At 44.0% G+C, this 72,089-nt stretch overlaps 1 protein-coding gene across 2 annotated transcripts; it reads right to left on the bottom strand.

The window, feature by feature from the left end:
* Positions 1 to 38,976: 38,976 nt before the first annotated feature.
* On the bottom strand, positions 38,977 to 70,838 carry CRISPLD2 (cysteine rich secretory protein LCCL domain containing 2). Of its 2 annotated transcripts, none has more exons than XM_049806065.1 (16): positions 70,609 to 70,838; positions 69,764 to 70,014; positions 65,358 to 65,683; positions 59,897 to 60,015; positions 57,726 to 57,858; positions 57,501 to 57,616; positions 55,371 to 55,471; positions 53,646 to 53,795; positions 52,732 to 52,792; positions 52,060 to 52,126; positions 50,958 to 51,088; positions 50,766 to 50,809; positions 49,793 to 49,865; positions 49,033 to 49,108; positions 44,236 to 44,369; positions 38,977 to 42,409 (listed from the first exon to the last, which is right to left on the bottom strand). In XM_049806065.1, the coding sequence occupies exons 3-16, from the start codon at positions 65,598 to 65,600 to the stop codon at positions 42,355 to 42,357; spliced, it is 1,503 nt and encodes a 500-aa protein (XP_049662022.1). In that variant the 5' UTR covers positions 65,601 to 65,683; positions 69,764 to 70,014; positions 70,609 to 70,838; the 3' UTR covers positions 38,977 to 42,354. The 2 variants fall into 2 exon arrangements, with proteins under 2 accessions (XP_049662022.1, XP_049662023.1); XM_049806066.1 differs by having other exon boundaries at positions 69,764 to 69,810.
* Between the last annotated feature and the right edge of the window lie 1,251 nt (positions 70,839 to 72,089).

The following is a 72,089-nucleotide window of genomic DNA, read 5'->3' as shown; positions in this document are numbered from 1 at the left end:
TTACCAGACTTTCAAAGTCATATCATGTAATTTAAAACATCTGTTCAGATGCTGAATGGGGGGAAATCTTCCATAAAAAATAGATCAGGAATTTCTTTTTATTCCCTGCTTTTTAGAACTTTCCAAGGAAGGGATTTTCCTATTATTCTTAATTTTTAAAGTATGATGTCCTCATCAAAAGCTAGAGTATTTTATCTAGAAGCTTATTTTTCTCCAAATAATTATTTAAAAAAAAAATAATAATAAGGGAAGAATTTTATATACCTGATTTCTGGCTTCTTTAGTTCCTTTAGTCTTCCTGGGATGATATTGCAGAGTGGTTTATGTGTCCTTTAGCGTCTTCTTCTAGAAATACAAGAAAATAAATAAATAAATTGTCTTTCGGGGTTTTTTTTAAAACAAAACCAGAAATAACTTCACTTTGCCCTCCACTTTTGCCAAAGTACTTCAAAAACATAAGGCTTCCTACAAACTGAGATGAGGTGCTAACAGCAGAAATAAATAGAGGCGCGTTTATTACATTGTAAACATACATCAAATAACGACTCAGTGGCTGCCAAAGTGGCATTAGTGATGGGCAAACCTCGTGGCAGCAGCAGCATCAATGGGTTGATGTACAGCACTGAGCACGGCATATGTGGCATGACACGAGGGCCTGAAGTTGTGACCAGCGTGGTGTTGCATGGTGTATCCTTGAGCTGTGGCACGAGCATTTTGAAGAACACTCATGCAACCCTTCCAGGAGGCTCTAAAAAGCCTTAGTGCAAGGGATGCATCCCCCATCCCTTCTTAAACTGGGCCTTCTGCCAGCACATAGCTGAAGTCTAACCATCTAAACCACAAGGAATTTCTCTTGGTCCAGTTGGGAGAACTCAAATGTTCCTTCTTTTTTTTTTTTTTTTTTTTTTTTTGGTCTGGAATTTCTCAAGAAAACCTTTGCAATGACAGAATGTCTATGGGAAAAAAAAGTTGTGCCTGTCCCTGCCAGGACTGAGGGAGACCTGAGCAGCTACCATGGTTCTGAGGGTTTCTGCGTCTTCTCACTCCCCTATATCTCTGTACATCCCTATTTGGGTCCCCTCCTGCCGCAGGGGGGACATATGTAATTCCTTTCCCCCTGGGCTGGAATTGCCTATGGCAACTATCCATCACTTTCCAGAACCAGCAGGTTTAGGGGAGTATGGATGCCATTTTTTCAGAAGCCACAAGTCAGGGATACAAAAATCTAAGATCACTTTTAATCAGAGGAGTTTTAAATGAAAGTCTTATTTCTGCAACTAGATAAATCAGAAGTTCTAGGGAACAGGAGAAGGCATCACTATGGTCCCTGTTTGCTGAGGCACAGCCTCTTCCCATCCTCTGCAGTTTCCCTGAAATAACTCCAACCAAGCAGTAATTCATGGTTCTTGCCTAAGCTATAGAAAATCTCATGGGAATCCAGGAGATAAAGGGCCTTTGGTTTTCCATAAATAGAAGTGATGGAAACAGAGCATTTATGTTGCCTTAGACACTGCCAGAAGGCTTTGCAGCTTCTCTGCAAATCTGTAGGATTATATTGCTCTGTGCCTAAAAACATATTTACACTGGGAACAACAGGCTGTGTGGAAATGGCATCTTTTTTATACTGACAAACCACTGGAAAATGAAGCCACAGTCCTTGATAGACTTTTGGACCACACTAAAAACCAGAATTTAGGAAAACATGAAGAAACTTGAATTGACATCAGTAACGGTGAAAATCTCTGGCTTCGTTAGCAAGTGTCTTTCAAAAGCAGCTCCTAATTGTGTCCACCCTCCTGCAGCCCATCGCTTCGGTCTCCTCCATTTGCTCTCTGTGGCAACCTGGTGCTGAAAGGACAGATTATCAGCTATGACCCACCTCTTCTCTGGTCATTTTTATCTTTCTGGGTAGCATTCAGATTCTTCCAGCTAGGTAGGCTGTTGAAGCAAGGTTAAGTCTATTAAATACAACTGCCTTTGTAGTTGCTTACAAGATGAAACTGCTACTCCATGAGCAACACTTTGTCCTTGTTGCTACAGCCTTACGCTTCCTTTTAAATCCCCTATTTGGGTTAGACATAAAGGGTGGTTTTCCTTGAATTGCAACATAATTTCTGTGTGTGGAGTAAGTATTGGGGTGTGATTAATATTTGGTCTTGTAGACAGTGGGAAGGTAAAGGTGCGTACCACGTAACAGTAGCAAGGCTCACTTTTGATTAGGTCCTCATGCTGTTTCATAGTCCAACCACACTAGATGAGCAAATGCTGCATCAGACTGAAAACTGACTTCAGGTGACACCTTCTATGCCTTCTGGTGGTGACATGCAAAGGAGAACCCTGTGTAGGCAGCAGCAGACCTATGGTTGAGCCTTTCTCAGCAGTTGCCGTAATGCAAAGGATACGAGAGGTAACAAATCAGGTCCTTCCAGTCCAGAAGCTAGAATAGAGAGCTCTAGAAGTAAAAAGTGAAGAGTTGCAGTTTGTTGATTCTCAGCACTGATTCATGCATGCAGCCTGGATGTACATCAAATACTCCACTGAAAAAGCTGTATTACTCATTGTTTCCAGAAAAACAGATCTTGCAGCAGACACCACAATGTACCTCTTTCCTTCTGCAGTTACTCATGCAATCATGACTTACAGTCTTCATTGGCTGATTTGAAAAATTCAAACATGAGATTAATTATATCAGTCATTAATTACCCTGATCCTGGACAAAACTCCCATATGCAAAGCAAAGGCTACAGAATCTCATGTGATATGACGGAGAGGTCTACTGCTTTTTTATGGGGTTGCACAGCTCTCCCCAAGGAAAGGGGTCAATCTTTCTCCTAGAGAGAAAAAAAAACTTGGCATGAGGGCAGGAAACACTCTGGGTTTTCTTTTTATGTCATATCCCTCTCTCTGAGAATATTTCCCCTCTTCCAAGGGCAGGGCTGACAGTGTTTTGCTTCCAGGTTTCAGCTGTAATCCCTCTTTGAACAAGCTGCCATTGCCCTTCACCAGGACTAATCTTCCTGACACTGGTAACATTTATTTGTCATGGCTAAGGAAAAGAAGTGAACTGAATCACACATATATCCATTTCTAAGAAAGGCTTTTAAAACACTCCAAGATGCTTTCCTCTAAGTGTTCCTATGTATCATCTGCACAGCTGCCAGACCACCAGCCATGAGGCACTATCAAGTGTAACAACTCTTTTGTTATTTTATATATTCCTCCAGTTGGAAATAATCAAATATTGCTAGCTTTCTGTGGAAAAGCAGTCTTGAAACATTAGTGATGTTTTAAGAAAGAAATAGGCCTTTCATCACATAATAATAGGCAAGACCTTCTTTACATCTGTCATTTCTGCCACTTTTCCTGGAATACCACTGAAAGGAAGCAAATTCAAATTTATCTTAGCTGAACTAGATATCAACACCACCTTAGCTTCCATTACTGCTGGACTTGAGTAACGTTTTTTTCTGTAAGTATAGCTAACAGAAAAGATGAAAAATGTAAAGATTTTCACAAATTATGAATGTTTTTGATCATGTGAGCTCTTGGACCTTGATAAACATGCACGGAGCTACTATTACCATAACAAAAGCATGATCAAAACTCCATCTCTGCAGGGAAGTAGACACTGCAAAGACCATTATTTTATAAATACCTGCCTATTGCCGTAACTCTTGATTTGCTTCCACTTGCACACATTTTGCACACATAGTTTACCATTTCCTCTTCATACTTCAGAGGCTGCAGTCATAACAGCTCTTTCTAGAGCATCTGCTTTTGGATAACAAGCTGTGACAGGCTCAGTGAAATCAGTAGAAAAAGAGGTAAGTCTGTTATGAAGATCTCGTCCTTGTCCAGTGGAGGTGACTGCCAATTCAACACTGCAATTGCATTTTCAAGTCCCTCATGTGCTCTGGAAAGACTTCTCAAATAAGGGACAAACCACAGGAGTCTCAATACATTCAAGCATTTAATTGGTTCTAGTCAGTTGGGGAGATGACCTTTATTTATTGCAAAGGAATGACACCAAGAAAACATCTGACAGTGATGGACAGCTGCATAGCAGAGGGCTGAGGAATGTCAGATTCTTCTGTCCTTAAGCCATCTTCTTCTTTAAAATGCAAAATATTAAAAGCCACAATTTTTCTAAACGTGAACTTGCATTGAGTGGACAGTACCGCCTGCTGCTTTCAGTGCTGGTGATCTAACCCAGAATAAGTCAATGATATCAAAGAAAGCCTGCCAAAATGTAGCCCTCTTCTTCACCCTGAAGAATTTAAAGCTTAAACTAGATTAGGCAAAAAAATACAAGAAAATTTAGAGATATACAAATGTAGAGAAACACAAGAAAAGATAGGATATGCAACACTTCCCAGGGAGAACATGAGAAGGAAGATTTCTAGAGATAGTATTAAGAGAGGATTTAAAGGAAAAGAGAACATACAAGGTGTAACAGCTGTTGGTAAAACGAACTGAAAACATTTCTTCCTGCTGTGGAAAAGGTTGGCCCTTTGTTGAAAAAAACACAGAAATGAGAACAAAGAACCTTTTGTTTTCAAGCTGTGTCAAAAGCACTTTCACTGGTTTTGACAACTTTTTGAGGAAAAGGTTTTGACAAATCCCATGCTCAGCCTTATGAAGAGAGAGGAGAGGGCAAAGGAGAGCAGAGGTGCTGGGGTCCAGCAAAGCCATTGCTGGGGGGGCCACAGCAGAGACACACACCAGGAGAAGCGAGGTCAATGATACTTGTGACCCACAGTCTGGTTTCCCCCAAGATTTTTTTATTTGGAACTCATCTTAAATCCTCTCTTTTTTGCATTTTCATAGGTGAGTGGTAGAAGGGTCCCCACAGCAACTTTTCCAGCCACTCCAACAACCTGCAGAGCAAAAAATCCCCTTTGGTACAACAGCTTAAACTCACACACACAAAGATGCAACATGCCACAGGAAAACAAAAAGCAGAAAGGGAATGGCCAAGTGCTTGGTTCTTTGCAACATGGAGCCATGAAGGTCCCCCCCCAGTTTTAGGGGAAGCTGACAGGGCTTCTCTTTGCTGCTGAAAGCCCCCTCACCAAAGCAACTTCAGGATCACAGGAGACACTAACTGGTCCTAATTGCAGTGATTCTCACGAGTTTGATGCAAAGTAGTGAGAGGATGGACAGGCAGTGTTTTGCCTGCTATAAAGAAGCCTTTGGAAAGGCCAGGTTTAAAGAAATAAAAACCAGAAGATAGACTGTTTCTGGGTGTGGAGGGTGGGTGCAAGATAAATCAGTGCTGCCTGAAGAAAATCCGTAAGCTGCTCCGTGTGCTGCTTTTCAGGTCGTAAAAAGAAATATGCTGCACATGAGGAATGTGTTCTCAGCTCTGCTTCATGAATGGGCAGAAAACAGCCTTAAAGAAGTCACTGTCATTTTTATAGAAAGAAAATATTTTAACAAGATGTTCTGTCCTTGAACAGGGGTTATTCCCTGCGTCCCTGGGCACCTGATCCCCAGAGCCAAACCAAAGCGTGTGGGACTGGAAAACAAGCAGACAAACGCCCGCCGCCTCCCTGCAGCAAGCCAGCTGCGAACAGGAGCTGCTGAAATGGACTTTCTTCTTGTCAAACACAGCGTAAATCTCTGCTCCTGAAACAGCTCCCTGAAAACCAGCCATTCCTGCCCCTGCCTGCCGGGCTCTGCAGCGAGGCAGGCTGGCAAGCGGCTCCGTGGGAGCAGGGAGCATCACCACTATGAACCAGGGCTGCCAATTTCAGGCATACTGGGCATTCGATGCATCTGCCAACCCATTTACAATGTCCCTCCAATGGCGCGACCGCCAAGCACGCTCTCGGCTTGGAAAACAAGAACAGCCCCCAGGATAAACTAGGTGCTTTCCCATGCCAGGAACATTTTCTGACTCACTGACCACATCAGGTAAAATTTTGCTGGAGTCTAGGCAGTCTCCCTCCGGCCACCATCTTCTGAAGGGTTGATGGACCCATCAGGGGATTAATTATCCCAACAGGTCTCAGCAATATGCCTGTCTCTCCTCTTGCGTGAAGGATGGGAGATGGAATATTCTGCTACCAGGCTGTAACACATCCCTGCCTGGATAATCCAGGCATCATCCCTTCCTCCCTCTGCTTCGGCCACTCATTTCCTTGTGCTGTGGGTACAGCCACCAGCCTTGCAACACCCCACAGAGATGTTTATTCCCCTTTAGGGATTAATAGCCTAAATTTCCACACTCAAGGGCAAGCTGGCAAAAAAAAAAGCCACATCCTGTGTGAGTCAGGTGCAACAGTGCATGTAAAACGTACAGTGGCCTTGTGGTTACATCAAGCTGTGATGTGATATCCTGGGCAGATCCCTCCTGCTTCTGTGTGTCCCGTGTTTATGAATATGCCGAAGGGTAACCCTGCCCTAGCAGCCGTAGTCAGACCATGTAAGCTCCTGAGGGTTTTGGAAATTAATATAAATACACTTGTATTTATTCAGAAATCAATATAAACAAACATGCTGTTTTGCTTGCTGTTTCTGGCTTTGACATGTGTAAGACTTTTGGGTGGTACAGGGTGATGCAGGGATGGTGATGGGACCATCTTATGGGACCTATCAAGGGCAAAGCATCAGCCAGAACATTGGGGTAAAATCTGTACTTGTCTCCAAGCTGCAGCATTTATTCAAAGCCCAGTGTAAAGATATTTTTCTTTCCAACAGTTCATGATTTGTGCTAGGTTGTTGTTGGCTACCTGTATTTGTAGATATTTTCACACCTGTTAGCCTGTAAAGAGTGTCATTGTTCTCTCCTCTCTCTGTTTCTGTAGATGAGATTATTTTGGAAAGGACACCTTGTAGGTTAGATAGGCTTCACCTTGCGCTTTAATCATGTCAAAACTCAGGTGGTCAACACAACTTATATACATATAAAAGAAACACCCAGTCTCAGTTTTGGAATTTCTAGGGATACCAGCCCTTGTTTATTGCCATCCACCTGTAGAGTCAAAACACTCTTGGCCATTTTCACCAAATTCTCTGGGCTGACCGAGAGCAGTTCAAAAATGACAAGAGCAAATGCGCTTTGACTGCAATATGGCTTAATTTTAACCAGCAGGAGTTTCAGGATAAAAAAGAAAAAGAACTTGTTGACATGAAGCATGTGGAGTCACTCATCTCGCGTTGTGTAAGGGCTATAAATCTGCCTGGAAATGAGGCATGAAATGCATCATAAAAAGTATATAATCAAAACTATAAGATCAGTTTAAAATTTATGGTAGGTAATTTATGAAGAGCATTACATGTCTGAACTTTAAATCAAATGCTCTTCAGCTGTGTATTTCTGCAAGCTTTCATATAAAACTCCTTTCTCTTATTTCCCTTTACTTTAAAAGAAGTCTAAGCATTAAAAACCCCATACTATTTTCTATAAATTCAGCAGTGAAAACTATGTAATCTGAAAGACAATACAAACCTGCCACAGAAAGTGAGTTACAGTAGAAAGCCTCACTGGTTTAAACTTCGGGGGAAAATGTTGTTTAATAATGTAAAAGAGAATTCAACCTCTCCCGCAAAGATTTTGTAGACTCAACTAATGCATCTCTCCGTTTTACTTATTACTTTAGGGTGTTCTTCTGACCTCCATACCCCCACTGTAATTATCTTGTTGGTGTTAGTTTCTCTCTCTTCCTTTCCCAAAAGACTACTATTGTCTTTCTGTGAACAGATGAAAAACAGATGGGGAGGGTAGGGAGGAGATATTGAGATTTGGGCTATCTACCTGAATTTTGCTGTGCCTGGTGAGTATGGGTAAACATTATCAAAATTAAATCATTAAATTACTCTCTAAAACTAACGGAAATCTTTCTTTTGGTTTTAATATTGTGCCAAGAGAGTGGGAGTCGTGACCCTTCCAAATTCCATGGGGCCAGAGTTTCATCTCATCCAAATTTCTCTGCACCACAAACCAGCCAACAAATTGCCCAGCACAAACATACAGGAGCTCTGTTAGTCTGCAATGATTTGTCAAGAAAAGGCTACAGCAAGCAACGCAGGAAAGATTCTCCCACCCATAGAAGAAACACAATATAAGTGCAATTTCTAAAACAAACCAAAGGCTCATCTTTTTCTGCTGATATCTCTTGTAGCTGGACTTCTTGACATTTGTCTAGTAATTCTTGAAAGATTGAGAAGTGAACCACAGTCCTCACCCAGTACATGGAGACATTCATGGCAGGTATATATATATATAATATATATAGTTATGAAACTGTTTCATCTAAATGCTAGTTGTAAACTATCTATCTGGGATGCTCTTTGCCTTTTCCCTGTTGTTTGGCACACTGGGAGACAGCATTGTGCAATCTTTCATGTGCAGTTACAGTTCTGCCAGTTATAGTGGAAAAGTTTTAGAAAGGAAAAGTTCCTTGGCTAGACACGAAACACACACTTAAAAATTAATTTCAGGGTTTTGCTAAGGCTCAGCACTCGTGGCTAGAAAGAGCTGATGTGCTGTAGATTTCAGTGCACCGAAGCAGACTGCTGACACCTTCATCCGTTCTTCCTGGGACTGTCTCACCGTGTGTTTCTCTGCAGGGCTTACCCTCTGTTTGCCTCTGTTCCCCTGCTTTTGGTTGACTATGAGTATTTCCTTACTTTGACAGCTAATTTGTAGCTTGCAGCCTGATGTTATCTTACCAATGAGTTTATGGTCCCATTACCATCATAAGGTAGCATCTTCGAAGCAAACGAAGTGCTTTCTGTCATCTAATCTTCATGTCAAAGTCAGGTTTGCAAGCCAAAGACCAATACAGAAGCCTCCACCACACAGCATAAAAACTTTGTGAGCAAGCTAATTCTCTGGCTGAAAATAAATAGCCGTGTTTGAGTTAGACTACACAAAAACTGCTAAAGCCTGACCTGCTATGAACGTGTGACATCATATGAAGTAAATTCTGCTGAGTATCTCCAGATTTAGAGAGACACTGCTGCCACTGGGCAGTCCAGATGATATTTAGGATTAATGAGTGATCCAATAACTAGATAAAAAAATTGGAGTTTATAGATGGGTAGTAAGTCCTTTGCAACCCTTGAGTAAGCAGGTAGTGTGTAGTTGTGGTGGCTCAGGAGCTGTGTGACACCAAGACTCACAGCCTGGTGCCGAAGGTCTCTCCTGGACAAGGGGAAGAGGACCAGATTCTACCTTCATCCCTTGCTCAGCTGCACTCATGGGCTTCTCAGTCTGGATACAGAGGCAAAGACTTCCCAGCCTTCATCCACCTCCAGCTACACATGGGAGAAAACAAAGCAGTTTCCCAGCGACTCTTCTTCCCACAGCAATGGAAAAACCTGGGTAGAGGAGAGACAAACGGCCCCGTGACCCCTTGCTTTGTACAAAAGGTTACCCCCAGCCAGGCCCTAGAAAGAAGCTGGCATGATCACCCCGAGCGATAACAACTTTTCCTTGCAAGGCCTAGGAAATACGAACATAAAGTGAGGGTGAAACATGGAAGAAAAGCACAGGAACACAGACAGAAGACAGAGTCGGGGCAGGGAAATATCCAGCCACCAAATAGCCAAGTATATGGTCTATTTATCTTCTTTTACAGGCTTAATACATTATCCCCTGCTATCTGCACGTCACACCCTACCACTCACCCTCCACAAATTTGCACAATGGATTTTCTCCCCCTTGGTGACACAGTGTTTTGGCACTTGGACCGGCCGGGCAACAAATATTGATCTCTCTGGAGTGACTCCTGATTCCAGCACACAATGTCCCGCGCTGCAGTCCAAGGCTCCGGCTGTCTCTTTTGCTCCACTTTATCACTGATGTCTTGGCTGCATCTTCTGCCTTCTTTTTTTTTTTTTTTTTTTTGTACTTTTGCCTATTTCTTTTTTTTTCCATCAAGCTTTCCTCTAGAAATCTATGAAATGAGTAACTGCTCTGCCATACGTCAGCTGGAATAGCGTTGAACATGGAGCTGAGATTTATATGAGCTGAATGTTCAGACAGTTGTTCGGGATGGAAAATATTAACCTTCAGAGCCTGACCATTGATTTTAAGCAAACCTCTCTATCTAATGTATTTATATGAACCTCCCCACTGCAACACCCTTACATATAAATCTTGTAGATACGTTCGCCAGCAGATAGAGCACTAGGAGCTGCAGGGACTAGCAGCTAGAGTAGGGAGCTTGGGCTTGAGCCCTTTGCTCTTCTGGCACCACTGCCCATACCCTCCCAATGCCTCATTCCCTACAAGGTCCCTGAATGCGCTTGAGGCTGGATTTGGTTGGATTCAGGACTGTCCACCAGTTCTACAAGCATTTGATCTGCTTAGGAGGAAACCTAGCTGAAAGGGGTGAAGTATTTCAGCACTTTACATCCAGATTTTGAAATGGCTCAAGATCCAAAATATTTTGCAAGTGCCCTAATGAGAGCAAAGTCTTTTCAGTCCAGCCCATCCTCACCCTTCACATTATATGTGACCCTGATGGCTGTGGCACAGGGACCGTTCCCTGGGCCCCTCATCTGCAGGGAACACAAGGGCGAAAAACCCACTGGAGAAAAAGGGGTGCAAGAGCCTCCCACTGGCATCACTTCTCATGACATTTCCAGGTATTTTGGGACCTCTGGCATGTCAGTGTAGCCCCAGGTTCTGGGAACAAATTAGCTGACACTTGGTGTTTTGAATTTTTTTTTTTTATTTTTTTTTTATTTTTTTTTTTAAATTTAGAAAGGATCTTCCTTGGCTTTAAAAGGAAAGTGTGAAAGAAGGGGAACTAGTAGTTGCCCAGGGAGGAGATACTGTCTAGTAAGAACATAAAAGTTATTGGATTTTAAAAATGCATTATTTTTAAACCATTCATTTGGGGCCTGGTACTTTTCTTGTTACCCTTAAAGGTGGAAACGGCAGGTTCAGAAAGTTCAGAGTAGAGGCAGGAGGATTAATGATTTCAGCTCTCTTCTCCCAGAGGGGCATTGCAAACCTCGGTTACCTTTTTCCTCCTTCTTTCTCAACCCAAAGCACCTGAGGTCACTTCAGCAAGTCTGAGTCAGGTTGGATAGGAGGACATTTGCAGGGGAAGAGCCCTGCACCGGTCACAGAGGAGAAAAGTTTAAGTAAACAGAAGTTACAGCTTTGCTGGGAATGAATGGGGCTGCAACGATGTGGAGGGGCTGTCACCACGTGCTGCAGAGCACCGGGAGCCGGAGGCATCTGAATTTCGGGTGAGGAATGCCTCAGGGGAGCTTGTCGAGTGGCTTTGAAGTAAAGTCTCATGTTTGTGATTCCCTTTGCATGAAATAAAAGGCATCAAGACTCACTCTGGCCCGAGCTTGGCTCTTTGCCTGTGGAAAACATAACAGTATGTAATGTTCCTCATGCCAGTGGATAGCCCAATAACTATTTTGATTACTGTTTATGGTAACCGAATCGCAATAGAGAATTCAATAGCATATTTTTAGGTTCTTAACTCACAGTCAATACATTCCTCCTCTATATCCTGGGCAGGATGCTGTATTCAGGACTATACTGGTTCAGAGGCACTTTAAACAGTTATATCTAAAGGGTAGTCATGGCACACTTGCCCAGTCCCAAGCAAATTCTGCCCAAGATTCTCCCAAACAGTTTTGGTTAGTTTGAAGGGCTGATGGGACCAAAAGTACCTTGCAGCTCTGAGCTTGTTTGACGTGCCCACAAAAAGCAACCACAACGTTCTAACAAGCAGTTGAAGACCAGCGTAAAAAAGATTTTAGAAGGATCACAGAAAGCATGACAGCTCTACAAAACTAAGGCAATTATGTGAAGCTCTGGTGGAGCTGCTGAAAAGGAGCTGTGAGGCAGAACTACTGCACTGTCCTACTGCAATCGACTGTCAAAGCCTGCACAGACATAACCATGATTGACAAGTTGGTGTTTGACATGCAGCAGAGGACTCAGGATTAACCCACTCATCCTACTGACTGGATTTACTCTTTCTGGTTTTAATGTTGTCACCTTATTTTAATTAATCAGAGCCAGCTATAGTGGAAACTGTCCACCTGTTCCCCTCAAACTGCAGTAGAAGTCCATTAATAACCAAAACCCAGGACATATGCAAGCTTTCCAGCAATGAAACGAAAGCCTAGGAAATACCTTGACACCGTTGTCCCAGGGAACGCTGACTTTCATTTCTGTTAATTTCTCTAACATCTGGTACGAGTTGCTGGGCAGTGATGCTCCGTTCAGCCTTGGACTCCTTCCACCCTGCGGCTTCAGTAACAGAGTCAAGACACCTGTACCTAAAAGAAAAGCCATCCAAGTCTGATCGGATATGCTGCCTGAGCGATATTATTCTTTTCAGATGAGAGGTAACTCTTAGGCCCTGGCTATACTGGAAAGACAACACTGTAGTTCTTGCAAGAACTGGGATATTCATTTCTGGCACAATTCAGAGTCAGGACATTTTTGCTCTCCTAAAATTCCCCCGCCCTGAGTTTACAGTTGGTGGTATTAATCTTTATTCCCCCACCAAAAAACACAAACTCAATTTCTGTTGCCTTGCCAGTATCGTCTGGCTGTACAGCCCCAACCCAGAGTTACAATGGCAAAGGAATGTGCTGCAATGCCATGTCTTGCCAAGCCCGAGGTAGGATTATTCTGGCCTCTCCAGGCCTTTAAAAATGGCCATAATTTGCTACCTACCTTGCTTTCCTGAGGAAAAGAGCTCTGCAGCAGGCAGGAGACCACAAGCCCCCTCAGCTGAGTTGCCAAGAAGGGGATATACGCTGCACTTCAGTTGTTGAGGTGGTAGCACTGATCTCCAGAGAAGGCAGGATGGCACTGATGGATCGGTCTGTGATTTGGCACAGCTAAAACAAAAGGCATCTTTTTGCAGTCACTGTTCTGGGAGTCACCCCAGGCTGTCTGCTCGCTGTAGCCCCAAGGGTGGCTGTTGCTGTGATTTAAAGGCTAAAGAAGAGACACAGCAGTGACAGCTCAGGTCACGGAGCATCTGTGATGGAGGAGCTTTGGCCACGGTCCTAGACAGGTGGGATCATGAGGTGGTACTGCCAAAGTGGTATATTTTACTGACGCAATATTATCACAGCATAAATAATGGTGCAAATAGAAAACAACTTCATTTATAAGAGTCAAAAGCGACACTCTACATCTCAATCTGTCTCCAAATAAAACCTCTCGGTGTCATTGCTAAGATATGCACTCTCCACCGCAGGCTTTGTCTAAGGAGCAAGAGGGTAGACTCAAATAAATACCGCTTATGCCAAGTTCACAAAGCATGTCTTTCCAGTCTGGGGGTTGGACCACCTGGGCCAAAAGGCAAAAAGCATCTCAGGTAGATCTGAACGCCTACAGGCATTGAGCAAGCAGCTTTGCAAGAGCCGAGTGCAGTAGACGGAGCTATTTATCATAGGCAGGGGCCAGAAACAAATGAAGTGACCTGTAAAACCAAACACTTCTGTGGCTCTGATTGAAAGTGCACAGGATATTCCTGTTCCAGGATCCGACACAATGGCTGTGTCTAGCCGGACATGCCTTTAAGTGATTGAACTCAAGCTCTGTCTGGGCAAGGCGTCAAACTCCACAAATCTCTATCCAAGCCTCACACCTGATGGCACTTTGAGCCAGTCCAGACAATAATCTGGAGTTTACGTTTCACTTCTTCAACCCCCTCCATCCCCACTGCCAGCTGCCAGCCAGCCTGCCTTCATTCAGAGAGAGCAGGGGAGATCAAATGCCAGCAGAGCATTTCAAAAAAGCAAAGAAGCCCGGTGAAAAAAATCAGACTTCTGGCATCGGTGCAGACCTTAAACTGAGGAGGTGTGAAACCATGCGGCAGGCAAGCACCTCCAAGCACTGGCTGCAAGCAATACAGCATCAGAGCAATGCGGGTTCAAAGTGGTAGGACCAAGTCCCTGCTGAAAACGGGGTTAACTTCGACATTACATCAGGTTGCTCACAGCCTTGTCCAGCCAAGCTTTGAAAATCTCCAAAAATGGGGATTTCGCAGCCTCTCTAAGACTTTGTTCCAGTATTTGAGCACACTCATGGAGTGGCCACCTCTCATGGCTGCCTCTCGTACGGACACAGCGTCATCAGTTCCTGCTGATTCTTGTTCCCACTAGACATTGCATTACATAGAAACATCAGCACTGTCCTAGGGGGACAGAATTAACTAAAATTTGAAATGAGGCCTTTATTGATGGACTCAAACCGTTCAGAAGTCACAAATATGCTAGTTCTTTCATGGTGACTCTTTTGGGGGTTCCTTCTCCAATGTTACTGAAGTGTCAGCATTGCTGTCATCTTAGCAATAACGCAAAAGGTCTGCAAATCAGCTGAACCATCACTGCATTTGACACAGACACAGGACTTCCAGATGAAAGAGGGAAAACACAATTTCCATGTTGTCCCATTCACCTCAGAGATATAAAAAAACCCTGAAGTCCTGATTCAGAAAAAAAAAAAAAAAAAAAAAATTAAATAAAATCAGCACCTAAGTCGCTCCTGAGCAGTCTGCTCTTGTTGACCTTGCTTTGAGGAGAGATTCCCTCCAACCTCAAATATTCTGTGTGATTTTAGTGGAACTTAAAATAATTTTTCACATTGTTTTGAATTTAACTGTATTTAAAAATTCATTTATGTGCATTCCTGAAATGCAGTATTAGTTGGTAACTTGTTGATAAACCTGTGGACCAAAACCAAGAAATTTTTTACAATCAGATTTTATGTAACTCCAAGCCTGGTCTGGAAACTAATTTAGTTGTGTTAGCACTTTTCTGCTCCCCAGCTCCTGTGTTTACCAGTGTGGCTGTATGGATTTCATGGGAGTGATGATGATTTACACTCTCTAAGGCACTGACCCCACTTCATTATGCCCATACTCGTGTTGCCTTCCTATCAAAGCCACACATCTTCTGTACTTAATTTATTGCACCAACCCCTGATACTGTGTAACTTCTCTGGATTCTTTCTAAAGCCTTCAGACAGATGAAATTCAACAGGAAAACAAAAATGCCAAACAGAAGGAAAAACACCCTTCTTACAGAGGAAGAATAGCCTGCAATCTTATATATGTAGCTTCTAATTTTTGGCAACAGCAAGCCCACAATTTGCATATTCTAATATGCATCATTTTGGTAGTAATTACACTACCTGAGGTGCACTGTGAATGAGCCATCCTTGGTGCCCTGACACAGTGAGTTTCCAGAGGGAAATATTGCCTGTTGTATCCTTAGCAAAAGAAGGCCCTTAAAATGTTTAAAATGTGGAGTCTAGACATGAAGTGCTGGGAAGGGATGGAGGCTGAGGGAAAGGTAAGATGGACATGGATATGGATTAAAAAAGGGAGAGAGGACCAGAGAGTGGGAAACTGGGGGGGGGGGGGGGGCTGGGCATAAATACAACGTGCTGCACGGGCAGTGTTATTGCACTGGAAGACATCAGCTGCCCCACCTTCTGCTCCAAATGTCCCATCAGTCCCACATTTACTTAAATTGCAGACAGAAAATGCAAACATTTCCAAAAGACAAATCTTTCTGCAGCTCAGCTCATGCTAGAGAACAATTTGGTTAAAGAAGAGATGGGAAGGAGAAGGCTCGCAACCTGAAGGTCGTCTCAGTCTTCTGAAAACTGTTAGAGGGACCACAAGGCAACAGCCTATCGCTGAAGATAATCAAGTTCTATAACTATGACAAAAAACTGGGAATAACGCTGGCAACAGAACAGACAGTCTCTTCCTGGGGACAAAAGACAGAACACACTGATTTATGGCAAGAGGAGGAGGGATTTTTTTATTTTAACCAAGCCAATCTGAATCATTGTAGAGGCGAGAACTTAAAAATAAAGACCAGATCCCATGTCCTTTCTCAGTTTAACTGCAGTCACTTTAACAGGATTTTGTTTGAACAAGGATGCCTGATGTTATGTCTACTCTGAAAAGAAAAAAATGTTTTTATTTCAGTTTGGTCAACCCCGATGAGCTAGCCTCGGTTAAAATAGAGGTGAAAAGACTACACGAACACACGAACATATGGCCTGGTTCGGATCAAAGGTCTGTATATGCTCAGGGAGGAACATACAGGCATGGGAAGCAGTGACTAATTCCCATACTATATTCAGCCCTTAGAAACCCACAGCTTTAGAAACATTTGAAGTCAGAGGTCCCAACCAATGGACATATTTAAGAGCCTCTCATGGGCCTATGCTTCATATGTCATCTCAGCCTTCACAATATCACATAGAAATGAGCTCCTCAGTCAGATAATGGATTGCAGGACAAATTACTGCTTCTCTGTTGATTTAAACCTGCTGTGTGGCACCCCAGCTTCTTCAGTTATAAGTAACAGCCAAGAGGTGATTTGGGTTTTAGGTTGGGGTAGAATTCAAATTGCTGAATTGAATGAGAGCCTATGCTATTTTTCCTTCTTCATCCTTATTTTCATTAGCATTAATTAATAAGAATTGGTTAACTGGCACTAAACCCACATTTTTCTGTTGCTGTATGCGTATAAACATACCTTAAGTTAAAACAGAATCAGGATGTAGACAGGAACCAAGCCAAGGATCCAAGCACACTCTAGGCTTAAGGAAAGCCCATGCTCCGATCTAAAGTATGTGTTTGAAATCAAGAAAAAAAAATATTTGGGGCTGGTGAGAACAGTTTGTCTACAGAATATTAGCCTACCTGCTTTTTTTTGTTAGCTGAGCCTACGTGATTGCAACAAGGATGAATGACTAATTTTTTTTTTATTTTTTTTTCTAAGGCTCCAATCCTGGTAACATACATCCCTTCATTTTTCTTTCTTTTTCTTAAATGTTTTTGGCAAATAATTTCCTTCTCTGGCTTTTTACACCATATTTTGTATAGGAAGGCTAAGGACATGCCTGGCTGCACCAAGGGGTCACCATCCAGTTTACAGATTAGGAAATAGTACAGTTTGTCAACATTTGGCCCTGACAAACTTTTAAAATATAAATACAGATGGTTTTGTTTAAAAGAGAAAAAGTCCAAATTCTACTAAAGGTTGAAGCTTGTTTTCTTTCCAATCTCATTTTTTTCCCTGGATGTTTGGTACATTTTGTTCCATTGTTATCAAGCTTAATCGCATTTATATAATAAAATGTAATTAGGAAATGGAAATAGAAATTGAGAGTCCTTTGGTTTTGTGGTGTATTCAAGAAATTCCTAGCCCAAACTGAGTAGAATTCATATATATCAAGTATTTCTGGGAGTATATTCCCATGTTAGGAGGGAATACAAGCCCAAATAAAGTAGAATAAAGAGGATAATTCATCTAATTGCTACATCTGCAGACCAGACAATTAATTCCCTTCATTCAGAGTTTGACTCTGAACTGCTGTGGCTGAATCACTCTCTGCTTGAGCCCTGATCCTGTATAAGCTGCACAATACCTTGAATGCAGTTCACATTTTAGCACTTGTTGCTCAGGTAGAGATTTCTACCCCAGAAAATATAAATTGAAGCCTTTACATTCCAGCTCTGCAACATATCTCTCTGCATCAAAGTTCACAGGCTGGCAATGGGGTCGTGAATTACCAAAGAAAATTGCACAACAAATTTTGCATAACAAAAACAAACTCTCCACCAAATGCCTATAATTCAGGCCAATATAATCATGTTGATAACCTAACATATGGATTTCAATAAACCATGTGATGCAGCACTTGAACTTCAAGAAATCAGTCTAACGTGTATCTCAGACCTGACACTTTCAGTGACCTTTGGATGCTACTACTTTAAAAATACCATATCATGCAAACTTCATGTCCCAGGGCTAATAATGCAATAAACCCACATCTTGTCATTGCTTCCTGTTTTGCTGAAGCTTTTCATCTGTCCCTCCCCTAACAAAAGCAAAGGGATTCATTTGCTGTGTGAAGCATAGAGAAGACGACAGCCCTCTGTCAAATAAAGTAAAAACAGTGCTATTGCTCAAAAAAGGGACACATTGAGAAGTACAGAATCAACATTGCAAAGAAAAGGTCTGGGTTAAGACCACTGTTTTTATCAAGAGAGGTGAAAAAATCTGGCATTCCTTAGCTAAGAGCTAGATAATGTTCATAGCAGGACACCAGCGAGCGTGGAGCGGAAACAAAGATTTTGAGATTTATTTCCCTGGGAATCTTACTGCCACTCTGCATGACATTTGGATAAGCTAACATGGGTAAATACGGCGGAGACAAAAACCCCTTTAATATGAATGTGGAACTAATTGAAACATCCTGCTCAATTTTATCAGTTCAGAGTCAGGTCTTTGGGGTAGACCCGTGAATCTGGTCTAGGTAGTATTTGTGCTCAGGACTTGGATCAAGAAACAAAGAGCAAACTTGCAAAGGCTGAGACTGTATCACCGTAGGAAGGTTTGCAAGAGATTTACCAGCCAAGATTAAATTGCAAATATTCTTGGAAAACTGGTGAAATGGGCTGAAATGAAAATCATCGAATTCTACAAAGAAGAGCAAAGGATTGTACTTAAAAAGGAGAAACCAAGTGTGAATGGGGAACAGATGAGACTGTACTTGGGTGTGAAGAACCCAGGAGTAAGATGGAGCTGCAGACTGAATGAGTCAGTGGGAAGAAGCTGCTTGAGATAAAGCCAACCTCATGCAGGGTTGCAGTAACGTGAGTGCTCCAGGGTTACTCCATCCTGCTCGGTGTTGCTGGCTTTCGAACTCAACCATCGCCTTCGTTCGGGGGTGGGAAAGTTGATGAGAATAAACTCAAAAGAAGGCAGAAGAGAACAGCTGGGGAAAAAAAAAGACTTTGGGAAACCCAGTGCCTGAACAAGAATTTAATTTGTCTAAACTAGAAAAGCAGCAACAGGAGATGGGAAAATGTGTGTTCACAGCTAAGCACATAAAGATCGTTATCAAGGAAACAGCAACCAGCAGCTCTCCAAGACTGCTGGGAGGAGCACATGAAGCAGTTGGCTTTATTTGCAACAAATACCCTGAACACATCTTCAGGCTTAAGCACTGTATGTAATCGTTACTTTATTAGGATTTTTTTCCCTCCTTTACATCAAATATCCTGAAGGTAGCAGTAAATATATATATTAACAACATGCTAGCTTAGTCATCCGCCCCGTAGAAATGCTGCAAAAACTTCAGTTTGGCACAAATGCAAAGACACTCCAACCTCAAGAAAAATGTGGTCCACTTTGCCATGAGGACATTGTTTGTTTTCAGTGCAATTTCTGTACTGAGCCCGTAATAACTATGATACCTGTCCCCTGGGACCAGTAGCTGAAGGAGCAATGAGTTACACATTGAGTTTTCTGTCATCAACATGCAAGGCCGGTTTGTGTTATGCAGAATGCATAGTCCGAATGCATCAAGCAGCACAAAGCATGAGCAATACTTCATGGTCAGTTTTTTATTAAAATACGATTCTGATTCTCTTTAGGATTTTGAGACATTCATCTTTAAGAAAATTAAAAGAAAACTGGATCAGAAGGGGGAGGCGACAGCACTTACTACCCTACAATTTGGAGCTGGAATGTCAAAAGCAAAAACTTGTCTTTGCATTTGCTGTTAATGCATGAAGAAATGTCAGGGTTTGTGGTTCAGCTGCGATTGTGCGACCCAGTCTGGAAAGAGCTATTTATTTTTAAAAAAAGTTTACAGAACTAGAAGCCACGTTTGCTGCAACAATTCTAAAAGGCAGCGTGCCGGCCCTGCTGTACCCAATGGGGAGACTGTGGGCAGCAATGCCGGATGGATAATCCAAATCACTTCCCCAAGCAACGGTGGGCACTGCCTTTTCCTTCACACACTACCGTGCAGCACATCCTGCTAATGCACTTGAGGAGCACAGCATCATCAGGGTGACATTTGCACCCTTGCTAACTCAATGGAGACAAAATATATCACTGAGGGTAGAGCTGAAACTCCCCTGAAGCCCCACTAGTGACCTCAACAACTTTCAAAGTGGCCTTTGCGTAAGGTGCAGATCTCACCCCTAAATGCTGATTTTTGGCCCCTGCTGTGCCTGTGCTTTGCAGAAGCAAAATTCTTGCAACACCTGCTCTCCTGCAGTGCCAGGCAAGCCTCGGGGGACTTACCGGTTTCCCAGCATAGGAAAAGCTCTGTTTTCCTAAACAGAATGCAAATAATCAAGGTTTGCCTCTATGACATATAACTGCATTGGGCAATGTTTCCTGAAGCAATCTATCCCCCGGCCCAGATGGGAGGTGCTGTAAAAGCTGACAGGGGCTGCAGCTAGCAAATTATGCCAGAGACTTAGGAGATTGTAGAAAATATTCCCAAAGCTTTCAACTCCACGTGCAGCTGCAGCACGGAAGGCAAACAGGATGTCGGTTGCACTGATAGAGGAATGTAATATAACTGAAAAGAGTTGGTTATTATTGTATGAGGAAATTATAAACTCTTGTGCAGAGTATGATTTGGTCAAGAAATGATAAGGAAATAAACTATACCGGTTCTCCAGGATTAATACAGGAGAAACATGCGGGACAATGGGCTTATTCTCATTTCTAAGAGCCTCTGGTAGATGGACCAGCTATAACATCCAAGAGAATGATGTTTTGTGTCCGTTTGCTTTGTCCAGCTGCCAAATGTGAAAAACACTTTCAAGCAAACTCTCAAAAAGTTTCCCATTCTCTGTCAGCACAGCTCTGCAGCCACACACCCAGCCTCACCAGTGCTGCCAGAGCCAGCTCCAGCATCCAGCACTGCAAAGCACCTTTACTCTGAGAAGACTTCGATGCAATGCCACCAGAAACAGTCCCAAGGAGAACCTCAAAAAATAAATAAATAAAAGGAAGAAGCTGCCTCTTAGAATAAGGTAACGCTCAGGGTCACGTCTGGTGACGTGACCTCAGACAACTCTGGTTTTCATTTGCAGATGTCATGCGAGAGACTGTACTCCAAAGAACTCTGAAGCAGCAAACAATTGCCAGCTTGGGCTTCACTCTGAGCAACATTTCACGCTTTGCCACACGTAACCCAAATATTTTGCAAACATTGCTCCAGCAACTCACCAATGAAAGACAGAAAAAGAACAAAACAAAACTGTTACTAAATCAAGCAAATGACGTAGGGTTGGTTAATGAAAGAGATGACTGCTAAACGTTGGCCTTCTGTGAGGTCAAAACCAGAATGCGTTTGTTGATATACCTTCAAAATTAGATGGAGCAGCAAGAACAGATGTACTCACCTTCATGAAAGTACAGGTTTGGACAGATATTAACTTTGCTGGGTCAGCCACACATGATGATTTGTCAACCACGGCTCTGAAAAATAAAGACACGTACTTAAGCCCATACATCTATAATAAAGGCATGACAGCTATTGGATTTGGTTACTGAGAGAGAGAGCAGCAATGATGACACCTGGAGATATCAAATGCCATTTTTCAGATGGGATGACAAGACCTTAAAGGGCTTGTGGGATTTCTGCAAACCCTGTATCTCCCTTGGTGTTTCTCATACAGCCAAGTCCAATAGCATAACCTCACTGGTGGCTGCCCTTAACACCAGTTTAAACTGGCTTAACCTCCTTGTTCCTCCCATAACACAGACTTTCCTTACCCCAATTAAGAGCTGACCTCTTTAGAACAAGCCTTCAAGTGGCTTGTAAAAAAAGAGAGATCCTATCTAAGGTAATGGGCTATGCTCCTTCTCTGGTCTGTCAGCCATCAGTAGAAGACCCTTGGGGTCCCCAGGGATGTCTCTCTCTCTCTCCAGGGATGCAGAGGCAGCCCAGATGCTCAATATAGACCACTTGACTCTCATTAGGTGCTAGAAGGTACGTATGATCCATATGAACCAAGCCATAGCAAGCCCAGTTACAACGCTGTCGAGGAAGCTTTCGTAATAAATGCTTCTGCTATTGAGTTCGCTTCAGGGAGGAGAGTAAGGCACCGAACTGTGCTCTTCTTGCTGTTAATAGGCATCATTTTAAAAGGTTTGGAGGTTCAGTGAATCCCCTGAAGTTCGAGCAGTTGTCTAAAACTTTGTGTCTACTAAAGCTTGAACGGGTGACGGGTGCCAGATTTTAGATCCCTTGTTTCACCAGGGAACACCTGACAATATTCCATGGAAACCAGTGGAAGTTATCATGGAGTTGTCTAGTGCTTAGCGGTGTTGTAATCTGGTCAAGAGTAAGAGCAAGCTTCATCCTTCTCCATTTCACCTAAGCACAACTACCTCTTTTTCTTCCTCCTCTGTATTTCAGTATCTGTTTAGAAGATAAAAATGGAAAAACAAAACAAAATAAAAACAACAACAACAACGGGGGGGGGGGGGGGGGGGACAAAAAACAAAACAAAACAAAACAAAACAAAAAAACAAACAACCAAAACAAAGCTCCAGAGGTGTATGTAGAGACACAGGGTTTTCTCAAAGCCACAGTAAGGGGCTTTTTTTCTTACTTTTACCTGTTCTGACTTTTACGTATCAGCTCTGGTTCTTCTGGAGTATACCATTATTACTTTAAACATTTTCACAGTAGCAGAGATTTCACACAAACAGCTTGTGTTTTCTAATATCTTCAAGAAAAGAACAAAGAGAAGACTATGTTTGTGATTTTTTTAAAACATCCCTTTTGCTCTAGTTTGCAAAAGACCAGGCCAGATTCCTGCCAGAGAAAAATTCAGCAAAATGGGAGAGATTTGAAGGAAACTTAAAAGTGGTAGAACAGCGAAGGAAAATAAATTAAGGAGATCTATTTTAGTGTATTTTTTTCATCTCTTAAGTCTTATAATTGAGCATTATCTGACTATAGACATCATCACAGGCCATTTTTGCTAAAGCATTTAGCTGTTTATCTTTTCTGCTCTGTACACCGTGATATTTCTGGCCAGAAAAAGGCTATATATCAAATTCATACCCTTCTACTCATTTCTTAATAAAAATCAGCTAATTGCATCATTTCTTCTCCCTGCCAAATGGAGACTGTCGTTTTATTTGGCCTACTCCAACTTGTTTTCTGTAGAAGTCATGATATTTCTGGATTTTTTTTCTCATTTGAGAAAATAAACTTTGCAAAATGGCATAAAACTTCCACAAACACAAGCTGATTTGGACCTGAAAAATGCTGTGTTCAGACTAGGACATTTCTACTGAGGCCAGTGGAATTATTACTCAGTGTTTGCCAGTGATACATTGGGGGGAAAAAAAGGGGAAAAAAAAAAAAGCACGTTTAAATTCTGTCTAAATTTCTTCAACTTGTATTACATTGGGCTTCAATGTAGTGCTTCAATACTTCAATGAAGAAGTTGAGTGAAGTAAATGGAAGTGTTTGCTGACTCAGTAGATCTTATCTTGCAGCCCCACCAAAGGAATCAGTGCAATCACAATCATACTTTAGAACAGCACGTCCAAACTTGGCTATATGGCTTCTCAGATTATACAATTTGTTTCCCTCTTCCACACGAAGAACACGTGAAGTATTTTGTGTTATCACTATTAATTTTACCCTTCCAACTAGCAGAAAGCTATGTTCCTTTCTGCATCTCAAGGCTTTTGGAAAAATATTCATCAGAAGATAAAGTAGTCTTAGAGGATGGGGTTTGCCTTGTACTGCCTTATGAATGACAGCTAAGCTACCCCCGAAACGTTGCTGCTTTAAGGAGCACAAAGCGCTGCTGAAATGCAAGGTCTTGCATGGACCTCCAGAAGCGCACACACATGCTACCTGCATGTGCAGCTTCTCCTCCTGGCTTTGCAGTCCCTGAAATCACTACCAGAAATACAATCATTGAGACCCAGTGGTATATTTCCCTACGGGCAACCGTCAACGCTGACAGACACGTTTTAAATTTGTCGTGCTTGACCATGTTGGGGTTTTTTTCTTCTAATGACTATCATCTCGAATGCTGGCACCTCACATGAAACATGACAGACATGGGGACTCAAAAGCCTTTAAAAACCTCCAAGGAGATAAATGAAGTCAGGTTTGTGGGGAGACATCTCAGCTTCACACACAGTATCTCCATACAGGATCTACATACAGTATCTCCAACCCCCTTCGTGATTAAAGCATTGGTGGCCTTATATATAATGTTAATGGAATATAATTATTTCTCACCAGACTTCCAAGTGCTACTGCACATTTGTATTTAATGAGTATTTATTCTGGGAGGCCTTCTCATGACCAAAGTCTTCTGCAACTTCTATGTGAAATGACAAGACACGAAATGCTGGCCATACCTCCCCTGCAAGGCACTGAGCTTCTTTATTCAATTACACGCAACTACTTTGAATAATGCGGTCCTGGTTTTTCCTTCGGGAAAGTCTGGTCTGCCCATATCCAAACAGGAACCCTTTGATGCTCACGGGCTGCAATGGCTCCGAGGCTTCCAAAGCCAACTGTTGAAGTGCAAACAAGAAGAGACTCATCCGTCCCACCGCAGTGCCCCGTCTGCAGACATTGCCTTCAAAGACACTTTCTTTGGGCTATGCTCTTCCGTCTGTTATTCAGCCTGGAAGAGAAGTTGGGTTCCTCACACAAGGGCTGGGCGACAGAGGAAGGCTCCATCTCCCTCTCCTGCTCCAGGGCTGATGGCAGCCCTATATGAACCTCGCTATCCTTCAATGGGTAGCCGCTGGGATAAAGACAACAGTGAATTCATCAGTGAATTCTGTGTGATCCTTTCTCTTATCACTTCCTACCGTGTTAGCTGCTTCTCTGCACTTGCATCCGACTGAAAGGGGGCAGGATGAGCAAATCCTCAGCGCAGGCTGAGTGGGGGTTAGGCTACCTTTGCCTTTGGTATTCCCCTCAGGACCTCCACGCAGACGTGGAGGGCTCCCACTAGGCACAGAGCTGGAGTCCATGCCAATGCATCCTCTCCGTGTCTATCCCTTGGGTTCCCAGCCCTCTTGGTTGCATCCTGCATCCTCACGAGGAAACTGGAGGACATCTCATTAACACTTCAGCAGTAGGAGCCAAGCGTATGTTCCTGGGACAGGCTTTCTCCTGCAGAAAGATAAGAAGAAAGAATAACAAGAATGCAAACGCCACTCAGCACTTCCAGTGACACCAGAAGTACCCAGTTTTGGGATAAAGCCTTTCCTTTCTAACTCAGACACTGAGAGGTTGAAAACAATCCGCTGCTGGGAGTTTAGCCTAGTTTTCTAAGGAAACAATAAATCAAGTACTGCAAAGGCAGCGAAGGTTGGCGCTGGGGTCGAGTGGGTGTTTGGCTGCTTCTGTATCTCCCCCTCCAACTCCAACTTCAGCTAACTCCAACAACGCAAACCAGGCTATATCTGGCCTGGTTGCTCTTCCAAATTACATTCTGCTTGCAGATATGCTTAAATTCAACTCATTGATTGGCAGTGTCCAAAAGCTTCTTCTGAGCTGGAGGAGCCGAACGCCCCTGCAGCTTGGCATGGTCAGTTCATCTCCATGGGCACCTCCACCAGTTCCAGCCAGTGGAGGGTCCCAGCACCAGCCTCAGCCCTCCCCTTGCAAGCGCTGCATGCTAGAGAGAGGATTTGGCCCGAAAGTTTAAAGCAAAGCAAAACTGTGCAGATGCCCGGAGTCAGGAAAAGCACAAATCGTTTGCATTGGCCTGCTGAAATGTTGGCCGTGTTGTATAATTGTACCTTTGCACACCAGTTTCCAAGAAGGAAAAAAAAAGTAACTATGCGCATTTTATTGCTGAGGTCAGGTTCCTGTCTTCCCAGTCCTGTTTCTCATTCTCTGATCAAATCATTACTCTTAATACGACTGGTTCCTAAGAGCATGTTTTGCCATGAAGTGCTTTGACTGGAGAATCTTATTTACTGTGACCTCAATTGAAGGGTTTATTCAGACTTAATCTATAAACTCTTTTGTGTAATCAGCCAACAACTTGAGATCAGCGGCAAGTCCCGGGCCGAGAAATCAGCTGTGCCAAGCCCAGCCACTCTCAAGGTGACCTAAAACTGGGTTGAAATAACACTCTCTGGAAGTGTAGAACAATATAGTGGAGTACAGCACATTTAGGGGAAACCAACCCACCTACAGCAAGACCAAAAAGCCTTTCATGAGGATATGAGGCTAACCTAGAACAAATTGGGTCTAGGCCACCTCACTTTTGGACCTAATTTGTCAAGTTCTTTCATGGTGAAGCCGAGGAGAATCCCACCTCTGTGCCTCACTTGGGAATAGGGACCAAGTATCAGGCGTGCACTCAGAAATTCTCGCAGGGAAAAGTCATGAGCCGGTGAATAAGATATTTTTGTGATCATTTCGTGTTTCTGGGAGCAACATAGCAGGGCCACTGAAATGCCATGGTCTGGTCATTCATTGCCAAGAGATGAGCATCACAAGAACTTCTTACTCCAGGCCACTGATGTGTCTGAAGGTACCATTCTTCTCTATACATCTCAAGCTATTGGTTTGTTATACAAGATGCTTTTTGCTGATTTTAATAAGAAAGAAACCAAGTGAAGTCTCTCATGCAAGTGGCTTTATAGGGTTGCTGTGTCTTTTTACAGATCACACACTGGTTCCCATACTCAAAGCTATTCTACTCGGCACGGAGCATTCAGCATCGTGAACAGTCATGTCTTTATAGTCACAGCTTGAACTTTGCATGGCTTTAAAAAAAAAAAGTGCACCCAAAATATGTTTTCTGGAAACATTTTGATTTTCAAACTATTTGGGTATCCTAAAACAAGAAAAATACTTGACAAGGAAGAACTGTTTGTTGAAAGCATTACTTGTTTCGTATTTCAAAGAGAAAATTGAAAACACTTATAAAGGGTGTAGCTATTTACCAGTCAAGAGTGTTCTTATAAACAAAATAATATAAAACATATCCTCTTTGCTCTTTTGTTGTTTAATATCTTCCAGTGTATCTCTATCTGTAGAGAGCAGAACAGAAGAGAAAACAGATTGTGTTTCCAAGAAGCCCTGCAATAGATATAAAAGGTAAAGGACAATAGCGTGGCAGCAAAGTTTTTTAGCTTTATATGCACAGGCATCATGAGTCAGGTACCAATTTTCCATCAGAAAAGCTGAAGAGAGTCTCTCATGACATCTACCTGCAATTGCAGTTGGGCACATCAGGAAAAGCAAAGAAACCTGAAGGCCAAGAGAAGAGTTGAGTTCACCCAACGGACAACTGCATGTAGGAAATCCTTGAACTTCTTTGACAACCTCTTCACAGAAATTCAGCTCGAGAAAAAAGATTAGTAACAACAAAGTCAAGTTCGCTGTTAAATTATTCATATTAAACAATGTTTCCCATTTTATTTAAGACTGTTACGCTCATTGTAATTGCTTTACTCACACCATTTTACCCACAAAAAGCCCTGAGACTATGAAAAATATATTCATGTACAAAGCCTAAAACACATCTCTTGCAGATGGGTTTCCAACAGTGAAAGCATGGGGAGGATATTTGTTCTTTTTGCTGGGGTGGAGAGGCTGTGAGAGTGCTTAAGAGACTGCATGCTGAAGAAGTGAAGGAGCTGGTTTGTTTTAAAAAGCAACAGAACCAAATGGCTTTCTATCATTTCACATCTGTAGAACAGCTGAATTTACCCTGTGCTTCATCCAACCATTTTACCAGGTTTCTGTTCTTTGTAAACCAAGCAAACTTCTAGAAATAACATTATAGTAAGTGAAGAGTGATGCATTTGCTGACGCTGGTCTCTTGATAGACCGTATACCTCAGAGGAGCGAGCAGTCAGTTAGAAGAAACGCCATGTGAAGTTTATTTCTGTTTCCAGGCCCATGTGATTCCCTGGGAGAGGGCAGCTCTGCCTGAATCCATGCAGCCTTTCCAACCGTAACAGGAAACCACCATCAGCCATGGCATAATTCACACCAAAGATTTGCAAGCCCCACCAGGTCATGTTCTGAACCTTGGACAGTGATGAGATTGCTTTTAGTCTAACTGGCCCTCAATATGGGTCTGGGTTTAGCATGCATGACCTTATATATCTTACTTTGTTAGCAGCAACAGTGTGTGCTTTTTTAGGCTGTAAACACCCGCAGCCAAAATGCGAAGTACGTTTGACAACTGCAGTGAGGTTGTGCCAGTTTACACCACCTCAGATACTGCTGGTGAGGGTTTACTGTGCCTTGAAAAACTGAGTGTCCCATTCAAACCCCGAACAAGTCATTTACAGTTTCAGACTCAGATCTAACTTATGGGCAAGAACACAGTCTGAGCCCTGTATTCAAGTGTTGTAAATCCAGAGCAGGATATCAGTTTTCTTTCATTAGGGAAAAAGAAATTTCTGAGATGAAGCTTTCCTTTAAGATTCTCATTCATTTGGCTAAGAAGTTGAAGTAAGATTACAAATTGTATTTTCCAGATACCTGGGACCAGTTATACAGATTCTCCAAGACATCAAAACAGAACAAAAGATTTATCACAAGGCAGAGAAATTGTGTCTAATAAGGACGTGCTCCTGTCAAAATCAGAAGTAATCCAATACAGTAATGCTCAGAGTATAATGCAAGACCTCTCTCTCTTACTGTCCAAATCCATACCATGCAATGTCAGGAGTCAGGGTGACACACGTACAGGACAGGTTGGAGGGGGGTTTCTGCAAAGGAAAAGAACAACACACAGTAATTGCCCACCAGCTTCCTGGAGCATGGAAGAAGTGTTTCAAGCAGTATGTGACTTGTTTTAGTATTTAGATTGGGCATGCTGTCATCTTCCCATGAGAGTACTAAAATTTTCCAGGGAAAAAGTCCACGCCTTGCTTAAAATGCCACAAAATTCAGATGTCAGAAGTTCAATTTTCCCACCAAAAAAGTTTTGATCAGAAAATGGCCACGCCTTAAACCACCATTGCTAAAGCAGGCGCCAAAGCTCTCCAAATGACTTGCGCATCTCTGTTCTGTGCTATACAAAGAGTTACTGCATGCTCTGCTATCCATTGACAAAAACTCAGTTGCTTTCTTGGGGCAAATAATTCATAAAGGAGAGTGCAGAATTATGTTTACCTGCTCTATGATCAAAAGAATGTCCTGAGTTAACATGTTTTTTGGATACTTACTAAGCCATCTTATCTTCATTCCAAAAGTAAATCTCAGATTGATCCTAGTGGACATTGTGTCAAAGAGGACAAGATAGGGGTAAAGGAGAGCACAGGACTGGTAGGGTGAAACGTGCAATGTGGAACTGGTTGTTGTGTTTACCCTTTGATGACTACTGACGGGAAGTTTTAGTTGGAAATCATCTACACAAGGAACTCGAGGGTCCAACATGGTGGTTTGGGTGTATTGCTAGCAGTTGGCTTTCTGAGCAGGCAATACCTATTTCTCTCTTTCCCAAAGCCATGAGACAGGCTGTGTACAGGGATCCAACATAAGTAAAAGCACAATGAAGGAAAATCTAGTAAGTTTAAAAATGTGGCTGCCTTTTCTATGTGTTGGGACGTGGCCCTAGTTTCTTTGGCTCAAAGAGCTCACGGTTAAGATTGGTTCCTCTGGGTGAACAAGGATGTGAGCAGCTCTCGCTTTTACTTTGATGAAGTACAAACACTGGCAATCTTGAATCAGCCAAATAGGGCTACAAACAATGTAATAACATCTCTGATGTTATTGGAAAGATGTTTCACATCTGCCTTCCCTGCTTCTGGATAGGAATAATTAGCCTTATTAATAAGGAGACAAGCAATCTTTCTTTTTCCCCGACCTCCCTGTCCAGAATCCATATCTCACTGACCCAGAGCAATATGGGCTGCTGTTGACAGGCAGGACTTGGAGGCTGATTTCACCTCCTGGCCCATTTCCCTTGGCACATCATGAAGACCCCCATGACTGTATCCTCTTGGTACAGTCAAGAACTGCAATAGTTATGTCACACTCTCTTGAGACGTTCTTGCTTTTCTCATATATATTTAATCAAAATATAGTCTCTCTTCTTAAAAGTTCATTTTATTCCCTCCTGTCTTGTTATTAGCTACCCAATACAAAGAAAACTATAGCCATGTCCCTAGAGCACTAACTAAGCCCTGCAACAATGACACGTTCGTGGACAACTGTCCTAGCTGGTGTGAGGAGGAAGAGTGACCGAACATCTAAGAGGATGCAACCAACTGTCAGACTCATCACCGTAATATCCTGTTCCCTGAAGTCAAGACATACGTGGAAACATCCTTCATCACAGGTCATCTCTCACAATGTCTCGATTCTGGATTTGGAATAGTAAATTCCAAAATTCCCATTCCCTAACTCCTGCTCCTGCCATAAAACAGGTTAAGACACCAAAAGCTCACATTGCACCGTGTGATGGGGTCGCAGCGTAAAGTGTCATGCTACCTTGTCATCCACTGCCTCGCTTGCGTGAGGGTTGGTGTCCAACAAACCGCACTGCCAGCAGACTAATGGGGCTTAACAAGGGCTGATTATGTTCAGGAAGAGGTACTACTGCGCCCAGAGGGAACCGTCCCTGCAAGACACTCTATTCAAATACCAAATGATGCAACACCCTGACATTGCTCCACATCAGCCCACCAACACTCTGCAGTTATTTTAACAATGGGCCTAAAGCAGACCTCAATAAAATAAGCGAGGAAATGAGCATCAAGATAGCTGCAATTTAGTAAGCGGCTCTTACCAAACAGTGCATCGCATACTCGTGAATCAGAGCGGTGCAGTTTGCAGACTAGGACTTACGCAGCTGCGGTTCAAGTCTGTGGGCTTCCTATGGTGCCTGATTGCCTCTTTTTTTGCCATGCAATATCCTCCAACATATAGTGAGGACCACTCATAACACTTTAATTAGAAAATTTGCTGGTAAGCCTGTGTTACAGACCCACTCCCACAGCCCTGTGGGTACCCACACGAGACGTTGCCCATACATTTTTCTTAATGCCAGCTGTAACAGCACAGCCACCAGCAACCAGAGGCATGGTTTGATGCCATCTCCTGTCCTACTTCTTCCACAGTGGAAATAATTTGTCCTGTAAAGACACCCTCACCAAGATGCCACCACTCCAGAAAATCTGCATTTTTCTGCCTGGCTGGTTTAGAGCCTCTAATTTGTACAGAACTGGGGTTCATGTGCAAATGCTGAGCAGGCAAACTTGGGGCAGACATGTAGTGCTCAGGCCCTGGCTTAATGATAAATGAGATCCTGACAGCATTTTGTGAGCCTTCCTTTTAGAAAGGGGATCTGTGCCTTTACACCCTTTGCAATACTGGGTTCCTCTCCCAGTCAAAACAAATTTTGAAATCTACAGTAATTTTCAGTACAAATTGCTGCCACAGCTGCCCTCCATGCTCAGCACCACCCTGCCTGCCCCTCTGCCATGGGAAGGGAGAAGGAATGCCAAGGTGGGGCAGGGTGTGCAAGTCCCAGGGGTCTCCGATCTCCTTTTAATTAAAACTAGAGAATACAGAAGACTAGACCGGTCAGCGAGCAACAATAAGAAGGGACGGGAGAGCTCAGCACAAAGTGGGGCTTTGATGAGAAATTCACATCTGCCAAAATTCCTGTGCCCAGAGGGCTGGTAGGTAGAAAGTGTTGATGGGAATAGGATTTCTCTCTGGTTTGCATGTCCCCAGCTGTGGGAATGACTCCTTTACCCATCTACCAAAACTGAGATGCTCCTGTGGATGGGATGCAGCTTATCAAGACAAAAAGCCTTGCTGTACCCCAGCAAGGGAGCAGCCTGGTGTGTATCAACACGTGGGTGTTTAAACCATGTCTACTAATGGAGTAGTTACAAGGGACTGTCCACGTGTCAGTGATCAAGCTCAAAACTAATGATACCTGAAAACTAGTGATATCTGTCATTGGTGTAACAACAGAAGTTGGGCTTTTGTCCAGGCTTGTAATCCTCGGCAGTTTTCCAAGTTGTGTGTGCTATTTGACCAGCTGGCTTAGCTGTTCCACTTCATTTTCTCTGAGAAAAGTCCACTGGGAAGCCATTGGTATGAAGAGGTAGAAACAATGGCCGTGTTGTCTGGCCACCTGCCAAGCTGGAACGCCACCCATTAATTTCCAGAAAGCCCAAAGGCTGCTTGTGGCTGTCCTTTCCTAGTGAGAAATTTCCTTTACATTGCATTTAGCTGGAAGAGTATCACGATCTGGTATCTCACAGAAGAGAAGATGGTTTTCCTGGAAGAAGACAGAGCTGATAGTAGCCCTCTTCCACGTGCTTTCAGGGGAAGGGTGAATCATGTCCTCAGCATTTTGGGGCAATTTCAGCATCATGTGAGATCTTTCAGTAGAAACTGTCCAGAGCAGGTTTGGAAGACACAGACTCATCTCCTACACCCCTGAGACCCTCAGACTAAGAGGAAAGAGAAAATTGGCTCCACGTGTACTTGCTGGCATCTCCGTACCAATACAGCTCTCAGCTCAGTAACAAGTATTTTTCCCTAGAGCCATAGTGTGCCTTTTCTCTTTGCATTGGATCAAATCCAGGGTCAAAAAGCAAAATGTGAAGAGGAACATCCATTCCCCATTCCTGGAAAAGGACCTCCACCTGCATTGCCGTGCAGGACCAAAAAGTGACCTCCAAGAGGTGCAGACCTTCAAGCTAAGGTGTCTGCTAATTAATGAATTAACTGCTCAGAGTGAAAAGCTTTCACAGAGTCCTTGCAAAGCTCCGGTTTGACTTAAAGGAGCTGAGGAACAAGAAGCAAGAAGTAATTTGGGACCACCTAAGTGGCAGCAGTCTCCCCACCGCTGCGCTGGACAAGCCTTGGCAGGATGGGGCAGGGCACATCATCCTGAAATTAGGCACCAATGATGAAACTTAGTCTTTCATAACTGGCAGAATAGAACACTTTTCTTTTGGGGAGGAAGAGGAAAATGTGTTTGTGGTGGTTCAAAGCATTGGGATCACCTCACATCCTGACTTCCACTAACCCCTCTGGTTTTTGGGGACTGGCTTTCGTTCAATGTCCAAGGCAAAACTGCCCTCAGATTTGACAAAAATAAGGCGTTAGACTCCAGTTTGAGTCTTCATCATAGCCCCTTGCTCTTCACTCCTCCTTTTGCTCCATTCCTCCAAGAAAAGCCTTTCTCCTGCACAGTTCTGCCTGGAATCTCTCTCTCTCTTTTTTTTTTTTTTTTTTTTTTTTTTTAAGTGGACACTTCTTTTCAATTTCAAGGAAAAAAATTACTCCCCTCTTCACCCAGAGAATACGTCAGTCTCCACCATGAGCCAGCAAATGCTGGTTATACACCATGGGAAACTGGGAAAAAAAAAAAAAATGTCTAATTAAAATTTTCTGTTAATGCTTTTTAGTGCCAACAAACTTTTAAGAAGCCATGCTTTCTAGCATGAAAAGAAATGACTGAAATATCTGCAATTCCACTTTTTAAAACTCTGATTTTTTTTTTCTTTTTTTCATTTTGATCAACAAAACCACTTTTCAATTAAAACGGCCTTTCTAGAAAAATGAGGGGTGGCTCTCGCTCCATTTTGCTCCTTAATGCAACAAAAGTGCTTTGGGGGATCGGGTGGCTGCATAAACTTTGCATAAATGTGGTTGGCTTGGGGTTGATTTTTTTTTTTCCCCCCCAGAGGTCAGTCTGGCAATGAAAAAAAACCCTCATTTATCTGCAATTTGCAAGTATGGAGTCAAACCAGCCGATTCCCCAGAAGTGCCCCGTTAGTGACCCCCAGACGAGGAGAGCTGCCTACTTGGGTCCCTTCCAGGCAAGCTGCTGCCCTCGTGGGACTTAGACACCAACCAGTTTCATTGACCCAACACCTTGGAGCAGCTCCAAGCCTGCATCTCAGATGTGAAAGGTTGGCACACACAAGACAAAAAAAAAAAAAAAAAAAAAAAAAAAAAGAGAGAGAGGAACACATACCCAATTCTGTATTATTGCACGTAAAAAAGACCTGCCTTACAGATCCTGCTAATATTTCTGTTCCCAGTGTATGAATTATTAATATTTAGTATCTGTGACTCACTAGTATTTACTTTAGGAAGTATTTTTATAAAATTTGACTGGTTTTCTCGACGTAGGAGCTAATGGAAGCTCCTGTTGTTAACGGCCAGGGAGCCCTCCCTGAACAAACTTTTCTGGTCACTGTTTAAACTGGGCTGCTGGGCTCTTTTATGGCCCTGAACCTCTAATGTCGAGCACTGAGGCTGGCAGGGATCGCTGCCGATGGCTCTGCTGAGACGCAGCTAATTTTAAATCTGGATCTCAAGGCAAAGGAAAAACCTCTCTTTTACTGGCAAAAATGTCACAGTTGAACGCTGTGTTCAGATTACGGGAAGAGGCTGCGAGAGAGCACACACAATCCCTTTTTTGGGTACTTGGCATTCATTTTATCTGAAGTCATGGATTATATAAGAGAAGAGCAGAGACCTCACACAAGCTTCTCCTGCGTCACCACGGGACACCCGGGGGGGGCCGGGGACCCCCTCTGCACCGAGCCCTTGCCGTCACGCCGCATTGCGCACGTGGCCAGGGGGCCAGGGCTTGACCACTTTTCCAGTAACTCTCCTCAAAAGAGGATCACAAGCGTTTGCTGGAATAGCATCCCAAGCTGTCCGCAATATCAAACTAGAGTTGGCTCTTTAAGTCCTTTTCTTCATCTAGACTAGAGTTTTGAGCTCATCAAAACTCAAGTACTTTCATAATTTTATTGCTCTTGTTAAAATGGTTGGTGCCCAAACAAATTCCCATTTAGTGCTTTGGATTTACAAAAATCATCGTTTTTCTGATAAAGAAGCCGCTCTTCAGAAAAGCATTGACCAGCAGTAGGCTACTCAGCTCCATGCATCTGTTTTGCTGTAACGGTTTAAGACAGCTTGACTTCGGTCGTGTATTTGGAAAGGCAAACGCAGCCTGCTGAGCTGGCCGGCTGCCCCCAGACGCCTGAGATTGTTTCATGACTCTGTAGATGAGAAAATTTCCATGGTCTCCATCTTCCCACCAAAAGTCTGTCCTCAGATGGTGCTACACGCCTGGCACTGGTATATGATGCCTCCTCCACATTTCAGCAGTCCCCGCTGCTCTCCAACAGCCAACACTCAGTTTGTGTTATTCTGCTCAGTGACATCCCTACAGGGATGCCCTAAATCACCCCTTGCCAGCATTTCAGATCAACAATTTTCTAGAATTGTACCCAGTACTTTACCTCAGACGTGGCAGGAGGTCCACAGGTCCGTCTGCAAACCCGCCTCGAGGTCCCACAGGACTCATTTATCTGCCAAAAAACCTACAGGAAAAAAAACCCTGAACAACAAAGTTAGGAGAGCAACGACTAGTTTTTGTTATCTCAATTCATACTAGCATGACCCTGTGTACCTTCACTTAGGCCACTTCTACTAGAAGGTCTCTACCTGTATCACCCATGGGACAATACCAGTCCATGATAGTGCACCATCCTGGTCCAAATAGATGCTAACACTTCCCATATGATTTCATGTTTCCTTTGGCCTTGAACAATATAGAAATTACAGTTGGGAAGGCCATGAAGACATTTTCTAGTCCACTCAAAGCAGGATCTCATTTTTAAGAGCTGCCATCCAGCGTTTTCTTAAAAACCTTGCATGACGGCCTGAAAAGACCACGCAGAGTACCTGATCCAGTCAGAGCCTTTCCTAATGGCCAGTCTCAATGTTTCCTACTACAGTTTAAACCCATTACTTCTCAGTGGGACCCCTTTCAGCATGAAGAACAAATGCCCTCTCTCCCCTTATGCTACTTTTACAGGCTTCAAGAGTCTTCTCCCTTTCCTTTGTTATCCTCAGTGACCCTTTCTTGGGGGCTGTTTTAACTCTCAGGTCTCTCTCTTTGGTTCCTCCCGGACTTCTCACAGTCGGCCGCATACTTTTGGGCAGTTTTGTACAAACCCAGTCATGATACCATGCTAGTGACCTTAACAACGCAAAGCAAAGCTGAAAGGTTTCTCATGTGTCTTGCAGACTGTATCCCTCTTTGCACACCTAATATGACATTTGCCTCCTCGGCAATAGTGTGAAGTTTTTGACTTTTTTGGCTCAGTTGGTCCGAGTTACTGCCTTGCTGGTTGGTCTCCACCTTTTATTATTCCTCATATTCTTCCCTTCCGAGTCCTGGCTTGTTCTCACAGACTGTTTCTCCAGCTTTTAGGGTGATTTGTGTTTTCCCATCTTACCTTTCACCACACTCTCAGTCCTTTTCAGCTGTGTGCCATCCATCCTGGTGCAGATTTAATAAGCATATTCTCTGTTCCACCACGCAGATTATTAATGAAATTACTGGTTAGAATCAGCTGAAATTTTGCCTGCAGAGCACGGGTCTCCATAGATTTAACCAAATGAAACAAAACAGGTATCAGCTGTGAACCATTGAGAATTCCTCTCCAGACACACACAGTTGCTGATGCAATTTTGGAGCCCCTTACATTCATCTAAACTGTATTTTGAATACAAGCACATCAAGTGAGAGGGTATCAAAAATCCTCCTCGAGTTGATCTGTATCAGGTTTTACTCTTTTTTTTCCTACTCACAAGGCCTGTAAAGCTGGTAGAGAAGGAAATTAGGCTGCTTTTAAGATTTGTTTCTGACAAACTTGCTCTCTGGCCCCTTGGCGTAGTTCATCGATGGTACTTTCTTCACTTCCACAAGTGCAAAAGATGGATGTGCAGAAATAAGCCTTAAAGCAGCTACTGAAATAAAAACCTGAGGATCGGTGTCAAGCACTTCTCAGGACCCTGTATGTTTTGGCAGGTCCTCTCTTGGGGTCATGGTCACCCACAGCTGCTAAACCATAGGAGCCCAAAGCCTGTAAGAAGCAACACTTACTTGTAAGGCATTCTTAAGCACTGAATTTATTTTACAAGCCTGCTCTCCCACCTCGTTTGGCTTTCAGCTATAATATTCCACCTGAGCCTCCTGACTTTTAGCCCGCTATAAATAGCCTTGTATTCAGTTTGAAACTTAAGAGCAGCACAAAGTGCTCGGCTACGCAGCAGATGATGAGGGAAACTGCGTATAGCCCTTGCTGCTCACATGGTACGAAGGGTGAGGAGCAAACACTGCAGAGAAGAGTACTGCATAAGGGAGACCTTGTCTGTTGATTTAACTCCATAACCCTATTTTAACCACTGTCAACAAGATATAAGGGTGGTTTCTATTTACACTGAGGCTTCTTTACACTGCTCTGTCCACACCCTAAAGTGGCATAAATGTCTTCTAAGTGCCTTAAAGTAGGTCCTTAGTATAAATGAGAACCAACCCCATCGTTTGCAAAATGGCTTTGAAAACATCGCCCCGGTGCATCCTATAAATGAATGCGGGTTTTTGGAAGAACACCCATCCCAAGGTATGCCCGTGCTATACATAGCCTCTGATGAGCTCAGCACAGGATGAGGAGCGAGCAGCAGAAGGCAGAGCAACAGGCAAGAAGACATTTCTCCTGAAACAGCAAGCAGGGAGAGCCCTGCGTCCTGCTGATCCTGGAGGATTACCAGCAAAGTAGGAAAACAGGGTTACTAGGTCTGCTCCTTTTGTAGACTGCTCCCCTCGCTCAGATCCACATGGCTTTCTCTTTCCTTTCCACTCTATTTACATTCAGTTCCAGTTTTTAAGTCCTCTTCACTAAAGCATGAACCTGAATCCCACCCCCGATGGGGGAAAAAAAAAATATGAATTTTTCTCCTACCTTTTTTTGTATTGCTTTAAGTCTTCACCTACCTGATTTGCAAGGCTGCTGCATGGAGAGAAGACACAGCTTTGTCTGCAGCATTGCTCACACACAGAACTCCTGATAACAGCATTTTTTTGGTTGACAAGCATAGGGTAAAGCACATGGTTCAAGCAGGAGACAACAGTTAGCAGAACCAGAGCCAGCACCAAAGGGATGGAAACTAATACAAAGGACAGGAATATCAGCCTTAAATTTTGGATGCTGTGCTGTTTTCCTCCCTCCACCAAACCAGACCTAAATTTTGCAGTGGTATTTTGGGGCATTTTGTAGCCCTAGCAAATTGGAAATCAGATAAGTGTTGCAATCAATAGGATGGTCTAAGCAGCCTCAGCATGACCATGAGCATTAGTCTGAATACCCTTGTCTGCTTACTCTTAAGCTTGTTAAAATCTTCTCCAATATTTTCAGCAAGGGAGATATTTTTGCAGCAGTGAGAGTGGGGGAGAGCAAGCATAAATTGGGCATGAGCAAGCTCGAATGGGCAGTTTGTAACTGGAGAGCATGCAATAGCCATGAAACTTTCCTTCTGCAGAAATCATCAGCAGCTCAATAATTGTGTTACCATGTCAATCCTTGATTTGGGTTTTACAGGTAAATACCATTCAACCAAAACTGTATCAGGCCAGCTTTGGAGTACCGCAAACATCTCTGTATTTTATGTTGATCTTGCTGCGTACGTAACGGAAAACATAAAATTTCATGGCCTTGTCAATCAGGACTCCCTCCCGTGGTTCAGTCCACATTTTTGGTCAAAAGCCATATGGTGCTCATTGCCTGGAGGCTGAGTTGTAAACCTCCTTGTCATGTTGCTCCTTTAACCAAGACGGTGTTGAATTACCATGAAACAACTTGGTTTGATTTGTGGTGCTGTCAGCAAGTATGAGCTTGGAGAAAATTTCAAGGGGAATTTAAAAAAAAAAAAAACACCACCAAACCCCCCAAAAACCCCGAAAACCTGTATACTTTTTCCCCTAAAAAAAATAATAAGGGTACATTTAACAACAGCCTGGTCGGGTGGGGAGGAGCTCATCTCAGTTGTATTTTGCAGCACTACTTCATTAAACACTTTTTCCAACCCATTAATCTACTTCAGCCCTTATATTGCAGGGACTTAAAGACAGACACTGATTTTCCCTTACTCTCAGGGTGGTTTCAGGAAAGGATACGTCTTATACTTGATGGGGTAAAGGTTGATTTTAAATGCCTGGGTACTGGGCAGTTTTATTTATTTGTTTGCGGAACAGACTCTGCACATCCTGATCTCGCTTGGGCTCTCCAGGGGATACTCTAGTCCCCAGGAGTAATCCCAAATAGCTCTTCTAAATACAACCCCAGCTCTGGCTAAGCATTGAAGACAAGGGAAGCATTCATTCTGGGAAGGTTTTATTTCACAAATAATTCAGAAATCAAAAGAAAATGGAGGGGGGAAAGAAGATATTTTACAATTCTGTTATTAGAAAAAAATTATAGTTTATAAACAAACACACGGCCCCTTGAAAAACATGCAAAGGCACACAAAAATTTACAAGAAACTTTTATACATAGGAAGTAAAATACATCATTTTTCATAGAAAAAAAGCAACTCTATGAACTGGCCCTAAATATTTAGACTGCACAACCGACCAACTGGAGACTCCTCAATCAGCTGTTGGCTGAACGTCTTAAAATGAAGAAATTAATGGAGCCAATGGACCCGACAGAACACCGGCAGCTGCGGAAGCGCCGCACTTTGGCTTTCACGCTGGTTGTGTTTTCTGGACATTTGGCTATGCAGAGCTGAGGTGCCCTGCAATGACAGTGTCTGCACCGGTAGTCATGGTTTCAAAAATAAATTTATTGGAAAAGAACAACCAGGCACCATCCGCTTTACCAGGGGTTTAACCAGACGCTTCGGTAAGGCTACACGTGAGTGCTTCAAGTTGGTACGTGCTTACTAATCTGCTGAGCTGGGGTTGAAGGAGGAATGGATCTGGGATCTGATAAAGACATGCTGCATCTTTAAGCTGCATTGAAATATATTAGGCTGAGAAATGTTTTGGTATAGGAAATAAAATCAGTAAATATGTGGCTAAAACCTGGTACTGTCCCACCTATATATGAATAGCTAGCACACATGATTGCAAGTAATTGATATATCATGACTGCCTTGGAGGACCTGATCGCTCCTAATTCTGGTGGAGGTATGTTTAAATTAATAGCACCCAGGACCTCAAATAATATTTGTGTAGTAAAGTCACAATTTCTCTTTTGTACAACAAATACAAAAATAAACAGATACAGACTTAAATTAACATCGGTTTCTAAAAATCCAAACCAGTTGGCTGAAGATAAAAATATGCAATTGTAACTTGAATTAAGCATTTTAGGATATTTCTGTTGGAATAATAATTCTTCCCTCGCCCCCTTTCTGTCAGGTAGATACATCCCAAGCTGTTTGGATTTCTATGTGCTCACAATAATCCCCTGGACTTTTCCCCAAGAGCCCTCACAGTTCTTTCCATAATTTTACAGCATACATAATTGTCACGGACAGCATATTAGAGGTGGGATCCCATGTTAGCATTGAGGCATTTTATGGGCTCTTGCAGTCCCCATGAAGAATACCTGATTGCATCTCTTTCTTACTCTTTCCAATTCAAGAAATAGCACTGTGGCTACCATTTGGCCCATGATGGTCATAGATTCGTGCTGCAGTATTTAATGGGCTTGAACCAGACCATGTATAGCATAATTATTCACAGTGGGCAGAAACAGGGAAGCCTTATCTCGCTGCCAAGACGCTTCCAACCAGCAGATTTTCAAAGAGATGTTCCAGCTGTTTTTAACATCAATTTACCTAGTAAGAAAAAAAATAGTTCAGCTTTCCTATCTAGAGCAAATTCTATACACCTTGGAAGATGATACTCTATAAACAAAGACGACACACTCATTTCTCTCTATCCAACCCAAAGGCAGGTTTGCTGTGCAGCACTTTTGGAGACGATGCAAAGCAGCTCCAATTTCATACTTTACAAAAGGTCTTTCCAAATTCAGATTTCACAGAGAAAGAAGCCCCAACATTGAGACAAACCGAGTGATAAATGTAATTTCCTTGCTGATTTCATGGTGTTTACAGAATTAAAGAAGTGATTAATCAGATCAACATTTTTGGTCTGTGTTTTGAAACAGCTTGAAGAGATGGCTTTTATATCTGTCTAGATTAAACCAAACAGAGCCTGAGCGTAAGAACAGCTAGGAGACATCTGCCAAATAAAGGGAAATATTTTCCCATTTGTTATACAACATTAAAATCAAGCTATTGAGCAGAACGTCTATGCATTTACAAGAACGGAAGAACTAAAGTTTATGTTGCCGCCTTAGGACTAATGACGTTACTGGATGCGTGTGCATCAAAAGACAACCAGATTTGTGTTTTGACCAATTCTAAAAACTCATTTCCAATATAGAGCTGAGAACACTCTCTTGCCCTAAAAGACCAGGTCATGCTAGGCTCTTCTCTTGGATTTGAAATGCATTTGGGTACATGCAGAGACATAAATAACAAAATACGAAATAACATCATTACAACATCTATGGTTTTAGCAAAACATACCATCCTGGATATCAAATGCTCATGGGTACAGCATTTACACTGAAATGGGGATCTATTGGTTTCACAAATTGAACAGGGAAAATTCATCTACCCCAATTTACACAGTATCTTTCACGTCTCAGAACTGTACACACCACAAAGAGCTTCACAAAGGTGAACATGCTTCCTATGTATGCAACCATTCCTAGCAGAAATAAGATTAACTTTATCACTACTTAACTACTACAGATAAAACAACCAGCACTGCTGTATAAAACAATACGCTGCATTTAACTGAAATTTTATTTGAAATGGCGTGTAGTATAAGATGAGATGTGCCAGCACAGGAGCCCCGATTCACTGACTTCTCATAGGTTGCCAGACTTGCAAAACACCTGTGAATGTTTGACCAGCAAACACTAAACCTGCTGTTTTGATTCTCTGGTGGCCTCATTTTCTGCAGCGAGGATCTCTGCCTCTATTTCACGCCCTACTCCAGTCCCCAAAAACCTTGATGTCCAGCCGACAAGAACGTCCTCTCCCCAAACGTGACACCACCGTACCGCGTAACCTAGCGCGATGCCCCAGCAGCCTTACGCAGCGGTGCTGATGCATGCCACCTCGTTGGGAAAAGACCAGATTTTCTCTTCTTTTGCACAGAAAACATCAAACATACGCAAAAACACTCTACCAAAGCCCAGCCTCTCCCCAAAAGATGCAACTTTTAAAACAGTTTCTCGTTTTAATAGGGTCTAGCGCCTGGACAGTTGCTCACTTCTGAGTGCACGTCTTCACGCCCATCACGGTAGATGCTTCACACCATAAAAAATGCCATCCAGGGCGAGGCCAAGATCCCTACGTCTGCTGTACATTGAGCCACTGCTGTTCTGTGTAGCACACCTCTCGTAAATTGGAAGTTAGAACAGTTTATCATTGCTGAATGCCCCTAGAGAAACAAAAACACGAAACGAAAAGATACAACGCTGAACGGGTGCGATGAGATGCGAACAGCTGAGTCAGAACCTGGTGTCTTTTTTTTTTTTTTTTTTTCCTTTTCTTTTTTAATTCCCTGAAAGAGATCGGCAAGGAGGGTACGGTCAGAGCTGATACCATCAGAGGAGCCTTCCTGTCTCTGGAGATCAACAGAGTGTTCTCCCAAAGAAACCTGCACCTTCCCTGGGAATTTACTGCTTCACAGCAAAAATTCGGAAAGCATTTCCATCTGAAGGATTCTTCAAGCTGGAGAAAAAAAAAAAGAAAAATAAAACAAAAAAACATGTAATGAACCAAATGCAGGCACTGCAGGACCCAAAGTGCAATAGACCTACAGGCAACTTCAAATTTCTTTGGGGTGCACTGCTTCAGCACGCTGGCTCTCTGCTGCTGTGGCCCTACCAGGAGCAGGAAAGAGATAAAGGATGAAAAAGAAAAAAGAGGAACAAATCCACAAGTTCGCCTTTGTTTTACGTTTTCAATCCAAATCTACAGTGCTAATGCCAACAAAAGGAGCTGGGGGGGGGGAAAAAAAAAGCCTCTCTAACAGTGCTAGCTTTTATCCAAGGAACACTGCGCTCCCTTATGCCGAGATTCAGGCATAAAGAGAAACATGTTTTCCTAAAAAACAGTTGTCAAATAGGCTGGCAGATTCCCAGGGCCTGTCTGGCCCATCTCCTGGTGCTGGCAATGGGAGTAGCCAGATCAGCTCACGTTAAATGACAATAAATACGGATATTCGTTTTCAAACTGCAGAGGTGTCCCCAACAGCTCCGACTCCGAGCTGCTGGGGGTGGCTGTGTGCATGGGGGCAAGGGGTTGTTTCTGTTCCCAGCCCTTGTTTCTTCAGCCCTGCTGGGCTGCAAAACCCCAGGAAAAGGGCAAAATTTCATATTCCCGCAAAAACCCCATTCCAACAAGGGTAAAGACTCAGTAAATCTTAAAGGCAACCTTTTCCCATGCCTGTTTGGGTATGTATCTTTACCAAAGGTTATTTCCAGTGTCCTAAGGGATAAGGTTTTCACCTTGATCTTTGAAAAACTATTTCACTCTCTGGTTGATCTCACAGCAAGAAGGTGCTCCTTATTGCTGAGTGTAAATAACACTTTCTAAATCTTCATGCTCATCCTTGCTGCGAGAACGTCTTTGGTTTCCCTCACCTCCTAGATCAGCACCGGGTGCTCATATTGCATGTCACTGCTAGCGGTAGAGTTTATTCTTAGCTAGGGCAGAGTTTGCCATCCAAGTAAAACGTTGTCTGTTAGTATAAAAGGTAAGTGAAAGCAAGACAGAGATGGAAGAAAACTCATACAAACAGGAGGTTTTGTCACCTAAATCCAATCTATGTAATTGCAAATCACAGAACTGAAAAATGCTGACCTTGACAGATCTATAAAGAAGCACATATTTAATGCCTATATCTTTCCTGTCTTAGTCTATTTTTATTTTCTGAGATGCTGTACAGCATGCTGGGATTTCCATTATTAGAATAAAGACAGCAAACTTGTTTGGATTTCTTGTGGTGTATTACAGAAGAGAAACTACATAGAGCAGGCAGACCCATGTTAGTAGTGACCAACCCCCCTCCCCGTAGTGGGAAATTCTATGTTTGCAAAGATAGCTCTGAGAAATCAGTACCATCACACCAATATCTGAAAAAAAATGCATCACAGACTGAAACAGAAGTTTCAAATTAGAAAGGACTGAATGAGTGCTGACTTGATCATTGCAATCACCTGGAGGTGCAGGATTTTGGAAGGACTGATTTGCAATTCTTCACTGAAACCAGCAAGGTTGGCCCAAAAGAAACTACAAAAATATATGGACTCGTACTGTAATAAAATATAACAAGGCTTAACAATGTTTCACACCAATCTAAAAGCAGCTCCTCGCTTGTGAAAGGTAAGAGCAGGACAACACGCTCTATTTGTTTGGGTCTCAAAATTCACAGTGACACTGTTAAGTCACGTATTTCCAATCCACCAGCCTTTGTAGCTGATATCTGCTGACTTTGACATACAACTGAACGCAGAGTCGAGAATAAGAGAAAAGTACAAAGGAAAAAATCCCACCTCTCAGACTGGACTCCGTTCTTTAAGGAGCCAACATAACTTTTCTTCTTTTCTACGGGCATCACGTCCACAAAACCACCTCTTTCATCTTGAATGACTCCTGCATGCACCGCGGTTTTGCAGATACTGGAGCTCTGAAAAACATTTGATTATTTTGGCTTACAAACTGTCTATATTGTATATCTGGAGATTTACTGTCTCCATAAGCACCAAGGAAAACCAGGGAATTAAAAAAACCCAAATAAATAAATAGAAAGAGTGAAAAAGCTGTGAAACAATTCTGTCCCTCTTATGGACTGTGTAGGGATAAAAGATGTCACGGGCCAGATCTTGCAGATATGTCATAAGAAGATCCACCACCACCGCAGAGGACTGCCTTCCCACCACTCCCGCCTGTGGTGGAGCAGCGCCTGGGAGATTATCCAGACCCAAAACTGAATTGAGGACAACTTTCCAGCCAGCGACTCTTGGGTCTGCACCAGAAAAACCGCTGCGGTGAAACTCTTTGCTAGCGACCAGCCGCCTCAACAAAATTTATTCACCCAGTTGCCTGAAAAGCAGATGCTTTTCCTGAATTAAGGTAAATGACCACCAATTATCCAGGGCAGTTCACAACCTTCTTTCTAGGAAAAACAGAAGGGCTGCACCCATTGACTGGTGTAGTTTTTGGACAGGCATTACCCCATAAGACAACACCAGGTATGGAAGGAGATTAACACTTCTGAAAAGACTAAAGCTTCTCTATTGCACATCAGGCCATTCTCTGCTCTCCAAGATGTGCAGAGTCAGAGGAGCTGGAGGAACATGAAACACTAGCAACTGATGACTAAGCTCCCAAAGCATCCAGAGAAGAGAGCAAATGCGGAGAACGCTTAGGCATAGTATAAACTTGGCCATCGAGTCTCTAGAGGATTTACATACAGCAGGCTGGAATAAAAAAAAAAAAAAAAAAAAAAAGAAAAAAACAGCTTTGCACAGGGAACAGCAGCGGGTGAAAATCCCAACCCCATAAACTCCCTGATCACTAAAAATCAAAGTACCACAAAACCAGTGCCAAGGGCAAATGTTCCCGTAGCGTACGTACAATACGGATCGTGCTGTTTCATTCTCGCAGCCATATATGGCAGGTTTGCCTTGTCCCCTATATATTTATCACTTTGGATGGCCTATCTCTTGGCAGCTTTCGGAGTTTTGAGTGCCAATTTGGTATTTTGCTTCTATATATGGTCAAGGGAGCAAGAGAACACTGCGTTTGGAAGATATGCTGTGAATTCACCCTAGTATGCAGTGGGAAATCTGTAAATCTAAAATTGGCTCATAAAATTAAACTGTCCTGAATCAATTTGCAACACTCTCCACTGGGAGACATCCTAAACAATGTTCTTTTCAAGGCATTCCTGTTTTTTTTTTTTCCAGGACTTGCTGTTCTGCCTCTGACTCAAAGCTTTGACCAACAGGCTTTTTGTTACCTTACCCAAACCTCCTTTTATCACTCCGTTGGATTACAGCCCTCTTATCTCCCAGGCCAGGCATCACTTTGATGAACTGATTGCAGAGCTTTTGGAAGATGAGAATAAGGGCCTTCCCCTCAAATTCAGAAGTAGGACAGCTGTACGGACAACGCAACGGCTTTCCATGGTGTAGCCCCTGGGGATGCTCTGAGAGCGTTTCCTGACAAAGCGGACTCTGAGCCACACACCATAAAATGACAATACTTTTAGAGTGGGCCATTAGCAATAGTTTGTGACTATGAGCTTAATGACCCATAATTTCCTCATTAGTGTGACTGATTTAATCATTAAGTTCCTATCTTCTGAGAGCTGAGCCACCCAACTTGCTTTGCTCTGGTGATAAACGCCTGCCTCGTTATGTAGGTGATCTATCCTTCTCCAACTAATTGCCGCACAACCATGGATAAAAGATCTTATCTCATGAGCAGAGAGTAATTTTCTCTCCCAGCTGGACAGGACTCCTGAGTGGGGATGGGGACAGGTTTCCCTGGCAGTCTTATGTCACACCAGGAGCCAGGCAAAGTGACAAATGACAGCGTCTCGTGAAACTTAAAAGCTCTTTTACAGCCTTGATAAAATACCCCTGGGTGTTCACACAGCTCCAGCATCACCCCAAAACTGGTCCTGTCCACATTAGCAAGACCTGAGTTTTATTTCCTAGGCACAATCATGTGCTCATAGAATCTTTTTTATTCTCCCCCCCCATTTACATGGCAGTGTAAAGAACTTTGCTGCAATGTGCCACCAGGGAAAGGAGGCAACAAATTTTCTGTTCCCCAGCCAGCTGCTTCTCGCTACCAGTTTCAGCACTGGGATGATGCTGGATATGTTCCCCCCATGCCCTCCCTGTGCCACTTCGATCTGCAAACCCTGCATGCAGGCAGCAAGTCTGTTCTCACCAAAGAGTAATGCCATTCAATAGAAAGACTTGGGATTCAGGCATCAGCTTTTCCCATAGCATATTTTCTCGCATTTTGTTCATTTATCCCCAAATTTAAGGCTCCTCTATGTCCCTGGTTCCACAGCCTTACTAATTTCACCATGAACAATTTCCTGCACTGCTTTTTAAAGCAAAGGCTGCCAATATCTCTTTGCGCTTTAAGCCACCAGGAGTACCCAGGAGATAATCTTATAAACACATAATCCAAGATAATTTTATAATGATGAGTTAAAAAAAAAAAGATCAGAAAGCATTTAAAGCGGGAAAAAATCCCTTAATGCAAACAGAGATAGTGGATCCTATGCACCCTGAATAAAAATCAGCATTATCCCACAAAACCTGCCAATTCTTCATGTCACAGCTTTGTTCTTCGTGGCAAAACAAACTTTCACATGCCTTCCTGGGATCATGTAAATGTGAATGCTATCTCAGGCAAGAAGCACAGTCAATCAGGTCATAAGACAGACTAGCCAAGCATTTCTGTCATCGCAGTTCGGACTACCAACTCCTTACCTGCCAGAGCATTTAGCAAATGGATGTTTTGGAGAGGGTGCTAAAAGGCTAGAGGGCACCTTGCAGGGAGTGCGGACTGGAAATTGGGCAAAAGGCTTCATTTTCTTTTAGATAACTTAAGAAGACACAGTTGGAGCACAAGTCCTCCCAGGACCACGACAGTGCCACTCTAGACACAAAGCCAAAGAGCCTTCCCAGAAGACTAGCACTTGCCTCATCCAGCTTATTGCCTGCTTTAATTATTCCTCAGCCACAGGCTCAAGTTAATTCACAGCATCCCCTCCTGGAGAGCATCCTGCAGAGCTCCTTTGGAAAAGCCTTTGCCCAGATTCTCCCTGCACGGCACACGTGTTTCTCTTGTCAGCTTTCCAGCCTGAACATTTCTCTGCACCAATACCTCTCCCTTTGCAGCACATTTCACAGCCGCCTCAAACTCTTTTTTTTTTTCCCCAGCTGGTTTCACCTCCTTTGCTACCAACCTTGCACTCTTGTAAAAACCTAATCGTTTTCCTTATTACACCCACATCACCCTTATTAGTACAGTAGTCCAAAAAAATGTTAACCAAACCCTCTAGGAAGTGGCCAAAAACTTTTTTTTTTTTCCTATTTTATTTTTCTCCCAAATCACAGTCCATGCTGCCATTTATGAAACAATACCCAGGGGGTATGGTAGGAAATGGAGCCTGCGATTCATTAAAGGACACTAATCCTTTTGCGTCAGTACAAATCAGGAAACAACACCAGCCCGGGATGCTGGTCCTCGCCTAATACCCTAGTAATCACAGGCCCCGTTTGGGGGTAATCTGAGGTAGTTTTGTCCTCATAAAAGAGAAAAAACTATTTCCCGTTTTCTGCAGGTCAGAGCATGCACAGAGGCAGGTACCGTAGGGTGGCAGCTGCCCCATAAATTTGCATGTGAGCTGGTCTAGGCTAACCTGTTTGTGCAGCTCTACCTTTAAAAAAAATTGGTTTCAATAGGTTTTTCTTTTAAATTGTTTTCAAAATTTCTTGCCCCAAATTATTGTATGATTTCTACAGGATGTTTTTTCTCAGGAGTCTGCAAAGCTGCACACTGATCCCAATCTGGGGGTCCACAATCTACCGACTGCTTCCCCCAGGCCTTCAGAAAGCATGTTCCTACACACCAGCCAGGGAGCTGGCATTTCTAAACACAATCTCCAATGAAGGAAAAAAAGAAAAAAAAAGAAAAAAGAGGTACCCACAAACAGAAAAACGTTGAAACCCAGGTTTTAGAGGCCTAATATTAAAAGATTTCCCAAAAAATGACTCTGCCTAGTTTTAGCATCAAGTCTCTGCTCATCCCCGTGAGCAGAGTTTAGAAAAACAAACCAATAAAACCAACTCGCGTGCTTTCTTTCCACTGCTCTGCGCTGTGTCACGACAGCTCAAAAATGCTCTTCAGCTCCCAGAAAGACAAGGACAGGGGAGGGGGAAGAAGGCCTATTTTTGCCAACTATATAGCGTGACCGTATATAATAAAAGCCTTTTGATGCTCATCTATAGGTCCCAAAACACTTTGCAAAGGCAGGTAAGCGCTACCATCATTTCAGAGCCAGAGCCCCGAAGGCACAGAGCGGTTAAGTGACCTGCCCAAGTCTATAAGAATAAGTCGATGTCGGAGAGTGGAAGGGTTCCCCAACCTGGTGTCGTAGCTGTTGGTGCTACTTCTTCCTCCAACCTCATTTACCCCATCCCCAAATCGCAACGAAGATGGAGATTTTGATTGCCCTCCCTAAATCGCAGAGTACGACCCTGGCTCTGCGATATGGATGTTGCAATATATGGGGTCATCAAGGAGCAGAGCATACTCACATCCGCATAAACGTTTGTGCCAAACACCGGCGCCCAGTACGATGGCTCGTCTTTACAGTGGGCTGGACAATAAATCCTAGAAAACAATTTATTCATATTTATTCTCTATATCAAGGCTCAACAGGAAAGCAAGCTGCATTCTTGGGACATTTCAAGTGCCTGCATCTGGTCTGCAGGTGGCAACAGTGAATTTAATTATTTGTTCCCCTCAGATGACATTTGGTATTTACTGCGGAACTGCAAATAGAAGTGTTTAGACCAGTAGAAGAGGGATTGGTCTTTTCTGACATTTTCAAAGGGGAGTACTTACATTTTTGCACAACGCTGTGCACGTAATTATTTGCACATGTTTGTGCCCCCCCCCACCCCCAGCCACGACTTACACCTGCACAAAGCAGCCTTCTAGAACAAACTTCTTCCACATTTTAAGGTGAAAAGGAAAACCACGTCCAAAAACCAGCAAGTGCAGGAGAATAAAGACAGAGCGCGAAGTCGCACGCTCTTACACGGGGGTGTGCTGAAACGGGATCACGTAGCCCGACTTATATGTTATTGAAGGAGTTGGAAATCTTTTCTACGCGATGCCAAGCAAAGCACGGTGGCAGAGGGAAACACGCCATTCCCAGCCCTCTCCTCCAGTTCATCTGGTCAAATCAGCTCCGTTCCCGCTAGCCCTCAGATTTGGGGACCTCAGCACCCTCCCTGCCCAGAGCGGAGCGGGTTTAAGCTGAACTTAAGCAGGCTCGTGGCGCACAGTTACCTTGGGCAATGGGTCGCCGGTTTTTTGAACTGGCACAGCTCAGCTACTGTAGTATAGCAATCCAGCGTCTGCGCTGCGGAGATAAATAGGGAAAGGTGATTACTAGACGTAATAGCTCAGGCGGCTGCAGAAAACACGCAACGCATCTGGTGAGTCCGCTGAGGGCAGCAGGAGGAAAGCTGCTCGCTCCTTTACCAGCACCATGCACCCAGGAGAGGGCTGAGCAGCTCTCCAGCAGAAATCCTGCTACCACCCTACGATGCGGCCTTTAAAAGGTCACAGCTTTCAAAAGAGAAATGCAGCTGATCCACAAGACGGTGCAGTTTTCCTACAGTTCCGGACATGGAGTGTAAGTAACCTGACACCGGTAGTTTTCCCTAAAAGTGGCTCAAGTGGATCTAACCAAAATGCTGATTATATGGAGGAGGAGGAATTATTCAAAGACATTCAGAGAGTGGGAATTGTTTAAAAGGTAGGACTCCACATTATTTATTTATATGCTCATCGTAAATATGATGACTCGCTGTTATAAACTAATTTCGTATGTATTATGTATTTCATTATACTATTGCACTATTATATTAGGTACTGTATTTTTTTTTTTTATACAATGTTCACTCTAGACTGAGGCTTTCATACAAGGATGGCTCATCTTCCACCACTTTATTATCAGCAGCTTGTGACACTGCAGCTAACGTTTGGACCCGACCCTGATCCACCACCAGATGCTGCTGGAAATGGCCTGTTACCGCCTTTTTCTTTACCTTCCTCTTAGATCCCCACAGAAAAATGAGGTGGTTGATGGTGCAATTGCCCATAGCGGGTGACAGATCACCACTCTAGGGTTTAGTTGTGGTACTGAACCATCTGGCGTGACCACTTAAAATGAAAAAGAGCACTGTAAGGAACGATGTTTTCAAGTATCCCATAAAATTCTAGCAACAATGATTTCTTCTCAACTTTTAAAACTTACTTGTGACTTTGGAAACCATGAATGCATTTGAAGGCTTACTTTTCCTGCAAAACAAGCAAACAAAAACATTTATTAAAAAAATAAGCAGACTAGAATTACTTGAATCACTATGCCTACATATGAGTAACAAAGACAACTGAACATCTGCATATACTTAAAGCAAATGCAAAAACTTTTTCATGAAGGTAGTACCTAAAAGACTCCACGCCGTTCCTAGTAGACTTCACAAAAGCCGGTGTCCTCCCCTTCCTCGTGATATCAACCAGTCCTCCTTTATTGTCCAGGATGCCGTAATGAATTGCAGCACGACATATGCTTGATGACTGACAAGAGTACAAATACAAATAGTATGTGAAATAAATCTCATTCACAGAGCAACGCTGACCAACTGCTGTGCAAAAAATGAAGAAGAAATGAAACCACCACCAAAGTGCCAAATGGAAAATAAGCTGAGTACACTCCTTTGGAATCTGGTTGTTAAATCTTACTCTCCCAACACAGCCTTATTCTTCTATTATTATTATTATTATTTTAAGCACTGCCTGGTTGAATGGCAAGCTTTTTTTAAATAACAAAACCGTACATTTATATACAATTTAGAAGAAAAGCAGCATTGGAAATTAACAACCAGTATGAAATATTTTCAGTTCTCGACAAAATAGTCAAACCCAAAATATTTCTGCTGAAACCACTTGGAGGAGGCGGCTGTCTGCAATCACAGAAGTTGCAGGGCAAATATGTATCATGGGCGATGCAGTCATGCACCAACAGTGAGAATGGGGAAAGCAAACATGCTTTTACACAAAACCCCTTTTATCTTCAAGCTTTCTTCACCCCAAAAGTAGTTTTGATGGGAAAACAGTGCCATGCTTTATAAATAAATTATCTTCCTAATTCAAGATCCAGCAAATCAGCCCAAAATATTATCGAGTTACAACATTTACCAGTGTGTTTCGTATAAAGTTTCTGTTCAGCATGACAGCTGCCCACACTAAAGAGATCTTTGTACGAGCTGTCTGTTGATCCCCATCCCTCACTTTCCATGGGTTTCATTGCATATTAAGGGCATTCATGATAAAATCATGTCTGGAATCCCTTTGCCTCTCCAGACTGCTCCTTTTTTTCATCACTAAGGTGAGGAAAATACAGATAATCTTTCTTAGCACCCTTTTACAGCACCACAACTGGAGAATACAAAAAGCCAAATTACACTAGAATTGTTGGCATTTCCCATTTCTGTTATTACCGCTAACTCCCCACAAATTACATCTATGAGCTATTAAAAGGTACTTACACTCTCATAATAAAATGTTCCAAAGATCTTTCCCTTACTGTACAAGCAGCCAGCTGGGCACAAATACCTAGTAAAGATATATATCTTTGAGGGTGGCAAAAAAACAATTCAAGAAAAACAGACTTTGACTCTATTTCATTTAATAGTCATTCCATTCATTTCACGTAACTCTTCCATTTAAAAACAAGATTGCAAAATAGCTACTTTTTAAAACAGTTTCTCCACCCTCCTTAAAAGCCCAACCAATATTTAGATTCTGTGGATTTGGTTTTTCTCCAAGTGATAAACTGTCCTGTTCTTTGCAGAAACCTTAACCAGAAGTTCTTGACTGACTGGGAGGGAACAAGCCATGAATTATTGGTCTGGCTTGGACAGTGGTGGAATGCATGAAAAAGGCTCAAAAATTACTCTGCCAAAATTTATTAAATTACTTTGGACACCCGAAACTGTGGGTCATCATGGCTGAGTAAAATAAACTGAGTCACCTTATTGCTAGGCTTGGCTGAAGGCTTTGTATTAAGAGAAATTAAGGCTTCTTTTTTTTTAAAAAAAAAAAACACACCCTACCTAGATAGTCACAAAAAATACATAGTATAGCCTGTTTGCAAGAACTGGACAATTTTTAGGCCACGTTTTCCCACAGCACTCCAAGAGCTATCAATAAAACACTACCTGTTGCACGTTGAGCCTCTGCATTTGTCTCTCATCTTGGTTTCACAGGTAATGACTTGTGCTGAGGAGAAAAAAAAAGAAAAATTAATATTTTAAAAAGGAAAGAGATTGCCACAGCCTGCTCTTGAGCTGCGGAGATGAGCAACCGCCATGCATCTTTCCTGGAGGTCTTTGGTGCAGGAAGATAAAAATCTTATCACAGACAAACCCAGCCTGGAGCAGTTCGTGCCTCTTTAGCCCTTCACCTGAGACAGGTGTCTTTGGAAATATTAGCAAGGAAGAAACATCTGACAGCTGAAGGCTTTGATTTACAGCCTCAGGTCTGCAGCCAGAGCTCTCATTCTCCATTTAATTACAGACTCTCAAGATGCTGGTAGATAAACTTGAAAAGGATGCATTGGCTTGCCTCACCTTGTTTTTACAATAAGTCTCTTTTAATTAACAGCAATTAGAGAACAACTGAGGAAGTACTACCAGCTCCACAAATAACTTCAGAAATCTTCCCAAGGAAAAAATAAAAAGGAAACAAACTGAAAAACCCAGAAAAGCTGCAAAGGGGGTAACTGCTGAGTGTGGAGTATTTTAAATGGGAAACAAAACCAATATTTCCTAAATTGATTACTGATCAGAGGACCTTCGGTCTTCATCGATACTCCCTTAAGATGGCTTAAAAGACCAAATAACTACCGCAGATTGACATGCAGGAGGCACGAGTGGCTTTTGAAAGGTTTGCCCCCTGCTTCTAGCAGGCTTCTGCTATAATTAACAGCGAATTTTCGCACGGGTTACCTCCCCCTCCACTCAAAAATCTTCCCACTTATTTTTATCCCGAGCCTTCTCATCACTTTCCACACCTTTTCCCATAAAGGTACTCAAAAACTTATAGGAGCTGAAAAAGAAAGAGGCCATCTTACTCATGTAGGAGTCCGGGATGATTTTCTTGGATTTGCTGGGTTTGCTTTCCGGAGGATGGAACCGCACCGGCTTTTGCTCTGCCACCTGCGAAATCTCCACTTCATTAGTCTCATCCGTCTCAGTGATGACGGGATCTTCATAGCGGTAATCTTGTTAGAAGAGGGTATTAAAAATAATTACAACGTGTTCGCGTCGATGGGGAAGTCGGACGGATTCAGAATTTGAGGGAGGCAATTTGGTTTGATGAGGATCTGGTTTTAAATAGTTGGAAACTCCAAAAAGCCAGCAAAAGGCGGTGCAGGGCTATCACCAGGGCACATGCGGCACCGGGAGGAGAGATCAGCTCCTCTCCTGCTTCTCTGCCCATGAAGTGGCATTCAGAGCATCTTACAATAAAAGTTTGAAACGAACCCCGCTAATCAGTGATATAAAGTGCTGATATTTCATCTTCTGTTTCCCACACAGCTCTTTCTCTCTGCAGGAAAACACAAATTTGCTAAAGGGCTTGTGCAAAGAGGTCCCTCGTATTTAGGAAGGTGGCTGACACCTCTTCTCCTCCCACCTAGGTTTTGCTTTTCCAAACCACCCCCCTCCCAAAGCACGGCTTCAGCCGATCCTGCGGTAAAGCACGGGTTCTGTCCCGGCTTCAGTGGGTTTTATCCCTCGCTTTACCTCCGCCGGAGAAACAAGCTGCCTGCTGTTGCAGCCGGGTAAAGGGATTTGGGAAACTGCGCCAGCAAAATTTATTCCGCTTTGGCTGGTCCTACCCAAAACCCTGTGCTGCTTTTGTCCTCGGCAACAAGGAGAGGAACGATGCAAACGAAGGGATGATGGATGGTGGCTCCGAGAAGGCTTTCTGCCTCTCGCCGTACCACTGGGACATCCCCTCTCCTTTCCCCGCTGCAGCCCACCCACACCCTGGGGGTCCTCCCCCTGAACCCTAAATGGCTAAAAAACGCTCAATGCAACGTCACAGCAAAATAAACGTCTGCTTTGGGCAAGTCTCCAGGGAACCTGCCTTTTTCTGAGAGCCCAGCTCTTTGTGAAGCAAAACACGCGGGAGAAGAAAAAGGCCCTCAATGCACCATCCCAGAAAATCCTGCGTGCTAGCGCTGCTTCACCGGAGGTTTCAGCATTAATATTTTTCGCTCTGTTGACCTCTATTCCGAGAAAACTCCACAGGTCAGGAAAACCCGTCCAATGATCCCCTCCTCTTCTCCAAGAGGCACGAATAGCTGTATTCATTTTGCAGCCATGAAAACCAAGGTGGGGAGAGAGGGAAACGCTCCATCCCCGGCCCCCGAAGGAGCGGGGCAGGCGGCCAAGCTCTGCCCACCCACGTCGCCTCGGGTAAGCGCCGGAGAACATTCCCTTCCCAAACAAACCCCGCGAGGACGGGATCGCTCCTGCCTGCAGCCTGCCAACAACTCAAAATCCCGCCGGAGCTCCCGAGCCAAACCCACGTTAAGCTCAGAGCAGTTTCTCCCTTTCCCGATCCGAGCGCTCACTCTCGTTTTCAGCGGGGAAAAGTGCGCCGAAACTGAGCTCCAGATTTTAAGCAGTTCAAGGGCTTTTCCGTTTCAGCAGCAGCCACCGATTTACCACGTGTCGCGATGTCGAAATCGTAAGGATGGATAATTAAAAGGCGCGTTAAAGCTGCGGCTGCTTCTAATTAAAAGTTTCCAGGCATAAGTTTGCGCCAGCCTTTTCCCTCCACCACGTACCTTTGTAGCAGAGGTTGTTCTGGCAGCCTCCTCCGTAGCTCGGCGGGCACTCGGAGCAGGGACGGCCAGTTTTATACGGGGCTTCTCCGATCCAGTTACCCCTGCAAGCACGGGAGCAATTTACACCCATCAGACACCCGAATACCCATCCAAGCCCCCAAGACCGCCTGGCCCTAAGGGAGTGGGGAAAACAGGGGGTTCTGCTGTGCTCATCCTTGGACAAGGGGCTGTAAATGGGGAAAAGATGGTCTGTTCCCAATTCTTTCCATCCTTGTGCTGCCTGTGGATCTCCAGCGATCGCTCGGCGGCTGCCTGCCTCCTGCCTCCATCTGCCTGACACTTGCCTTCACCTCTCTTGGCCATCAGAGCCACAAGTCTCCCACTATTTTCTGCACCCCCCTCAGGCAGCTGTATGGGACAGGCTGGAGCACAGCTCTTACCATTTAAAAGCTGCTCCGTTTTCCGTATGAAACCATTTCCAAAGAGAAAAAAACAGCAGAAATACACGGACCCGCATGCCAGATCATCTGGGAAGCAAAGCAGCGCTTTGCTCTCTCTCCTCGCTCAACCTGGCCATCCTCGATACCCCAGTTTTGCCTCTGAAGCAGCAAGAAACGTCGTCCTGGCCCAGAGCAACTAAGCAAAGACTAAACAACCAGCCTAGGCAAACCTCGTAAGAAAAACGTTCCTCCTCATTTCACCTCCAAGATGAGATTTTTAGGGTTTGACTTAAATAAATGCCATGCAGTATCGCTTTTGCATTACACTTCTGTATAAATACTGCAATCTTACGTAAACAGAAGTAGATCAATGGATTACTGCGTTTTCCACAAGAAACTACCCAGAAACAAAAGCCCTTTTTGGCACTCCATGCTGCAAACTTTCGGGGCTCGAAGGAGCCGGAGTTCAGCCCGTGGCTATGAACCCTTGGGTTATTGCTCTTTCAGCTGTCTCCACCTATAAGGCTAGATGAGGACAATGCGCACTGATGCCAGAGAGAAAAGATTAAGCAGAAACTGCCGAAATAGAGTATTTTTCCATCCAGCAGCCCTGAATGGATGACGTGCACATAGCCCAGCCTGCTGTGGGAGCTCCATGGGCGATGGTGTGATCCCTTACGAGGAGCAGGTTATTAAATCCCACCAAAGCACGGCGTGCTTGGTATCTAACGTGGGGAGAGGGGCTTCGAAAACCCACCCATAGAGCCTGCCTGGATCATGCCGTCAGCTGCCAGCTCTATGCCTGCACACCTTTTTTTTCCACTGCATTATTCTGCCCTATGATCTTCAGAAGTCAGATGCTCTCCAAGCCACTCCATTTGTATATAGTGATTTCCCTATTCCATTTTGGTTTTCAGTTTTAAATTGCCAAGGACTTGGAGTGGGAATGTTTCTCCTATTAGCCATTAAAGCAGAAAATATTAATTGCCATTGCCAGGGAGGAAACTTCTCCTCGGTATAGTAGTCGAGAAAGGTGATTTTCATTTTAAAAATTAATCAAACCATCGAGCTAGCTAAATCTTGACCGATGCAGTTATTTCACTTTTTTTTTTTTTTTTTTTTTTTTTTTAAGCCATGGGGAGCTCACCGGGTCTGAGATTTATCTCTTTGCGGCTCCTTGCAGCGGGCCCCAGCTCGCTTCACTCCCACCAGCAACTGCCGCGGGGCTGGCTTTGCGCGAAGCAGCCGTGCGTTTCAACCAGCAGATTTCCGAGGGGAACGGGACGAAAAAAATGCCTGACGATACGGCAGCCTACCTGGCTGGCTACGACGGCGGCTGCTGGAGCAGCTCTGAGCGGCATTAATCACCACCCCATCTTCTCCTCCCCACCCTCCGAGCAGCAGAATGAGCGAGCCTCGCTCAGCTCACGCCAGCTCCGTCCTGGCCATCTCCTCCTCCTCCTTCTTCCCATGGCAGGAACATCAAAGCTCTTGCCTGGCCCTGGCCCCTCATTCCGTTTTCCAGGCAACGCTCAGAAGTCTCGAACCGGCTCTGCGCTGCCGTCGAAAGAGAAAATTTAAAGCCACAACCACCAGTCTAGACTGAAATCTCTTCCCCAGATCCTGGGCTAGTTAAGCAAGCTGCCAGTTTTAGGAAAAGCTGGAGAGAGCCCAAGCTCATCTGCCTTACTTCGGCGAGTAGTTGCAGACCAGGTAGACGGCATTCTCCCAGATTTCGCCCCAGACGTTCATCTGCTTGCAGACGTTCACGGCACAGCCGATCTTGTTCGTCGTGGCCCAGACTATCTGCAAGCGCAACGCGGTTATTAAAAACGAGCAAACCAGCCCTCTGCGGGCACGCGTTGCGGTGTGGGACAAAGAGGGTAGAGGTACAAAAGCCCTTCGTCTCCTTTACCTGGGTGTAATGCGTGCACATTGAGCCGGTGCATTTTTCGGGGCACCACGGGTTGCACTCGTGGGGATACGGGTAGGTGTAATCTTTAACCTCGTCATACCAAGCCTGGACGTGGAAAGCTGGAGACCGATACCTGAAGGAACAAAGACAGTTTAAATCACAGAGTTCTGGTAGAAGTTTTCAAACAACACCCATAGCCTCCTGCCGTGTTGGAAGCTCAGGTTTTTTTCACTACAAGTTTTGCTAATTTTTAAATAAAAGTTTCTTAAGGCAAGTTACATTCATTGAGAAGGTGTTGCTTAAAGAACCCAGTAACATGGTCTAACGAACAGGAAAAAAAACCAACTCATTGAAAGTGTTAAAGATGATTTTTTCCCTAAGATTCACAGCCCAGTCTGACTTTCTGTATTATTTATAGGTTTGACATGCCCTTCAAGTGCCACTGACCTGAAATGTCCTCCTGACTTTTCCACACAACTACAAAAAACTTCTAGTTTGGCGGAAAGTCGTATTTTGAAAGTAAACAGAAATTAAGGTTTGCCAAACATCTTAAACCGAAAGCCATCATGTACCTATTTCACCACCAGGCAATTTGCTAAATCTGGAAGGACGCTAGCAGTTAATACTGTAAGACCTTTGAAAGTGAGTGGGCTTTTTCACACTGACATCACACCCAGAGTTAGTGCAGAATAGTTGGTGCGCTACACATGTACACTTTTTTTTTTTGCAGGAATTTCCCTCTGCACCAAGCCCCCACGTATGCCGCGTGTACTCTGTGCAAACTATGCACCAGATATTGCAGTCTGTGGCATTGCTGATGCTATTTGTGCCGTTTGGGAGAACACAAAGGGTGTTAAAACTCCCTATAGAAACTCATAGGCATTTTGCTTGCTACGTACACAGTGAGCAAACAGAGCAACCTGCAAATTTTGTATCAGAGCAGCACTTCAAACCCACTGCTTTTTATTGCTTTCAACAGCTCACATGAAGCAAGCGGCCAGAAATATAAATGATATCATTACCAACTGGAGTTTGGTCTTTCAGCCAACTCTTCATTAAAAATCATTCATTAGAAGTATTTTAAAAACATTAATGTCATGATGTCATTAAGTGAATACTTTCCGAATCCTATTTTACAGGAGAGGAAATTGAGGCAATCAAGTTATGGCCCGTTCCTGAAAAAACTGAGATAAATCTGATTTCTTTTTCCTCTCGGTGACTGCAAAGGGAGCAAGATTGGATCCACCTCCATCAGTAACCCATGGCCATCTTGAACACTTGTAGGAGAGCCAAGAACAGCACGATCTTTTGACTTTGTTTCCAATGGATTAACCACTCTACTTTCCAATCATTATTTAATTCTGCCAATAAAAATGGGCCCGATTTTTATATCGGGCTAATTTCACACTAGCAAATTTCCATTGCTTTCAACCAAGCTCTACCCTATTTACACAAACATAACTGCACTTCCACACATTAGGGCTCCTGAGCACATACAAAATGTTTGCTGTACAAAGCAGGTTTAACCTATAACAGGCTTAATGATAGGGGCTTAACAATAAACAAATTTCACCATGAGATGGAGAGGTAAATCCACTTCGAAGCCCTTCCTAACTGGGACAACAACAACTCTAGGTTAAAAACTTCTCCAGGAAGTTGAAAAAAAAAAAAAAAATCTGCATTTCCAGTAAAGTGAAACAGGATCTGGATAAATATTTATGGGAAATACAGCAAGAGATAATTAAGTTCTGAACTAGCAGCTGAGTCCAGACATTGTTCCTGAGAAACTTCAGCTTTCAGCCGGTTCTCAGCATGGTGTTGGAAACCCCCCTAAAACAGCAGATTTAGGAGAGGAGCTTAGGACTTCTGTAGCTGTTCTCTTTAAGGAGTAAGAGTGATCTTAAGCATATTACAGCTGCGTTACCCAGAGATACAGATAAATGGAGTAACCCACATCAATGCTGGTTTGCTGGGAACAGCCAGCCAACGGTGGCTGCAGATGTTATCACTATAACCATTTCACCAAAGCAACAGCAATTAGCGATCCTCAGCTTTTCTCCCGTCTCCCCAGTGCTCTACTAAGCATCACCAAGGCACACCTTTCCAACTGGTTCTAAAGGAGGCTCCATTAATTGCTATTTGCAATGAGCTTGGAGCACTTCAACTCTTACCTGCCCCAGTGAACTGCCAAGTTCTGTCCAATTGACCTGATGAGGGCACTAGGTCCATGGTCCCAGATGCACTGCTGAGCCCAAGCGTGGGCTGATCTTTCCAGCTCATCATCCCAGGTCTTCAGGTTGCGGGGAGAGAAAAGAACAGGTTAATTCATCATCTGAAGCTTATTAGATCAAGAGACTCAACCAACAGCAGTTAGTGGGGAAAGACTAAAGGACAGCTCACCCCTGGCCTGTCTTTGTGAAGCCAGCACGTCTCGGTGATGTGCCCTAACCCAAAAGCAAGTTTGTCAGGACGTCCCCCTGCCACGGAAATGCAGGGCACTAAAGGGTCTATTATTTTTCCTGCTTGATGCCATGCTTCTTAGGAGATGCTTTGCATAGGTCAGCAGAAAACACACCTGGGAAGACCTTGAGAACCCCTCTAAGACCACCCACCCTAAAACACAAGACATTCTTTGCAGATGTTTTTCTAATCTGTTCAAAAAAAAAAAAAAAAACCAAAAAAAAAATAACCCCAAGCCATCAAGGATGGAGGTCCTAGCACTTCCTCATGACACCCATTTCTGAGATCTGCAAGAATTCTAACATGCATGAGCTCTGATGTAGTTCAGCACGGTTTTCTACCCACTGTCTTTACTATCAGGACATTTCCAGGCTTTCCCATGAAGGGGAACTCCGACAGTGGATGTACTCCTGCCCTCCACTACCAACACAGCTGGAGATTTTTGGCCCAACCTCTTAATCAAGGGGCATGGGTCTGAGTCTCCTGGTCCCATCTCCCCTCCTCCTTCCAGAATAACTGCCGAGTCCACCGACGGACCCGGTCAAATTTAACAGAGGTGGCAAAGTCCCAGAGCTCTTAAGCTAATACCACTCTCACTGAAAGAGGCATCGGGTTAGAAGTGACAAATCCCATTTATGTTCCCACTGAGGGAAGGACATTGGTGTGACATCAGTCCTCATTGAATATCACCCAGCTGTAAGCCAAACGAGAGCTCAAACTCGATACAAAGGCAAATCGGAAAGCAGGCTTCACTGGCTCCACTGCCCAGGAGTGTATTTGTTTTAAAGGCCAGACTTGCCGGACCCAGTAGACAGTACCCTGAATTCATTGTGTAATTACTGACAGCTGGTCTATTCAGAACAGTCCTTAGAGGATAATTTGTTGGGATTAAAATATTACCGCACATTCCTACAAATAAAACCAAAGAGAAGAGAGGTCTTGTAATGTGTCTCCAGCCCATTCACGTGCCAGCACAAGATTATGTCCTCTTTGGACGTTTACTATCACAACCAGCTGGTCTTTCCAAGTCCTGTCGTCTACACAAGAAAAGGAACTTCTGATCTCAAACATATCAAAGGACCTGTCAGAGCCCGTCTGGAGGACTAGAGGGCATTTAGGCTCTCAAACACACTCAAAAAACAACAAGTGCTCATTCCGAGTAAGTATCTGAAGACAGTCTCGGGCAGTTATAACTGGGATGGGGAGGGACCGCATGTCCCTGGCTAAGACGACAGGAAAACGCAGTGTCTCCTGGAACTTGGTGTGTCTACACTATCTTTGCAAGGCAAACATGAGCTCATCTAACTGAGCTAACAGCCCAGACCTCTGAGAACAGCTTATCATTAAGCATGCTCAGCAACCCAAATTCCAACAACATCCCAGAGCTGCTCTGAGCTCATCAGCCTGACTTTGAACTGACCGGTGGCCAAGAAAATTCATGTCAGTCTGCAAAATCCTGTGTGGACAAAGCTCTGACAGAGGAAATAAAACCATTTTCCGTCTCAGCCCTCCAACTCCTTGAAGGTGGATGGGATCTGACCCACCACACGCACATTTCCAAACCTCTGTTCGAGCAGACTATTGCAATTGTGCCTAGACACACAGCTTTTTGTGGTCTCCCACTTTCTGCACTAGGCAATGACCAGCCACAATCCACCTTCCCATCCAACACATAAGCCACAGAAACTCTCCCAAGACATTAGCGCTTCAGACTTTCTAGCAGAGCGTTATTCCCTGCAGCCTCAAACGCAGAGATTTTCCAAATCTCCTAATTTAATGCAGAGACGTTATGAGCAATAGGCCATTAAATGGAAATTGATGTGAACATATGCGTTACATCTTCCTTTGATGCCTACGGATAAAATAAATTAACTCGGACAAAAGATACTCAACAGGCAATTGGGAGCGAGCTACGTCTTTGCATGGCTTTGTGCTTGATGAGTAGAGAAGCTCATTTCTGCAGGCGTCAGATTACAAAGCCACCCCATTTAAATTAGAGCAGTTATTTGCCTCTTGCTTCTCAGACGTGAATGCGGTCAGGAGGCTGGAATTTTTTCAGAGCAATAAACATATTAAAAAAAAAAAAAAAAAGATTTCAGACTTTCCCAGCTACGCTTGCAAGAGTTCTTTATGCCAATATTCAAAGCAGTATCTAGGAAGACTACTGAAGCCAGAGGGGCAGTGTACGCCTATGCTCAAGCAGAGATAGAGAAACCTTCATGTATGTGTGATTCCAAGTGATTTAGCACATGGACTCTTTTTTTACTCCTACAAATTTGTAATGGCCTTTCAAAGTACAGTATACACCGTCTATGTAAAATACATGCATGGCACACGCACACTATACGACAATCTGTAGGTTTAGATTTAATAAGAATATATCCCACAAGAAGTCTACTTACTCAGCCTAACTAGTCTGTAAATCTAACCCCAGACACCTGAATTGTAGTGATCGGGTTACTTGCACATTTTTCGCCCCGGCTTAGACTTTTTGCAATACTGGCAATTTACTTTGAAAAGTGGCATGGGACTCCAGGACTGACATGTGCTGGCAGAAGCTTGGATAAGCTTTGCTAACCCACCCAGAAATACTATCCCATCCTGACAAGGAAAGTCACCACCCTACGGTTTAGAGGAAGGATGCATACCTTATACATGAAAACAAACTATTTTCCTTCCAGCAATCTGTACGGAGAACAATTTTGTTCTATCCAGCTGTCTTTGAGGCCTCTGCAAGAGGAAAGATTTCTGCCTTTCATCACTGCTGAAAGCCATCTGACTAAGCCATCTTAAAAGGTCACGATGTCTTAAGAACTATTATGTCCTTTTTACTCTGGGTTTATTAACAGGGAGTTTGTTTTGCTCTTGGAGCCCATCCACTGCCGTGACTGCTGTTATAAAGTCCAAACCCACAGTGGAAGTGTCAATCGTAAAGCTGTTTGAGGGGTTGAGGTAATTCTGTATTTGACCAGCTTCATCAGGAAGATGTACGCTGCTCGCTTGTTTTCCATTAACACTGAATACCTATGCTAGCTTTCAATTAATTATGCAAACCCAGCAGCAAAACTGTTTCTTACTTCATTTCTTCACTTTATCCTGTATGTATATAATTCTTTTGATCTCCAGATAAGTCATGGGACTCACTGCATTATTGTTTTCTTATTAACAGCCTCCACCAACTAAAGTTCATCCTGTAGTAGGTAAATATGTCCCTTGCCTGGAATATATAAGCTCCCCTTGCCACTTTAGTTCACTTAAACATGTCAGATATGGAGCTGGGAGAAAGGACTTTCACAAGGCAGCATTTGGAGGTCGATGGGCAAGAACAAGTTCTACCTACTTATCCACAAATCAGCACCGCACGTCGCCTCTGACGCTCCACACCGGCACCAAAGGAAAAGAGAAAAGTTTATCTAGGGTACTAAAGACAGGCCATCCTCTTAAATGGGTCCAAATGAGAAATGTCCTATGCAGAACAAAGGATTAAAGTGAAGTTCACGTTCAGAATACACGCGGCATTTCCAAGCAATATTGGGTAAACACGAATACATGAAAGACTGATTATAGCCTTTCCAAGTAGCACCATCTTATACTCAGCTTCTTTCTTCACAGCATATAAGGCCCTTTCATTTACCCTCAATCGCCCATAAAAACCACTAGAAAAGCACACCGAGCAAAGGCAAATATAAAAGTGTAACCTTGCTGCAAGCGTAAACAGCAGTCGGCCAGTGGACAGCCCGCAACGGCAGCCCTCTCAGATCCTCAAAGCCAACAAAAACACATTTGGCTTTCTCATGCTTTGTGTTTACTTTCTGGAAATTAATCAAGTCACCTCTTCTCTGGCAGTACCTTGCCTGCAGGATAACGTGAGAGCTCGCCGAGAAAGAGAGATACAAAGCACCGGTCCTTAGAAAGGTGTGCGATTTCTGCCAAAAGTGGGATGAAAGACCAGGGGTGTGAACGCTCATGGGGACCAACCGATGGACAGTTGTCCTTCCTCACTGTCCTCTGCCCTCCCTTCTCTTTTCCTTTTCCCTACCGTCACAAAAGGCAGGATTTTCCATTTGCAGCACTCATTTCAGCACAGCTGGCAAACAATTTTATATTACATTTAGTGTACTTTTCTTTTACCCTTTTAAACGTGGTCTTAACAAATCATTAATCATTTAATCCGTCAGCAGGAGCACACAGTTGAAGTTAGACTAGTTTCAGTCATAACTATATTTGCACATTGGGAAAAGGCGCGCACACACACACAAAAAAAAAAATTATTTGCCTACATCATTTTCTGGCCCCGCAATATTTTGATGGCATGTCAAAAATAGCTCAAAGTAGGGTCTCTGGCATCAGGTGAAAATAAACTATTCATCTGAATTGTTGATGGTAACGGCATATTTCATACTCACACTTTTAAATTCTCCCTCTGAAGTGGGAGAATACATTGACCAAACTTTTATTTTGGTTTCTTGAACTACAAAAAGCCAATAGCACTGACCCATCCACCCATGAACTCCCAAAGTCTTTCCAACTATTTCCAGTGATTGAAATTCTTTGCAGATTAAGCAACATTCCTCAAGCCCTGTTTCTCTAAGGTCCTGAGAAGATTCCCAGCAGCACCACAGATGCTTAGCTCGCATCGATAATCTCTGGTCATCAGCATATGACAAAAGGGCAGACGCTACCTCCAGTGTTGGGTGGTAGCTGATGGCAACCCAAAGACTACCAGAAGTTTCTCTGAGCAGACTGCGGTGTCCTGAAACACTAGTCACAACAGTCTGAAAACTTTCACAGGGAGAACGTGGGTTAAACACTAGGGAAAATTTGATGCTTTTATGACATTAAGGTAATGGAAGAACCTGCTGAGGCAGGCTGTGGAATTACCATCACTGGAGATGCATCCAGGGCTGGGCCAGACGCTAGTTTATGAATAATGGAACCAGTCCTGAAACTATGCAGCGGATGGACTCGATGACCCATTAGTGGCCCTTTCCAACCAAAACAGTCCAATGATCTAACGCATCTTTCACTCTGGAATGAAACTGCTCCAGGAAACCTCTTGAGAAAAACTCACTTTAGAGGAAATTGGCTACACCTCTTGCACCGTAAAGAAGATTAAAATAAAGTTAAAAAAAAAAAGCAATAATAAAGTTAGGTATCAGGAGCTAGACTCACCATGTATTCCATATTAGAGGCCGCTGGGTACACTTGACCTCTCAATTTATTGTGGAGCATCAATATCTCCTGTCTGTCTGAGAATAAAATGGCTCTCTTGGATCTGGAGTGAGTTTCCCCATCCTGGTATTTACTCAGAATGCTTTCCAGGTGACTCGAGTTGTGCAAGATAAAGCATTCGGCTGCCTTTGTCAGGAGCAGTACACATCCAAGAGGAAGGATCCAAGGCAGGGCAGGATTCATGTCTCCTCCTCTACAGCCAGCAGATGCGGAGACGAAGACGACGGCAGGTTTTCTCGCAGGGACTCCCGTGGCTCACTGTGGGTCTGGATTTTGGGGAGAAACAGGCAGTCAGAGCAGTGCCAGAAAAGCTCTCAGTGCATACGTCCCCCAGCGATGAAGCCACGCAAGCCAGATTTTTTGCTAGGAAAACGAGCGGTGCCTACAGTCTCAGCAATTATCGTTCACCCCAACGACGGGAAGACCCGAACACCACCGTAAGTGATGGGAACTCAGTTTATTACACCAGGGAACTCCACCGACATCGCATTGGGAGCGAACATTACCCACGCACGGCGGTGGATGCCTTCTCCACCAAAGATGCCAGGGGTGCAGGCGTCCCCCAGCAACGCCCAGAAGCTCTGAATAATCCCAGCTCCATCCCTTCACAGGCGGGGAGACATTTGAAGCTATTCGCCCAAAGAGCAGCTGTTAAAGTGAACAGATATGAATAAAAGGGAAAGTAAAATTCCCAGCAAGCCAGATCGCAGAGGTCAGACATCAGCAAGAGCTATTTTGGAGGCCCCCGCTCTGCCAATAGACTCCAGCAGGGCAGCTGCCAGACTCTGTGAAAGCGGCTGTTTATGTGAAATGTCACCGTAACGTCGAACAACCGAAATCCCTGCTGGCGAATGACGCACCGGGGTGTTCTTGCTGACGCATCGCTTTATGGCTGGTGGGAGCAGGGCCAGCAATATAAATTATGATAGATTAGGAGAGGAGCTGGAGCACCCGACCTCCCCTGGTCAGAAGATCAGGTGTTCCCATGCACACTCGGTGGCTGTCAGCACCGAGGGCACGGAAAGATGGTCTTGATTTGGCCATTGCTGGGTTTGAACGGCTTCATTTAATCCCCATCCCCTCCCTTGCTCTGTGGTGCTCCCACTCCACCTGCCATTTCCAACCTCCTTCCTTCCTCTTCCCCCAGCCCTGACTTCTCCATCTAATGAGCCTTGTGCATCTTGGCTGGGTTTCTTTAGATCATGAGCTATTCAGGGAAGGAAATACGTGCCGCTGCATGGCTCTGCAGCACCTAGTGCTCTTTAGGTGGGATCTCAGGGCCACAAGAGCAGAATCAATCCATCGGCGCAACGAGCATTCGTACAGACGGTGCAAGCACAGCATCTCTTTCCTTAGGGCTAAATTTTGGAAGAAGGCTTCCCCATCCCCGTCTTCAACGCTAGGTGAGGATCTGGTTTTGACAGCACTCTTACGAGACACGCTGAAAGCATCCCTACGCAGCATCAGAAAACAAACCCCAGATTAGCAGGAATTATTCGAGAAGTTTCAGCCCAGTGACACAGGATTTGGACACGCTGAGACCGGACGAGTTGGAAACCATCCAAGGCAGGGAAGTGCCTTCCAGCTCCCAGCTGGAAAAGCTACGTTCGAGCACAAAGTCCCAAACCCTCTGTTCCCCAGACCCAGCACGACAGCATCCGTGGAGAACGGTGGCAAGCACAAGGTGCTTTGCACAGGTGGGGACCCCCAAAAAACCTCGGTGACCATTGAGAACCCCTGAAAACTTGTTGGCTGTCTACGCAAAATAGACAAAGTCCCTGTTTGAGGCTTCTTACTTGTACTGTGTTAAGGCAGATGAAAACCAGCTGCCCTCAGTCCCTCTCCAGGCAGAGCATTAAGCCTTTGCCTCTGTAGAACAATGCGGGAATGTAATTTGCTCAGGTTTGGTAACGGCTTCTCATTATTTCCTGCTCTGCAGAGCAAGTCAAACACACACACGCCTTGTCCCCAGCTCCAGGCACACCTGAAAGACAGGACGTTCGGTGGCATCGGGACAAATATCGCTTTAACCTCATCCTCTCCTCAGCCCTGTTTGTTGGCATTTGCTTCCCCCCCAAGCAGGAGCCCAACTTTCTAACCCGGCTACGGGGGGGGGGGGGGGGGGGGGGTAGGGGAAGCAAAAATGAGCTGTTGCTTTTGTAGACTGTCTGACCCAAATTCAGGGAACAATTCCTACTTTGAGGCACTTCCCCAAGAGTTTAAAAATAGATGCTCTGCCACAGCCATTTACAATGCGGCCATTTAGCACAAGCAATTTTAACTGCAGCCTGCCCTGTAGGTAGAGCAGGCAGGAACAGACAGCTAATATATGCTGCCGTTGTACCCCTTCATTTGGCCGGGTGCCCTTTGCTAAATAGGAGCCCATATCCACCACCCATTTAAGGCAAACACTGAACTTACAGAAGGGGCAGATTGAAAAAAATCAGCCGTAACATCTGAAAGCCCAGAAGAGCTGCCCCACTCACGGCTACGCAATGAAGCCAACGCGTCTGGTTTCGTGATCCAGCCAAAACTTTGCAACAGATGGTGCTTTATTCCTCGGGATGTTCTTCCCTGTATCCCATTTGCGAGCGAGGGGATACTAGTACCTCTCTAAAATTAGGTCGCTTTGGCACCATCTTCTTTTTCACTTGGGGCGTGCAGGTCCCTGCCTCTGCTTTGGCTCGAAATGGGGAGCGCTGAGCATCCAAAGGAAGGATGAAGCCATCAGAGAGGGACGGGGAGCAAAGAGCTCCCCAGCCAGATTAATTGAAAGCAGCAGGAAGATGCTCACATTTCAGCAAGGTCTCATTGATTTCAGATGTCCATCCATTTGCCTGTCTCAATATCCTCGTGCCCAGGTGCAACGAAACACTCGGACATGTGTTAAAACTCAGCCAGCCCAAGTGCCCTGCAGAGCCTCTGGGCTGCATCAGACACTCCTCGTCAGGGAAGACTGAATTTATATTGCCTTGGAGTTGGGATTTGACATTATTCAGAAAAAATTATCACCTGACAGTCAGCTGAGGAAGTCTCTGCTGTTGTTTTCAAGGGTTCAAGAGGAGCATTAGCACAGCCTGCCTTGAAACGCATCAGGCCCTTGGTACTGGTGCCAGGTAAACATCTGGGAGCAATCAGAAACGCGTGAGTCAGCAGAAACCGACTCCTTAATATGCTGTAAAGCCTGTCCAAACTGGGGACAAAAGGGAGGCCTTCTTCTGGGGTCTGAGGAAGTTAAAAAGCAGCACCGGACTTTGGAAAAAAGCTTATTTTTAGAAAGCTATTCCCCCAGCTAATGGATGGTGTCTGCACTTCACGGAAAGCAGAAGAGCTGGTAGCATTTGAAGCCTGGCATGCAGCACTGCCTGCTAAAGCCACATGCAGGCTGACTTCTGGACTTCATTACGTCCTCGCTTCACCTTATTCCTTACGGCTAGTGATCTTTAACTCTCTCCCTGGTAAAGCATACGAGTAGGTCTCTACTCCTTGGTTATGGAGGACATCTGCAGCTAAAATATCCCGGGACCTGTGGAGCTTTACACGGAACAAGCTGACAAGGCAGGAAAATGCAAGAGTTAGAAGGGGATACCTGCAAAGCATCTAAAACAGCAAAGCAGAAAAGAGTTAACCTGGGATCGGCTTCTAACCTGCGCAAAGAAATCCAGTGTTAAAGGCACAACATACTTAATGCATTAAAAGCCAGGTCACCTATTTAAGCGAGATGCACGCATTTCAAGTTTTGAAGAATTGCGTCGGCTTCAAAAGAAAAGTGGAATGACAAGTTCTTTGACACAGGACACAACGCTGTCTGCTCAGAACACACTATGCATTCAGCATCTTCAAGGTCATGAGCCAAAAACATCTGGATCTTCCATTACAATCCACTCCCACAGAGCTGAAGTGGGTGAGTTTCTACGCAAAACCACATGGAAAACCCACTGGTAACAGACACAACATGTGGCGACACTGTGAAATTCCTTTTAGACAGGACTTTAGAGCAGAGTTGCATAAACACGGGCTTCCTGGAGCGGAGTAGGTGTGCCCATGGGTAGTCAGCTATTAAAGGCTGCTACAGCATCCCCTGGATATTCTCTGTTTGTGCAGAAATCCACTCTTGTACTTGCAAACTCCTCCCATTCATTCAAGATTAATGGTTATTAATCTTGCATTAACCTCTGCAAAGCATACATAAGGGAAGCTCGGATAGTATTGTGCTATTTTATACCATGCAGGCAACTTTTTGGAGAAGTTACTAAAACTGTGCCTTCTTAATAGAGCCATTTCTTGCACACACCCCCATCCCCTAAAACCACATTTCAGATGCAGGGACCGAAGCTTACACTTACCTCGCTGAGTACTTCCAAGTCCCCAGGAAATTGCAGCTCCTCCAAGCCTGCTTGTGGAAAATAAATTATATATCTGAAATATTTAAACTAGGAGGAGGGGAAAAAGGATGAAATAAGCCTGAGGAGGTGCGAGATGTGCAAGGTCTCAGCTCAGCAGCTCGTCCCAACTGCAGTCTCACAGAGCTCCCCAGTGGTATTTATGCTCTCCAGGCAAAGAGGACAATCCTGGATCATCCTGTTTGGCAACGGGCCTGGAGTAATAACGAAAGGAAGGAGGAAAAAAAAAAAAAAAGACGGGGGGAGAACACCACGAAAAGGAGGCAGGAGCAAAAAGCAGAGGGGTGTCGGATAAGTTTGAAGATAGTCATTGGGGCTCAGCAAATTAGGGCCATCCTCCCAAAGGCGGTAACGCAATACCCAGGGAAGGGGGAGGAGGAGGAGGAGTGCAAGCGGATGATCATATAAAAGGATTTTGCTTTGCTTTCCCCTGCAGCCAGCTCGCAGCCCGGCCAGCTCCCCGAGCATCCTCCCCACTGCCGAGGGGAGACCCCGACGCCTCGGTGAGGGGCTCCAGTGTTGAGGGAGGGGTCGTTCAAGAAAGGAGGGGGTTTTTTTTCCCCAGGTTAGCCATTTCCCTCTCCCCCCACAGGAAAACCCCACAGCGGGTCCCGTCGCTCCAGGGCTAAGACAACTCTGCAGGACCTCACAGCAGAGCCGGGTCCCCAGGTCCGGCAGCGGGGCCGAGCTGGGGTCCAGCCCCCAACAAACCCCATGGCAGCTCCCTTTTTATTTTTTTTTTTTTTTGCCAGAGCTGGCCTTTTGCTGGAAAACAGGGGATTTCTCACCTTCTGCAGTTTGTTCCGGCAGCTTCTGCCAGCGCTGACATTCCCAGCACAGAGCTGCGGTTCAGCCCTGCTGCTCCGGCACCTACAGCAGGAATTACAGAGAATGAGGAAAATAAAGTTAGGGAAACATCAAGGGAAGGCTCACCTCTTCCACTGCGCGGCTGATGCCCCAAAAGCCCCAGCTTTCACATCGAGCTCTGTGCCTGCATCCACTGTCAAAACATGGTTTTACTCCCTGTGAAAGGAAACGATTGAGCAAAAGACAAGCTGAAGGTTCCTTTTATTTTTTTTTTTTTTTCAATAAACAAACAGGAAAAAATAAACCAGTATCATGAATATATTACAGCACCCCTGCGGCAGCGGGATGCTGCGGTGCCAAGCACCCAGAGTGAGCAGGTCCAGGCATCCCACCCATGGGAGTCCCTTGGGGTCCCCATCCAGCTGTGCTGGGGGGTCCCCCACATCTGCTGCCACGTACCCAGGGTGACCCAGCCCCAGCCCGGAGGCAGGGGAGCACCCATCTCCCGGATTTGGCATATCCAAAGCAAAGCAGCTATGATTTTTCCCTAATCCACTGTCCAGTCCCCCTCTCTCCAAAGTTCTTGGGAAAAGGGTCCTTCTGTTCTTCTAAACAGTCAATATTTATTTCTTTGAGCAAAACACCAACCACTTTTGTTTACTGTTTACAAGAAGGGAGCTTACAAGATATTCTGATGTGGAGCAGCTTGTTTAAAGCCCAGCAGTGCTCAGAAAGCAGAATGACATTTATCAAATTTGTTCAGCAGCGCATGAGCAAAGCAGAAAATAGCAAATATTGGCAGCTGAGAGAACAACTCCATCGAGCAAAGAAAACAACCCCTCTGAAGTCAGCTCCAAGACCTATCTGCTGATTTAATCTCTTACACCATTCTCCTGAGAACTTTTCAAGTAGCAGCAGATTCCAATCACTTGGGATGCATCTTCAGCACTGTTTCTGGTCTGCGTCTTTTAAATTGAGTCATAGCCGAGACACAGGGGAACCAGTCCTCACCAGTCAGTCCCTGGTACGGCCACTACACCCTTTCTGGCTGCTCTTCCCCACTGGCCACATTCTCCCAGCTGTATTTACAAAGAGTTTCAAAACAAACTATGTGTGTGAACCGACAACATATGGTCCAGCATTTGGACCTGGCACTTCTACCCTGCTAAGAGCGATTCAGCGCAATTTGGGCAGCTCGCTCCCAAAAAGGCTCAGATGCTGCCACCAACACGGGCAATTCAAAGACCACACAGAACTGGGTTGACAAGAGGTTCTACACCGCTTTATTTTAAAATCACTGTATCCTCCTTTTTTTCTTTTTTTTTTCTTTTTTTTTTTTTTTTCCTCTTGCTCCTCTGATTCACACTGGATCAATGACTTTGCTGTATTTGCAGAAGTCTTATTGCATCAGCTGAAAGATGCCGTAGCTCCTGGTTTCCTTATTTCCCCCAAATAACGAGGG

This window comes from Accipiter gentilis, chromosome 7, assembly GCF_929443795.1.
Source record: "Accipiter gentilis chromosome 7, bAccGen1.1, whole genome shotgun sequence".
In the NCBI taxonomy this organism is placed as follows: domain Eukaryota; kingdom Metazoa; phylum Chordata; class Aves; order Accipitriformes; family Accipitridae; genus Astur; species Astur gentilis.
This window is presented reverse-complemented; position numbering and strand designations above follow the sequence as displayed.

Excerpts from the sequence above, each read along its gene's own strand:
- CRISPLD2 (XM_049806065.1), bottom strand. The coding sequence starts at position 65,600 with ATGAATCCTGCCCTGCCTTGGATCCTTCCTCTTGGATGTGTACTGCTC. Across the intron at positions 60,016-65,357 it reads CCTCTAATATGGAATACATG|ACCTGGGATGATGAGCTGGA; the intron begins GTGAGTCTAGCT and ends CGCAACCTGAAG. Across the intron at positions 42,410-44,235 it reads AACGGAGTCCAGTCTGAGAG|CTTGAAGAATCCTTCAGATG; the intron begins GTGGGATTTTTT and ends TTTTTTCTCCAG.